Source organism: Lycium ferocissimum, chromosome 6 (assembly GCF_029784015.1).
Source record: "Lycium ferocissimum isolate CSIRO_LF1 chromosome 6, AGI_CSIRO_Lferr_CH_V1, whole genome shotgun sequence".
NCBI lineage: Eukaryota > Viridiplantae > Streptophyta > Magnoliopsida > Solanales > Solanaceae > Lycium > Lycium ferocissimum.
The window spans coordinates 32,089,213-32,161,301 of NC_081347.1; the positions used below are offsets into that span (position 1 = coordinate 32,089,213).

The 72,089-nt window shown below is 36.0% G+C and overlaps 1 protein-coding gene across 1 annotated transcript; it reads right to left on the bottom strand.

Moving 5' to 3' along the window:
* Window positions 1-5,176: 5,176 nt before the first annotated feature.
* On the bottom strand, window positions 5,177-52,537 carry LOC132060762 (probable 3-hydroxyisobutyryl-CoA hydrolase 3). The gene is made up of 9 exons (XM_059453695.1): window positions 52,269-52,537; window positions 49,578-49,658; window positions 47,687-47,755; window positions 30,494-30,557; window positions 24,341-24,420; window positions 24,156-24,239; window positions 23,379-23,463; window positions 21,618-21,703; window positions 5,177-5,684 (listed from the first exon to the last, which is right to left on the bottom strand). The coding sequence occupies exons 1-9, from the start codon at window positions 52,305-52,307 to the stop codon at window positions 5,550-5,552; spliced, it is 723 nt and encodes a 240-aa protein (XP_059309678.1). The 5' UTR covers window positions 52,308-52,537; the 3' UTR covers window positions 5,177-5,549.
* Between the last annotated feature and the right edge of the window lie 19,552 nt (window positions 52,538-72,089).

The following is a 72,089-nucleotide window of genomic DNA, read 5'->3' on the forward strand; positions in this document are numbered from 1 at the left end:
ATGTACGTGATACATGAACATGATACATGTATATGCATATAGGAAAGAGGGCCAGAGCGCTATAGACGCGTAACCACCTGATCAGTTGGTATTATATGACATGATACCATCTCGGACGCGGGATGCCCGGACGCGGGACATATGTGGCTAAATGGATCGGAGTCGACGCCTCGGCAACATGATATGTTCTATTTTATGTATACATGAACAAGAAATGTTTTTCAAAGAAAGTTAAGCATGCATGGCATCCGCCATATGTATAGGTTACTCTTTTATCTTACGATATGCTCTATATTTCCTTTATGTTATTATTCATGCTATGTATCCCTCATATGTTATTATTCACACCTTACATACTCGGTACATTACTCGTACTGACGTCCCTTCTTGTGGACGCTGCGTTCGTGCCCGCAGGATCAGGTAGCAGTCGGACGATTCTATGGTAGGACCTCCCCTCGGCGGCGGTCGGTACGCTCCGGGTGAACCCAGGAGCTTCGGTCGTTTGGTATGCCATCTTGTTACGTACATATATGGTTACGGCAGGGCCTTGTCCTATCCTTTCTACAGTTTGTATTCTGTAGAGGTCTGTAGACAACGATATGTAGTCGTGTTGTTATGCAGCCTCATCGGCACTTATTTTGTTGTGCAGTATATATATAAAGCGGCCAATCGGCTTGCGCTGTTACTCTCGATATTTATGTTTATATGTATGTATTGGCTGTGAGCTCCCAGTTCAGTGTCTTTTATGTTGAGTGTTTGGGAGACAGTATAGCTCAGTTATAGATTGTATATGGGCCCAGGATAGTCAGTGAGAAGTAAATGCAGGCACAGGAGTGCTTGACCAGCAATGGTCGGGTACTTGTCACGGCTCATCGGTTTGGGTCGTGACAAAAGTGGTATCAGAGCAGTTCGTCCTAGGAATTGTCTACACACCGTGTCCGGTAGAGTCCTGTTTATGGGTGTGAAGCCGGCCACATCTATAAACAGGAGGCTGCAGATCATTTAGGAATCATTGGCCTTTCTTTCTATCTTAGATTGTGCGATAGAGCCAGAGTCTAGGAAAGATCGCTTCTGATCCTTTTCCTGCAGGTAAGTACAGACTGACGAGAGATGAAGAGATCAGCTTCAGATAGTGGGGGTGCTAAGAAGGCCTCTAGAGTATCTCCAGGACCCCAGGCTCCAGGACCGAGTAGAATGAGCCTCAGTTATTCTATTGAGACTGATCCCTCGGAGGACCCAGCGACGATTCCACGCAGTTTTTGACTCCCAGGGAGGAGGACCCCCCAGAGGATAGCTATGACACGGATCCGTCCGAGTATTCGTGGGGACACCGGAGGAGGAGATTCCGAGGCCATACCGAGTCGCTCTGTGGCGAGCACTACGTCGGACCGGCCTCCCCGGTGAGTGTTACGGATTACTCTAGCCCTCTATCTTTGGCCGTCGGTAAACCAGGAGTTGCTCGGTTATTTATATCCCTCGAACTCAGATGAGAAAGATGATAAAGAAAAGATGAGCGGATGGTGGGTAGACGATAACGAGGAGTACACTTCACCTTATAGTCCACCAGATCAGACTAGAAATCGATCGGCTACATGCATATGAGTCCCTATTGGAATTTTCTATGTATGTGCATTTGCTGTAGATTATTATTTAATAGTGGCGAGCGGAAACCCAAAAAGGCCGATAACTGAGTATATATAAGTAACGGCGACCAAGGTGTGTTCGCTACCATTGGGAATATGTAAATCTAGGACGGAAAGTAGTCATACATATAGATGAAAGGTAAATATTGAGAATTAAAAAAAGGCCAAAATAGTAATTGTGTAGTCGGAAGAGTAAGAGACCCTTTCTAATACGAGGGGAGATGCGTTACGAGAACGTTTTGGAATACGTCAAGACTTCAACTTGCTTTAGATTATGTGGTGAAGGTCATGCGGTGAGGTGGATACGATTATACCAAAGATTAACGCCTTGGATTTCATCAAAGTTTCGAGGTTAAGCGTCTTTGGGGTGAGAGAAATACTAGGATGGGTGACCCCCTGGGAAGTGTACAAAAAGTCTTATAAATTGAAATATAAGAGGCAAATGAGAAGCTAGAGCAACCTAAGGGAGATTGGAGTATGCGGAGTGGTTGGACACCTTAAGAGGTCGCGTAGGACGAGGCGGACTAGACCGGTGAAGAGAAAGAAGGTGCATCACAACTCTAGAACTAGGATGAGGTTAAGTAGCATTTGGGAATACCTTGTAAGTGAGGCGTTAGAAAAAAAAATTATATATATACGTATGCATATGATATCCTATACATGACTATATCAGCGGGTATGTGTATCCCGGCAGCCAACGTTGCGGTATATGGAAGGCATTAATCGAACAGGGTAACGAAGTTCAAGTGACAAAAAAATAAATGGTACAAATGTTACAAGGTAAGGCGATGCTATTTTCACTACGGAGTTAAGCTTGGAGAGTTTTAATGTAATGACATACGGAAAGGAAAGAAAGTGAGTAGATAGAAGGTAAGGAGATCAAAATGTCAGAAAAAGTCAAAAGTAAGAAACATGAGTGAGTGAAGCCTTCAAGAGGGATGACGGGCAAGCACGGGACTATTTGGGTAAAAGAAATTTTGAAAGTAGTCATGCGAATTGGACAAAGTGTGGCACTATGGAACAAAAGAGGAATGTGTGGGGTCAGAGAATAGGCTTCGATAAGTGGGGCTGAAAGGATAGTGACCACGACGAGGAATGTGAAGTAAGAGAAAGAATGGTTAGGCCTTGCGACGATGTTAAGAGATTTGCAGCCCTTGAAAGGTATATAAAGGGATAAGTGTGTGGTCAACTTAACACGGTTGCCTTATACGTGGAGAAGCTTTCCAATAAGATGACTTAAGAATAGAACGGATTTGCGCATTTGAAGTAATATTTCACGAACTCCAGAGCCGATACTACAAATAACAAGAGAAGAAAGGTGCTCGAGGACGAAGAAACCCAAGGAAGGTTAAGGATGAAAGTAGGAAATGTATACTAATGGGTTGGTTGAAGGAAGAGGAGAGCATTTAGGAGTAAAGTAACTGAAAATCTTTAACCATGGGAGTAAGAAGGATACTTTAACGAGTTGGCGGTAGGAAACCGATTACTCATCGAGGAAAGAACGAGGATGATGAGTCGACACAATTGATTATAAAATTAATGACATGGAATAAGAATTCATGTGAAGCAAGAGAGAGATTCGATCATAGAGGAAATGGAATGAAATGTAAGGAACGTGCATGGAAGACCACCCGGCCGTAGCATCGAAAGATAGATAAAGGCTCGATGAACGAGGATAGAGAGAGTAAAGCTGTAAGAATTAAATGCTTTGAGAGCAAAAGTAGCAGGACACTCGAAAAACTTGGATGCACAGCTGCAACACAAACATGTAGTTAAGAAGGATTATGAGTAAGTGAGCTAAGCGGGCGAAAGGAAAGGACTAGTAGTGGATGGAAGAGTATGAAATATTGATAAAATGGTATGGTATAGACATAAATAGAAAAACAACTCAAGATAAGAAGAATTCTAGATATGTTATAAGCAAAGTCGGGAATAGAAAAACAAGGAGTAAGGTATAATCGAAGACTTCACAAAAGACGTGGTGAATCTCGATGTCCCCGTTAACTTGCGGGTCCGAAAAACCGTTAGTCATAAAAAGACAGAGGTGTGAAAAGACGGAAAAGAAGGCATCGGAATTGGATCTAACCTTTATAAGTATTCCGATTGGATACAAGACTGTAACTAGCAAGAAGATAGACAAGTCAGACCATACGATGACGGACCCCCGGCCCTAAGAAGATCGTGAAGGGCGGCAGATAATTATCAAAGACGACGGCTACTCGAAGGCTATGGGCGTATAAGGACCTTCTTAATAAGGGGGGAAGAACATACTAGAATTGAAAGGAGCTAGGACGTTTCAAGCTCCAGAAAAGGAGATTTATTAGCTCGGGGCCAGAGTTCGAGGTGTATTGGCATATCGGGAAGGTAACAGAAAGAAGTAGAAACGAATTGACAATAAGTGTACCATGAGGTAGACATAGAGAGAAGGTATGGAAGATAACTCAAGAGAGAACTTTACGCCAAGATGAACTACGATATTTGAATCCCTCGCATCGGGTAAAATTGTGTCGTACCTAAGTATGTAGTGATATGCCTAAAAGGGTAGTAAAGAGAGCAAGAACTGGTTCCAAGTCAAATTCACAAGGATGACAAAGAGGATGACGAATCCAAGGATGACAACAAAAGGGGATTTTACACCGGAAGGGATAACAATTGTAACAAAAGCAACAAAGATTGGTAGTTTGGTAATTTTCGAGGAAAGGAAGAACAACTTGCTCTTGTGAATGGGAATAAAAGAGTTCACCAGATATTAGAAAACACTTCATGGATCGCTAATTATACTGAACATGAGAGTATATGCTATGGAATTATATGAACCGTCAACGTGAAGCTATGCCCAACTATCATTGCAAAAAGGTCATATCAGAAAGCCAATAAGGAATAACGACAGATGAAGTGATCGCCGGTACAAAGAAATCGAAGCTATATATATATATATATATATATATATATATATATATATATATATATATATGTTGTAAGAGAGTTGTAATGGAGTGAGAATTGTCGTAATCCTATGCTTCTGGGTTTGTATCGCGAGATTTGGGAGCAAGAAGCTAACGAAAAAGTTGTGGTAGGAGCCCCAGGGATTTAGCTTGAACTCAGATTATACGTTTGCCATAAGTATAATGGTACTGCGAAGGATAGTAAAGGGTGAAGAACCATTATGTATATATGTACTTTGGATCGATGGAAGTGGTCTTGAAAAGGAACTGGGAGGAATAGTTTAAGGAACACAACCATTATGCTCACTATCGACAAGGTCATATTGGATAAACACTCAGAATGTAAGGGTAGGAGAGATGGTGACAAGGATGTAAGGACTAATGAAGCTGACCAATGAACTACAAGGAGTCAGTACAGTGTATATCCAAGACCAACAGATATCAAAAAGAGTAGCCCGAGATGGTACCAAAGGGATAAACGCTGAAAGGGCACCGTATATGAGAAAGGTAGTGGGTCACTAACAAGGAAACAAGGAACGAGAAAAAGAGAAATACTTACGGGCCGATACCTGTATACTTGTAGTCAACCAAAGCTATTTAATTTCCTTTGTGAGCTAATCTCACAAGTAAAAATGTTTCACCCGATAAAATATAATTGCAAAAGTGCCAAGTCATTCATAAAGCTAGAAATTATTTAATAATATTACTCCCTTCATCTCAATTTGTGTGGCGTTGTTTTGACTAGACACAAAGTTTAAGAAAAAATGAAGACTATTAAAATTTGTGGTATAAAATAAATTTTAGATATTTGTGGCTGTGAATTATTTCATTGAGGGTAAAAGGAGAATTTTAAAGTTAAATTCTTAATTATAGAAAGGTGATATTTTTTTTTTTTTTGGGAAAAGCTAAAGCTGAAAGTGTGTCACATAAATTGGAATAGAATGAGAATAAGAAAAGAACATTACCTTTTCAAACCACAGCCTTCCTTCAACACCGGATTACCAACGAATTCTTTTATGATTCTTGAAATGTTCGATTCATGAACAGATTTTGATGATAATGCTTCACATAATGCATCTTCCATTGACTCGATATCCTACAAAAGGTTAAGTGGTTCTGTTTAGAATATTTAAAAGAATAAAAAGAAAAAAAAAACTGCAACAACATGAAACAGACCAATTAATGGGAAGTGATTAGACGATATGATCCAATGTAGCTGAGAACTATCAATTGTTTTTCATGAACGTTGCAGTACAGCTACATGCAATGGACTGTTTTAATGACGTATGTCTTGTAGAATACACAGTATAGAAAGGAAAAGAGAAGCTTTGCATATATGTTTCAAGTGATAAATACAAAGTGTACATAAAGCCTTCTCATATAGGCTCGAGATCACTAATGGATCTGCACTAGAATAGTAGAGTCCTACTTAACTTCTACTACATGTTTGTATCCTATTCATATTGATATACTTCTGATACACTAAAGATATACACGGATACACTACTGATATATATTTAATATAATTAGTCATTATTCTAACCACTGCACAGTTCTACTTCTGCTCGACTATTATCTGTAGACTATAAGAAAAAATGAGAGAGGTGGATCATCCACTCTGTAACATCTCGTGCATTCGGGCTAGAGTTCAACTCGTAAGACGGGGGTATAATGGAACCAATATGAGGAGTATAGGTAGTGTTTTGAAAACTAATCAATTCATAAGAAGAGTCTTGGGACAAAGCAAAGTCGGAAGCCACTCTACGGAGCATGAGCACAAGTGAGTTTGCAGAAGGGCTTAATTCAAGAGACTATATCCCCTTTATTAATTGGGAATTTGGGAAAACTTCCTTGATGAAAGTTGTATCCCATTGCATTACCTTTCCAACGGTATATTATGAAGGTTAAACGAACATCTGTACAAAAGGTTATGGCCGTTTTACTGGGGGATCACAGAGCAGGCTAGTGAAATACGACCCATATATACGGACCATATTTTGAGATACGGTCCGTATCTTGGGGCCGTATTTAGTGGAAAAATAAACCTCGAGATTCTGTTTTGTGCCATGACTAAATACGGTCCATAAATACGGACCGTAATACGGTCCATAAATACGGACCGCATTTATGGTCCATATTTTTCCCGACGCAAAACCAGTTATATATACATAAGTTCAGTTTCATTTTTTATTTTCATTCCTTCAAGCCCTAGGACGAAGGTCCTCTTCTCCCATCAATCCAAGACATTAAGGTAAGCCATTCCAAGCCCTTCCAAGTGAATTCTAACATATATTCATGAATTCTAAGTAGAATTCATTGTTCCTATACTAGTATTTTCAAGAAAACCCACCACAACTATTCAAGACTAAGGATTTTGGATTTCTTCTCAAGTTCAGACCATTAGTTACAAGTTTTGGAGCGTTAACAGGTATGTAGGGTTTCAATCTACGTGGGGGAACATCATTGTTCTTCCCCACGTCATGTTCTTCCATGATTATACGAAATTTCACCAAAACTAGGCTTTCTAATCATGTTCATGATAACCCTAAATACATGTACCATGATATACCATGTTGTACTAATAATTCGTTATTGTGTTCTTAATATCCATTTTTTTTACTGAGAATCTGTCTGTAGTCCATGAAAACCCATACTTTGCATTCTATGGGCTCTTAAATACAAGTTATGAATTATTATGCTAAATACCATGAAAATCCTACATGTTTCCATGTTTACATACAAGTATATTATGTAATCATATATTCATGTTATATTATACTTACAATTCATGTTTACAAATCGTGTTTAAGAAAATCATGGGCTCAGATGCCACCTATATTCATGTTCATGTTTTTGGGAGTTAAACATATTACCGAGAAGGCTCAGATAGCTTGAAACTACGCTTACCACTGTAGGATAAGGATCGCTCCGCCCAGCCAGGATGATTCCTTCATGTTTTATTGATTGGATCCTTTCATGTCATGTTCATGTCTCATACCCCTGGCAAGGTATGAGATTTCTTTGCTGGTCGGGCCAGGTACTAGACTCCACATACCTACGTAGTGATTCATGTTGTCGGTTATATTAATGCTCTCCCAAGTAAAAATATTTTTACTCATCTTATATATATATATATATATATATAGAAGAGGGAGTTCATGCCAAGATCATCGACCATGAACTCCCTCAATGGTCAACTGAAATTAAAAGATGGGAACCAAGAAAGGATTAAAAAGAAAAGAAAAATGAATAGGGAACCAAAAAAGGATTGAACGTGAAATAGCAAAAGCAACTGCGGCTCACATTTATATATATATATTTTATACTATTAAAAAAGAGGGATAAATTTTTAGGGTATTTAGGTAATTACTCCAAATAAGTTGATTGTTGTACGTGTTTTATTAGTTTTTGACTGTGCTGACTTTTTAGCCCTTTGATATAGCCGCATTGATTTCAAGTGGTGTCATTTATTATTATGACTATGGCCGACAACTTTTTCCAATTAACTTGTCCATTGCTCATATAATCATATTTATGAACCTATTCATAGTTTAAATTTGTTTTCGTTGTACGTTTACATTACTGCCTCCTACCGGTCATATCATTGGATATTTTTAATTTTTAGATTTAGTCCAACATATATAATCATTTATATCATAGAAAAAGTAATAATTATTTTCTTAAAATTATCTTTCTCAAAGGGTATGTTCAAGATAAAAACACAATCGCTGGGAAATAATTTTGATTTTCGACGGACTTAACTTCCCGTTTCATCATTCGTTCCATGTACTAATGACGCGTAGTGCTTTTATTTTCATTTTTTAGAGCATAGGTCTGTTAAATTCAATTGTTTTGACATTGAATTATGATTATTATTCTTTTTCTTAATACATTAGATACTGCTATAATTATAGATTCTTTTATTCAGAATTACATAGTCTGAAACTAACAACGAATTAGTATCGATGACCTAGGTGTTCCTTCTGACCTTAATAAAATGAAGTTGGATCTCAAGAGTTCTAGCAAATAATTGTTTGTCATGATAAATATTCTTTTCGAAATAGGTTATTATCAAAATATATCAAAATTTGTTTGTCTATTTGAATCGGATATTTCCAACTAAGATTTAGAATACTAATAAATCACATAATATCCCCTGTTATTTTTATCTCTTTTTTGAAATTCAGAAATAGTAAGCGATTCCATAAGGGATTTCGGAAGTATAAGTTATTTATCTTATTATGTTATTATTAATCAAGGATTTCTTATATAGCTAGAACGACCCTCACAAATTGAAAGTCTCTATCAATCAAAAATCAAATATGAAACTTCATACACCTTAAAGTTCATATGACAAAAAGTTGAAAATAGAATAACTGCCAATTTTGTGTACATAACGAGTATAGACTATACAATCATCTTCCATGAATTATCTTGAGGTTTTGATGTTTGATCTTCTCTTTTAACGGTATGGAAGGTTGTGGAATGTTGTAGAACCTTCAGGAACTCTTAAGAACACTCTTATAATGTGGGGAGATAAGTGCAGGAGGTGGATATGAAAAATGGGATCTTTTGGAACTTAAAAGGGGTTTTAAATCGTCCTCCCGCTTCAATTTGCGGTGGAGATGAAGGAATTCTTAACGTTTGTTCACTGTTTTTACATAATTTAATTTCCACCTCTTGTTGCTACCTTCGATCTTGCTACAATAAATGAATCTTGAGATATAAAATTATTCATTTCTTGAACTTTATAATATTTGAAAAAATGTGCTTTATTACGTTTGAATACTCATAGTTATTTGGTTTAATGAAAGACAAATTTGATAATAAAAATCCCGCATATAGGGAGAGGTTTACCAATCCATCAAAACTTATGACGATCCGTCAGAATTTTGCTTGCATATATGAGGCAAGTTTTTGCCCAACCATTCTTATTTTGAGATCGAACAAAACTTGTGAGTCATTTTTTTTTTAATTATAATTGTGAGTCATTTTTAAATTTATGACATAATTTGTATTAAAGTCCAGACAATCCTCAAGGACTTTTGGCAAGGCAAGTTTTTGCTCATCCATTAGAAGTTATGATGATCCGCGGGGAATTACTATCATATTGTGACACACAAACTATTTTTATAAAATGAGTCAAAACCTAACTTTTTTTTTCTCATTCAAAACCTAAAATTGTGGCACAAAAATATCCTATTTATACAAATCAAAATGCCATATCCGAGGATAGAAAATATTGGGCCCGTCTTTGCGCTTATCTAGTACATATGTGTGTGTGTGTATTCATGTCTGATGATGCTCATGTTCAGGTTCAGCTTGCAACTTACAGTTTCAGTTCTATTATTTCATGTGCCATGCTTATTTCATTCAGTTGCTTTACATACCAGTACAATTCAAATGTGCTGACGTCCCCTTTTATTTGCCCGAGGGTCTGCATTTCATGATGTAGGTATTGATTTGCACGACATTGGATTTGCTCGTTAGGACATTGCTCGTATCAGCTTTTGGTGAGCCCCATCTCATTCGGGGTTGTGTCTTTACTTCTATTTATGTCGGTTATGCATTTAAGGTATGCCGAGGGCCTTGTCTCGATAAACAGTTTAGCAGTTAGACTCATGTCAAAGGTTTCATAGACTAGTCAGTTATGTCATGTCAGATATTCAGTTGGGTTAGCCTTGTTGGCTACACCCTTATATTTTATTTTCGCATTCATGATATAATATATTTTCAGGCTTATAATCATTGATTCCATGTTTTTCACAAAACATGCGTGTTTAATTTATATCTCGCATCAGTATATGCCCCATGTTGATTCAGCAAGCCATGCGGTTCGCTCTGTCACACGCAGTCAGGCACCGAGTGTCGTTGTCTCGCCCAGGCCATGGTTTGAGGCGTGACAAAGCTTGGTATCAGAGCATTAAGTTCAAGTGTCTTAGAGAGTCTATGAAACCGTATCTAGTAGAGTCCTACTTATGGATGTAAAGTGCGCCACACTTATAATTGGGAGGCTACATGTCATTTAGGAAAAGTTACCATTCTTTCTACACTAGATCGTGCCATAGAGCTATGCAGTAAGAAATTGTTCAAACTTATGTCCTTCTACCGAATACGCCTCGTCTCTAAAAGAAAAAGGAGATGTAAAGCTAATATTTATCGACGTATTTCATTCAGATGGAGTTGTTAGGAATGGAGCAAGTTACACAAGAATGTGCGGGGTGGATGGACCGAGCCCTTGGTCCATTTGTGGCTCTTGTTTCAAGAGGATGTGTTGTTATTCCCCCTTTCGATAATGAAACTATGACTCCGACACCTAATAGAGTTGCTCGTGCAACAAAAAGACAAAAGAGGACCGCTTTTACCAGCATACTGAATTGCCTCACCTATAGGAAATGCCACTTAGGCAAATGCTACATGAGACTCGAAATATGCTATCGTTGTGGTAAGAGGGGTCACAAGAGGACCCAGTGCCCTAAGTTAGGTCGTGGGGAGCGCCACTCAGCTCCTTGTCAGAAGGACGTCCGTAAATGTTTTGTTTGTAAAAGACTTGGACATCTACAAAGGGAATGCCCCCAGTTTCATAATAGGATGGGTTTAGAGTTTCAGCGGTATCCTCCTTGCAGTAAGTGTAGCAAAAGATATACAGGAGAGTGTCGTATGAGTATGGATGCGTGTTATAAGTATGGTCTCCGAGGCCACATATAGAGAGATTGCCCTTCAGCCAGGTATGGTAGTACCAATAGCGGTGGTGGTAAAGTTCAGCCCACCGAACTAGTCGTAGCAGCATCAGCAACACCTTTCCGGTACCGATGGCACCGTGCACCGACGGATCGAGGCACAGGTAGGAGTGAAATGTCAGGATCAGGCGGGGGTCAGACCCGTTATCATGATGTGGCAGGTCATTAGGATTCAAAGGTGCTGCCAAACGTTGTCGTATGTATGCCGACAGTTTTTCCTGCTTGATATGCATAAGCTGGTATTGCCCCTTAATCTACTGTGTTTTAGTGGCTATCTCGTGATTGAAAGTTCAGAGCAGAGTATTTTAATCTTTACCTTCAAGGATGTTGACATACTTCAGTGTGACTATGTATATGGCTAAAAGAAGTTAGTGTTTGACTAGAAAACGCGATTTGATGATGTTGAGTCTCTTAATATAGTCCTAACTTGTTTAAGTGTTTTTGGCAGCATTAGAGGGTGTGATGTTAGTGAATTGCCTTAAGAGGATTATTTTGATGGACAATAGAGGAGGTAGGTAAGGGAATCAAAAGGTAAGTCTCATGGCAATAGTCTTAGAATCAGAACCAGAAGAATGATCAGATAGCAACTTATTGCTAGACTTAAGGAATCCTCAGGCTTAAAACGTCAGCTTTTAAACTAAGGGGGAGATAGTACGACAAGGTACCAAGTTATATCATGTGTTGCATATATCGATAAGTGTCGAGAAATAAAAGTTTAGAGTAACGTTGCGTTTCCAATTCTGGAGTAATTCACATACCAGGTGGTATTTATGCCCAGAAATACTCTACTCATACCTTACGTACTATAGCGTGCCCATGTTAGCGCTTTACACTCCATATTTATGGTTCAAGAATGAAGACTCCATAACGATAGTGATGTATGCAAAAGAAATGTTCTTTCATGTTTTGCACATCAGGTTGTGCTCATGTATAAAGCTAAAACCATATTCATGTCACGCGTATCTATCGTGCTTTTATACCCATGTCCACGTTCTAGATTTTAAGTACTCTTGAATATGATGTTGATAGGAAATGATAAAAGTAGATCAAGATGGATGTCCTACCTACGATTCTATGTAATTCGTGCTTATGTTCCTCTGGCTAATGTTTTACAATCATGATGATAGGATTCCCTTTTCTTTCCCTAAGTACCTATGCCCTGTTCACTTCCATAGTGACTTTATACTCATGTCTCAGGTGCTTAATGCATGGAATATTCATGCATATAATCCCTTCCTACATGAGTCTTATTTTATAACGAGGGTGTCGACTCACAGTGATAAGAGTAAACAATGTTGAACCATGTCCCATTCTGTAAGTATATCTAACTTCCAAAGGTGATACCTTATCCGTGTCCTATGTCTCTGAGTACCCAAGAGTGAAGCCTACAAATTGTACTCCATGCAAGTCACACTTATGCCTTATTCTTACTTCAGTACTCATGAAGTCATGTCTAAAGTCCAGGGTAAGAAGCTTTGAAATACTCATGTAAACTCCATGTTGCTCATGTCCCCCTGCCCCATGTCATTCTATTCACATATTCACGTTCTATGCCATATTAATCACGTTTCCATGTACGTATGTTCCGTTTTATGTCCTTCATGTTCAATGTACCCGTGTCATGTTTATGCCCTAAAACGAAGTGTCTCATATGATTTGTACGAATACTTCCTTTTCTCCCAATCCTTTATGATCCGCTCACGATAATAAGCAAGGTAAGCCAAGGTATTCATAAGTATGTTTCAGAACGAGGTATTCATAACTATGTTTCAGAACGAACAAGGTAAGGTTCGAAGTAGGGTATATTCCAATATCAAAAAGGAGATCTTTCATGTACCTTGTGGTACTTATTTTTGCAATATTCCACTCAGATTCGACGTATTTATGTCATGTCTATGCTAGAGCATTGTGCTAGGATCACATTCTTGTTCTATGACCCATGTATGTCTCATTTGCATCAAGTTGCGCTTACATTTAAAGCCTAAGTCGTACTCCGAGCTCATATGTCCATCGTGGTGATATATGAACATCTATAATCAAGTCTCAAGTGTTTAGATCCCATCTCCACTCAGCATACAGATCTCCAGTTGTAAAATCCATGTTTTCGGCATTCAGATTTCATGTTATGATATCCATGTTTTCACGTATTCAAGTCCCAGGTCAGTTCAACACCCATGTATCCACGTAAGCCATTATTTATGTTCCATGTCATGCTCCTCACGTCCATGCGATCGTGTCATGTTTACGCTAGTGTTCCAATACTCATGTCATTCGTGCCTACGAATTCTTTCTCAAGTCCCGTGTATAGTATTCATGTATTCATTCACTTCAATATCTATGTGTTCATGTCAGTCCGGGAGTCATGAAAGTTATTATTCACTTATTCATGTTAGTCACGTTCATGTTTCAATACCCTGTTATGTCATGTCGTGCGTATTATAATGCCCTTTGAGGCTTGTGTTGTGCTTTGGTTAGCTGGCAGATGTTTGAGTTGTTAGGACCATATTTAGTTTATCAGGCTAAAAAAAAAGGGTCAAGTTGATGATTGGGTGTTCTTAAAGGTTTCACCTAGGAAAGGTGTGAGGAGTTTTGGCAAGAAAGGGAAACTTAGTCTCAGATACATTGGACCTTACAGAATCTTGTGAAGGGTTGGTCAAGTAGCTTATGAACTTGAGTTGCCACAAGATTTAGCGATTGTACACGTAGTGTTTCATGTATCCATATTGAGGAAGTATGTGGGAGACCCGTCGTTGGTTGTTCCTACTGACACTATAACAGTTAAGGATGGTCTCACTTATGAAGAGATACCCGTAGCCATTCTTGATCGTTAGGTTCGCAAGTTGAGAACTAAAGAAGTTTCCTCAGTAAAGGTGTTATGGTTGAGTCAGAAAGTCGAAGAGACTACATGGAAAGCCAAAGAGGACATGAAATCCAGATATCCACACTTGTTTGAGGAGCAAGCAGAGAGCGTTCAAGGTAAATACCCTCCATATCCATGTCATGTCCCTCACATATTCATGTCTCACGTTTCACGTTCATGTTTATGTATTCACGATTCATGTCTTATGCCCCAGTATCCAAGTTTTCATGAAAACCATATCATGTTAATTCAGTCTCCATGTTCCATGTCATGCTTCCTCACATTCACGTACTCAAGATATGTCCAATCACATTCTTAACCATGACCCATCATTCGAGGATGAATGATCTTAAGGGGGAGATATTGTAACACCTCGTGCATTCGGGCTAGAGTTTAACACGTAAGACGGGGGTATAATGGAACCAATGTGAGGAGTATAGGAAGTGTTAACTAATCAAGTCATAAGAAGAGTCTTTGGACAAAGCAAAGTCGGAAGCCACTCTACGGAGCATGATCTCAAGTGAGTTTGCAGAAGGTCTTACTTCAAGCGACTATAACCCCTTAATTAATTGGGAATTTGGGAAAACTTCCTTGATGAAAGTTATAGCCCTTGGAATTACCTTTCAAACAGCATATTATGGAGGTGAAACAGATATCTGTACAAAAAGTTATGGCCATTTCTTGAAGGGTCATAGAGAAGGCTAGTGAAATACAGACCATATTTTGAGATACGGTCCGTATCTTGGGGCCGTATTTAGTGGAAAAATAAACCTCGACATTCTGTTTTGTGCCATGACTAAGTACAGTCCATAAATATGGACCGTATTTATGGTCCACATTTTTCCCGACGCAAAACCAGTTATAAAAACACAAGTTTAGTTTTATTTCTTATTTTCATTCCTTCAAGCTCTAGGATGAAGTTCCTCTTCTCCCATCAATCCAAGACATTAAGGTAATCCATTCCAAGTGAATTCTAACGTATATTCATGAATTATAAGTAGAAATTCATTGTTCCTAAACTAGGGTTTTCAAGAAACCCACCACAAGTATTCAAGACTAAGGATTTTGGATTTCTTCTCAAGTTCAGACCATTAGTTACAAGTTTTGGAGCGTTAACAGGTATGTAAGATTTCTATCTACGTGGGGGAACATCATTGTTCTTCCCCGCGCCATGTTCTTCCATGCTTATACGAAATTTCACCAAAACTAGGATTTCTAATCATGTTCATGATAACCCTAAGTACATGTACCATGATATACCATGTTGTATTAATAATTCATTATTGTGTTCTTAATATCCCATTTGGTTATTGAGAATCTGTCCATAATCCATGAAAACCCATACTTTGCATTCTATGGGCTCTTAACTACAAGTTATGAATTATTATGCTAAATACCATGAAAATTCTACGTGTCTCCATGTTTTCATACAAGTATATTATGTAATTATATATTCATGTTATATTATACTTACAATTCATGTTTACAAATCGTGTTTAAGAAAAACATGGGCTAAGATGCCACCTATATTCATGTTCATGTTTTTGGGAGTCACACAGATTACCGAGAAGGCTCATATAGCCTGAAACTAAACTTACCACCGTAGGATAAGGATCGCTCCGCCCAGTTAGGACGATTCCTTCATGTTTTATTGATTGGATCCTTTCATGTCATGTTCATTTCTCATACCTTTGGCAAGGTATGAGATTGCTCTGCTGGTCGGGCCAGGTATCACACTCCACGTACCCATATGGTGATTCATGTTGTTGGTTATATTAATGCTCTCCCAACTAAAAATATTTTTACTCATGTTATATATATATATATATATATATATATATATATATGTATTCATGTTCGATGATGCTCATGTTCGGAGTTCACTTATAGTTTACAATTTGGGCCATTTTATTATTTTATGTACCATGCTTATTTCATTCAGGTTCTTTACATACCAGTACAATTCAAATGTGCTGACGTCCCCTTTTATTTGCTCGGGGCCCTGCATTTCACGATGCAGTTATTGATTTGCAAGACAGCAGATTTGCTCGTTAAGACATTGCTCGTATCAGCTTTTGGTAAGCCCCATCTCATTCGGGGTTGTGTCTTTACTTATATTTATGTAGGTTATGCATTTAACGTATGTCGGGGGCCTTGTCCCGGTAAACAGTTTAGCAGTCAAACTCATATAAAAGGTTTATAGACTAGTCAGTTATGTCATGTCAGATATTTAGTTGGGTTAGCCTTGTTGGCTACACCCCTATATTTTATTTCCGCATTCATGATATAATATATTTTCAGGCTTATAATTATTGATTGCATGTTTTCCACAAACCATGCATGTGTAATTTATATCTTGAATCAATATATGCCCCATGGTGATTAAGCAAGACATGTGGTTCGCTCCGTCACAAGCAGTCAGGCCCCGAGTGTCGTTGTCGCGCCCAGGCCATGGTTCGGGAAGTGACACACTCCTAGCTTGCTTCTAAATCCTGCAAACTGTTGCATTGTCAGTGCCTTGGTATGAATATCAGTAAGCCGGTCTTGTGATCTCACAAAATATGTTATAAGCTGTCCTTTAGCGACCTTTTCGCGGACAAAATGATAATCCATTTCTATATGTTTGGTTCTAGCATGTAGAACTGGATTCACAGTCATGTAGAGTGCACTAAAGTTATCACAAAACAGTGTTGGAGTTGTTGACAATGTGACACCAATATCTATAAGGATATACGTTATCCATGTAATTTTAGCTGCAACTGAAGCTAGTGCCCTGTACTCAGCTTCTGCACTTGATCTTGCAATTGTATGTTGGTTCTTAGATGCCCATGAAATGCAATTAGCACCCAAATAGATTGAGTATCTTGTGGTTGATCTTCTTGTTGTAGTACATCTTCCCCAGTATGCATCAGAAAAACCATACAACCTGAGAGGTGATTTGGCAATCAGTGTAAGTCCAAGCTGAACTTTTCATTTAACATATCCAAGGATCCTTTTGACAGCCTGGAAGTGTCCACTATTTCGAGTTTGCATGAATTGTCTTTCTAGGTTCACTACATGAGTTATCTCGAGCTTGGTTAGTGTAAGATACTGAAGACTGCCTACAATACTTCTATATACTTAAGTGTTAACAGGACTTCCCTTAGCTTCATGCAACCCATGCTTCTGTGCAAGTGGAGTGTTTACTGCCCTAGCCATGATCATATCAGTTTTCTTGAGCAATTTTATGGCATATTTACTTTGATTTAGGTGAATACCTCCATCAAAGTATGTGACTTCTATGCCAAGAAAGAAATGCAGTGGACCAAGATCCTTCATTGCAAATTCTTTCCCAAGTCTTTGTGATAATTTCCTGAATATGTGCAAAAGAGCTGCCAGTAATCACTATATCATCAACATACAGAAGGAGTATAACAGTACCTTTAGTGCAATGTAGGACAAACAATGACGAATCCGTTGTACTGCACTTGAAACCAAGGTGAAGCAAGTACAGACTGAACCTGTCAAACCAGGCTCTAGGTGCCTGTTTAAGACCATATAGAGCCTTTTTTAGTAAGCAGACATGGTTTGGATACTTAGAGTCAATAAAGCCTGGTGGTTGTGCCATATAGACTTTTTCTTGTAGATTTCCATGCAAGAATGCATTTTTGACATCAAGTTATCTAATGGGCCATTGTAGACTGGCATCAACTGATAGCACTAATCTTATAGTAGTTTCCTTAACCAAAGGGCTAAAAGTCTCTTCAAAATCAATTCCCTCAAGCTGAGAATATCCCTTAGCAACTAACCTGACTTTTAATCTATCTATAGACCCATCTGACTTTAGTTTGGTCTTGAACACCCATCTTGATCCAACCACATTCGTCTCTGTTGTTCTAGGTACCAAAGCCCATGTTTCATTCTTATGGAGTGCATCAAATTATTCCTTCATAGCAGCATACCAATGTGGATTTCTGAGTGCTTGAGCCACATTCTTTGGCTCACTACTTGCTACTTCATTTGTTGCTATTAGTGTTGTGGGAGTGATTGGCACCTTCTTTATCTTTAACCTTGCCATCATGTGATGACCTGCTGTATCATCAGGAGGTTGTGCTTCTTCTTGTATGATGTCATTGAGAGGTTGTGAATTCTGAGAATTCTCAATATTGAACCACTTTGACAGATCCACCTCCAATTGTATCCCCTGTGGATCAGCTACAGAAATTTGATCAGCTTCCCACAAGACATGTGAATCAACTTACTGGCATTAGTATCATCAGCAGGACTCTCACTTTCATCAGATTCTGCATCATCATGATCACTTCCTGATGTTTCATCATGTTGACTTGCAGCATCAACAAGTGAGTCTGTTACATAAAAATCAGCATCTGGTAAGTCTGCTTCATGATCAACATCAATATCAGCATCAGGAACATCAATAGTGTTAGAATGAGTGTTTAACACTTCCCCTGAGATGTTAGCACCACTGCTTGGCTGAGACTTATCCTGTACATTAGACAAAAACTTAAGGAAAGTGGCTAGGTGAGTAGAGGTATTTGGAGAAGTCTGTGCACTGTGTTCTTTTTGCACATATGGTAAGGTGTGATCATCAAATATCACATGTCTAGACACAAAAACTCTCCTAGTTGATGGTTGATAACACTTGTAGCCTTTGTGTAGACTGTTGTAACCAAAAAACACACAAGGATAAGTCTTTGGTGCAAATTTTGTCTGACCCTTAATATAAGGATAGCACCTACAACCAAACACTTTAATACTAGTGTAATCTGGAGATGCTCCATGAAGCTTGACAAAAGGCATTTCATTCTTCAGAACTGAAGATGGTAGTCTGTTTATCAGGAACACAGCAGTGAGAAAGGCTTCTAGCCATAGGAATAGAGGCAGTTTTGCATGAAAAAGTAGTGCCAAGCCAGTTTCTACTATATGCCTATGTTATCTTTCAGAAATCCCATTTTGTTCAGGAGTGTTAGGACATGACATTTGTCTAATGAATCCACAGTTTTCCAAGTGTTTAATGAATTCATTACTGATGAACTCACCTCCTCCATCACATTGGAAAATTTTGATTGGTTTTGAAAACTGTTTTTCAACCATCTTCTGAAACTTAACAAAGTGCTCAAAGAATTCAGACTTTTTTCTTATTGGATATAACCAAATATATCTTGTATGATCATTAACAAACAAAATGTATTATTTCATATGCTGAGAAGATTCAACAAGGGCTGGACCCCATAGATCACAATGAATTTTGAGCAAAGGTTCCTTCTCAATTTTATTTCTCAATGCAAAAGGAAGTTTAAAACTCTTTCCTAATGGCAGCTAATACAGATAGTAGACACTTTATTCCAACTCTTGACATCTATGAAGCTATTTCTATTCAAAAACTGTAAGGACTTTAAACTAGGATGACCTAATCTAGGATGCCAAATGCAATCTGTCTTCTTCCAGTCTGGGGTTGCTGTCAAAGCAAAAATATTGTTATCTTCCAATGCATAGAGTCCTCCTTTCTTAGTTCCCTTGGTCATTTGTTTCCCTGACTTCTTGTACTTAACAATAAAATCAGATTCATCAAACTCAAGAGTACATGAATTGTCTTTTGCACGCTTGCTAACAGATAGTAGATTCTTATTTATTCAAGAACTACTAGTATCTCCTTAATTTTTAATCCAAACTTAGTAGTATTTCCAATATGTGTGATGTTCAAATGTGATCCATTACCAACAATTATCTTATCAGTTCCATTGTAAGTCGTAACTTTAGATAGATTGCCTGTATTGTTGGTCAAATAATTGGTTGCTCTAGAGTCAACATACATGGCATTGTCCTCAACTTTTGTTCCTTGTAAGTTGACTGCTGCTAAGGCTTATGGAAGATCTTCTGCAGCCTGATATGAGTAGTCCCATATGTAAAAACATTTAAGAGCAGTATGATTATTCCTACCACAGATTTGACAAGCATTATCCTTGTCCTTGACTTGATTTGAACCTTGCACACTTTGATTGTTCTGAGTGTAGTTCTGTCCAGCAGGTCTGAAACCTCTTCCTCTTGAACTATAGTTAGAGTTTCCTCTATTCTGGTTATGATTCCCTCTACCTCTACCTCTGCCTCTTTGTGCAGAGAAAGCCATGTTGTGGTTTTCCTGAGGCACCTCCTCATCATCTTCTCTCATGTCAAAGCCTCTAAGTGCACTGACAAACTGATTGAGTGTGGGGTAGGGTGTTTTTCTAACAGTTCTGAAAATCCTATATTTAGGACCTAAGCCTCTAGCAAAGTTAATCACCTTGCTATCCTCATCAACAGGTTTGTGTCTGGCAGCACGACCATCACATATTCCCTTGAACTTCTTCAGACATTCATCAAGCTTCTTGGATCCTAACTTGATGTTCTGCAGTTGTTATTTCATTTGAAACTCCTTGTCCTTTGTTGCTTGAAGATATGCTTCTTCTAAGAATTACCACATCTCTTTGGTTGTAGAACAACCAACAATGAGATACATGCTTTCCTCAGTCATAGTACTTGAGATCCATGTTCTCAACAGCACATCTTTCTCCTCCGAATCACCGTCTTTACTTTCTTTCTCCGTATCTGCAGCAGCTTTTTCCTTTCCATCTGTGATAGGTGAGTCTTCCTCACTTGGTTTCTACTCCTTAATCTAGTTGAGTACTTTTAGAACTTGCATGAGTTGCATGATCTGAGTTCTCCAAATCAAGTAGTTAGTAGGCTTAAGTTTTATTGGGCAAGTAGCAATCAGGTGGTGTAAGGAGGAAGTTTACAATGACATAGAGGTTGAGTTTGAGGCCATTGTGAGGAGATTTTGGGAGTGATTAAATACGTAGCTTTGGCTTTTTTATTGCTCTGATACCATGTAGAAAACACTAGTATAGAAAGGAAAAGAGAAGCTTTGTATATATGTTTATTAATAAATTCAAAGTGTACATAAAGTCTTCTTATATAGGCTCGAGATCACTAATGGATCTACACTAGAATAGTAGAGCCCTACTTAACTTCTACTACATGTTTGTATCCTATTCATATTGATATACTTCTGATACACTAAAGATATACATGGATATACTACTGATATACATAAAATATACTTAGTCATTATCCTAACCACTGCACAGTTCTACTGCTGCTCGACTACTTTCTGTAGACTAAGAGTTAGTCTCTAACATGTCTTACATGAATAGATGTTCTGTTGACTATGCATATAAATAATGAGTGCATGCGTCAAATAGTACGTTTTTTCACATATATACTCAATCTTGAACCCTTTAACAAATTCATGGCTTTTACAAAACAAAGGTAGAGTGAACTAGGCCTTTAAAGCCATGAGTATTGTAAAAAAACAACTTTTAAGATTACTGTATATAGATGAAATATGTTATTCATTAAACTTGCTGAACCGAATTGTAAAATTGCATCATACCTTGGAGTAAACAAAATGAGTTGCAAGGCCACATGCAAGCATTTCAGCCCCGTTTATTTTTGCCCCTGTTAGTCCTAAGTATTCTCCTGTTTATAATGAATCAAAAGTAAGATTCAATCATACACATAAACATAAATAATTCAATTGTTCCTTATCATAATATATATAGCCATACTCTTTTTTTCCTCATTAATTGTGTAGAATCCCATAATTTTTCACCAATCCCGAAAACACAGAATGTAAAACTAATAGCTGAAGTACAAAGAAATAATTACATAAATAGATATTCTTAAGGCACATCTTTTAAATGATGATTTCATTCGTCACTATTAAAAAATCTGTATTTTTCCACTGAAAAATGTTCAATGGTTATTTCTCACGAATGTCGGTGGGAAAAAATCTAAATAGTAGTGTTTTCACACGGAAAATTAGAAAATTTCCCAGCGTTTCAATAGGAACTTGTTTCCCACCATGCGTTCTCCCAGTGAGCTAATTCGGTGGGAATGGGGTGGAAAAATCATGTTTTATAGCACAAATTTCCCACTGAATGTCGGTGGAAAAAACCTCTATTTCTAGTAGTGAGTTTTCTCGTTGATTTTGAGATTCATGTTTGGACATACGATAGTATATGATGTTAAATTTAGTAAAATTTTTACATTATAGCTAAACATGATCATGCATGTCTAGATGAGATGTGAGATATAAAATTGGATCCTCTTCTATAGCCATATTGTTATGTGATAGTACAAACTTGTAAAGTTATATTGAACTAAAAATGTATACAATATGTATTTTGACCTTGACTGCATCTATCAGAACTTAAAAAGCTTAAACCTGAGAATGAGATAAGACAACATGATAGAATATTACTCCCTTCGTCCCAATTTATGTGGCACCATTTGACTAGGTATAAAGTTTAAGAAATAAAAGTAGACTTTGGAAAATTATGATCTAAAACCAATATTAACCATATGTATAGCTATAAATCATTTCATTATAAATTGATTATGTCCAGTACTTTAGAGTTTTACTCTCCTGTACTTACAGAGATTCAGGTTATACTCCCTCCGTCTCAAATTATCTGTCGCTTTTGTTTTACATGCCCATTAAGAAATATTAATTAGAAGTATTTTACTAGCTTTACCCTTATTTATGTCAAAGTTATAACCTCCCTCCATTAAATGTTTACTTTATTTATATGTCATCTTCATTAATGACAAAATTCTACTAAGGGTAGAGTGGAAAAAAATAATTAATTGTGTCTTGAACTTCTAAAACGACAACTATTTTTAGTAGCCACGACAGATATATTGAGAGGTAGGGAGTATATTGATCAGTCTATGGATTTGGAATATGTATTAAGTTTACCCTATTTTTTATTGAGTTTTGAGTTTAAGTTAAGTAGTATGAAGCGGTTTGCATTACAGGTCACGATTCCCCAATTTTAGGGAATTTTTTTGAGTTTCTAAGCAAGATGAATCTGCAACATTTTGAAGTCATTTCCGAGCAATTTATGGGTAGATTGTAATTCAGTTTGTCACACATTTTGACAATCATGCCATGTATAAGTTTCCAACGAGTTCTGTTAATTTCCCAAACGTGTCTCTGAAAGAACTTCACTTTTAATCTTTTAGTCATGTAAAAACTGTTACCTAATGGCATCACTTTAGGACCTAAAGCTATTTAGAGCTCTTAATGGAGGATATGTTTAATTTAAGCAACAAGAAATAACCATAAACAACAATATCCTGTCTACATTACCAAAATGGCCAGGTAATCTTGAAAGAAAATAAGATGCCCCGACATCCGGATGATGTCCAAATGATGCTTCTGGCATGGCAAATACCTAGTTACACACAAATAGATTAAATGAAATTATTATGATACATATGCACCGTCAACGAATACGGTCCTTAGTAAAGATATCAAATATTGGGATTAAATAAATAAGTTATGAACCGTCAACGCATATGGTCCTTGGTAAAATGCCAAGCTCCTTAAATACTACTCTCGCAATTTAATTTTTATGATAGCGTTTATTTGACACGATTTTTTTTTTTTTTTTTTTAAATGTTACCACATGCTAAATGTATCATTAGAACTCATAGTGTTAGACGCGCCATGATTTTTTTTAAAAAAAATTGTTTTTATTACATAGGGGGTAGGGGAAGGGGAAATGGGGGAGGGGATTACAACGTGGGGATTCGAATCCTCACCAACAAGGTGAAAGTTCAGGTAGTCAACCAACTGAGCTACTAAGTCCCTATAACGTGCCATGATAATAGCTAAAGAATCATGCTATTGAAAATAAAATAGAAGTTCAAAATTTTAAAAATATAAAAATGTTTGAAATAGGACTAAAAAAGAAAGAATCTCCTATAAAAATAAGCAAATAAAGTAATATCTAAATATTCATCTTTCTAACAAGCGTTGCATGCCTCCTTAATATATAGTACTAACAGAACATGCTCTTAATATTTGGCTAAAATTATAACGGGACAACCAAGCTTTAATGCTATAAAGCAAAATGAAGCGCACCGTATTTTCAGTGACAATTCGGAATTTTGCATTCATGGATAGTCCAGCACCTCCTCCCATTACAGCTCCATTGATAAGGAAAACCTTCATGTTTAATATTGATTATGAAGCAAATAATTAATTAGCGCAAATTAAAAGAAGTCACCCTTTATTTGAAAATTTTCTAGGATATTGATAAAGCTTACAACTGGATTTTTGTATGTCGCCACCAAATAATCGAAAGTTAGCTGCTTTCTGTAAAAGTCCACAACAGAAGGGAAGTCTCCTAACATGAGAAAAGAGAAGATACACAGAATTTTAGTACGGAATTGGTTCTTTATGTTTGAAAAATAAAGTACCATGTAAGTTTAATATTAAAAAAGGGAATTTATTGCACCTCCCTTGTAATTTTAATCAATTAAATGAGCTCGCACTAGACAAATAAAAAAGAATTTTTAAAAAGACCTCCTCTAACTTTGCCATTGTGATACTAACCGTGCTTGTGGTTTGGATTTTGTAATACTACATGCACCTCTCTTATTATCTCTAGTTACCATATTTTTCTATGTAAATTAAATTTTCTTTTTAAACAAAAATATAAAAACTTGACGGACCTTACGTCCTTGCTTGGAGATAACATTTCACCTTAGAGTACGTTTGACCAAACTTCTAAAAACTTCCTACTTTGATAGGCTCCTTTTAATAGCTTTTCAAATATACTTTTGGAGAGAAGCAATTTGTACTATTTTGCTATTTGGTAGACAGTTAGTGCTTGGCCAATTTTTTCAAAAGTGCTTTTGAGTATCAAATTATGAAAAATACAGTACTAGCCACTAGGGCTCATTTTACAATTAATATTATTTAGATAGAAAAATAATTAACTTCTTTTTTTATGAAAGTCTTTAATTAAGTTTTTATACTCAAACCATTTCAAGTCAACTCTTAAAGTGATTTTCATCCATGGTTATTTTGTAAGATATATGTATGAATTTGAGTGATTTTATTGAGACAAAAAGTGACACTACTAGATAATTTCATTAAATTGAGTGATCAATTAGGGAATTAACTCTAGTTATGTACATATTGTAGAAATCTTAAGCTAGTTAGAGAGAAACAAATGTTTGTATTGATGATAAACTAGACTTACATCTGCTTCTATTTATAGGAGAATATACATATGATATTCAGAGATATACAGCTCGTATACAATTGTAATACTTAAGAGTTCTAGTCCTATCAAACTACATAAACTTGTTAAGTTGAATCCTAGTACAAGTAATACAAGTTGATCCTATCTAGGCTAGCCTTTATCCTTATCATGATCTTCAACATGATCTTTATTATGTTCTTCAACATTTCTCTTCAAGCTAGTGATTGGTGGAACACTCACTCCTAGCTTGCTTCCAAAACCAGAAAACACCTTCTTTGTCAAGGCCTTTGTGTGTATTTCTGCTAGCTGATCTTGTGATCTTTCAAATTGTGTAGTTAATTATCCCCTTGCCGCCTTTCTCTACCAAAATGATAGTCCATTTCAACATGTTTTGTCTTGGCATGCATAACTGGATACACTGTCATGTATAATGCACTCAAATTGTCACAGAACAACTTAGGTACTATCTTTAGGTACACTCCAATATCATTGAAAATATAAGTAATATAGGTTGTTTCAGCTGCAGTGGAGGCTAGTTCTCTATATTCAGCTTCAATACTTGACCTTGCCACTGTGGTCTGTTTCTTTGAAGTCCAAGATATGCATTTTGCACCAAGATAGATGATGTAACCTGTAGTTGATCTCCTTGTTGTAGTGCATCCTCCCCAATCAGCATCTGAGTAACCCATATAACCTGAAAGGTGACTGTGAGATAATTCTGAGACCATGTTGTACAGTACCTTTAATATATCTGAGTATTCTCTTGACTCCTAGAAGATGTCCACTGTTTGGATTCTACATAAACAGACTTGCCAGGTTTATTGCTTGAGTTATGTTAGGTCTGGTAAGAAGCATCAACTAGATCCCCAGTAGCTTCTTGTAACCCATGCTTTTGTGCCAAATGTGTGTTCATTGCCTTTGCAAGAGACATGTCAGTCTTGCTAAGGAGCTCAGCTGCATACTTGCTTTGGCTTATATATATGTATTCTTCCTGAGAAATATCTGACCTTAACACCTACGAAGAAATGTAATGGTCCAAGATCCTCATTGCAAATTCTTTTCCTAGACTTGCAACAATTTTTGAGACATTTTCAGCATTGCTTCCTGTAACAATTATATCATCTACATTTAGTAAAAGAATAATTGTACCCTTCTTTCCATGAAGTGTAAACAAGGAAGGATCTGCTTTGCTACAATTGAAACCAGTGTGAAGCAAATGCATACTGAACTTGTCAAACCATGCCCTGGGTGCCTGTTTGAGACCATACAGATCTTTCTTTAGAAAACATACATGATTTGGATATCTAGGGTCAGCAAAACCTGGTGATTGAATCATGTAAACTTCTTCTTGCAGATGTCCAAGTAGACAGACATTTTTCACATCTAGCTATCTAATGTTCCATTTCAAACTTACAGCTACTGATAGTACTACGCTGATGGTTGTAGCCTTCACAACGGGACTAAAGGTATCCTCAAAGTCAATTCCTCAAGTTGAGAGAATCCTATTGCAACCAGCCTTAATTTGTATCTGTCTATGGTCCCGTATGCTTTTAACTTTGTTTTGAACACCCACTTTGAACCTACTATGTTCATACCTGTAGTTTTAGGTACTAAGGTCCAAGTTTTGTTTGTGTGCAAGGCATCAATCTCTTCCTTCATTGCTGCAAACCAGTGTGGTGTCCTGAGTGCTTCATTTACAGTCCTTGGCTCTCAGTATGTCTCTTTTTGGTCGGCAATAAGAGACATGTGAGTTATCGGTACTGATTTTGATTTATGTGTTGTCACCATATGATGTCCCTGTGGTATTGAGGCTAGTTGATTTTCAACCACTTCAACTTGGCTAGGTTTATCTTCAGTTGTTGCAGCTTCCTCCAGATTATTCTCATCAGTGTTAAACCATTTTGAAATATCAACTTCCAGGTTTATGACTTGAGGATTATACACTAGAGGAACATTTTGCTGTGGTGCTGCATTGCTTGCATCATTTGACTCATCTGTATAGCCTACTTATTTCGACTCATCATCTAATTAATCTCCATCAGCTTGTGTAGCAATTTGAGTGTTTGGGATAGTAGTAGTAGTAGTAGTAGCAGCAACTGGCTCAACACACTCTAGTCCACACAGTGCATGTACTTCATTTTATGAGGAATGAACAGCTTCATAATTTTCTCCTGATTCCAACACTTCCCTTGAAGTAGCAGCACGTATATTTTGAGCCTGCGGTTGAGAAAAAAACTCAACAAAAGTAGCTAAGTGAGTTGAAGTGTCAATATTTTCCTTAGGAAGATTTGAGTGCACATAAGGCAATGTGCACTCATAAAAAATCACATGTCTAGAAACATAGACCCTCTTGTAGGAGGATGGCAGCATCTGTAATCTTTCTGCAGACTACTATACCTAATGAAGACACAAGGATAGATTTTTGGACTAAACTTGGTAATGTTACTGCCTTTAAGATATGAAAAACACCTATATCCAAACACCTTTAAGGTATTGTAGTTGGGCTGAGCACTAGATAACTTAACGAAGGGAGTTTCCATCTTTAGCACAGATGAAGGTAGTCTGTTTATAAGAAAAACAGCAATAAAAAAAGCTTCCACCCATAGAAACAAGGGTAGTTTGGCATGAAACAGTAAAGTCAAGCCAGTCTCAACTATGCGTATGTGTTTCCTTTCAGAAATGTTAGTTTGTTCTGTTGTATTTAGACAAAAGATGTGTCTAATGATTCCACAGTCTTCCAGATGCTTAATGAATTCTGTTTTGATAAACTCACCACCTTCATCACATTGGAATATTTTTGTAACTTTACAGAATTGTCTTTCTACCATTTTCTGAAAACTTGAGAAATACTTCAAAATTTCTGATTTCTTTTTTAGAGGATAAATTCATGTGTATCTTGTGTTATCATCAACAAATACTACATCATATCTCATATGTTGAGATGATTCAACAGGAGCAGGCCCCCAAAGATCACAATGAATTTTCAACAGTGGTCCTTCCTCAATTTTATTTCTCAAACTAAATGGTAGTTTACAACCTTTTCCCAACTGACAACCAGAGCAAACAGTAGGCCTTTTATTCCAACTACTAACATTAATGCAACTATTTCTACATTGGCCTTACCGTAAGAAGTCCGAGAGCGATATATCTCGTGACACGCTCCGCTTGGCATTTTTTTTTCGAAAGTCCGTAGTCATATCAAGTCCTCCCCCTCTTACTCAGAATAGCTAGCGAGAGGAATACTACTGATTATCTATGAAAGAAGGCTTTGTTGAATGAAAAAAATATTATCTTCAGGATAGAGAGCCCCCCACCTGCCTTTTCAGATATCAAAATTTTTAAAGACTTCAAACTAGGGTGCCTAATCTAACATGCCAAATGTTGTCTGAATTCTTCTAGTCTTGTGATGCAGTCAAGGGTTATATGTTGTTATCTTTCAAAGCATACAGTCCACCTTTCCTAGATCCCTTGGCCAGTAGGGTCCTTTTCTTCTTATCCTTTATAACAAGATCAGATTCATCAAATTCAAAGGTACAAGAGTTATCCTTCGCAATCTTACTGACTGAAAGCAAATTCTTAGTAATCTTAGGTACGACAAGAACTTCCTTTAATTTCAATCCTGACTTAGTTGTGTTTCCAACATGAGTGATGTTCAGTTTAGAGCCATTTCCAATAATAATTTTATCAGGACCATGGTAGGCTTTAAGATTAAGTAGGTTACTTGATGAGTTCATCGTATGACTAGTAGCTCCAGAGTCTACATACATAGTGTCATCCTCAGTAGATGAGTTCTGAAGATTCGCAGCAGCCAGTGCTTGTGGTAATTCATCTACAGCCTGGTCTGAGTAATCCCACCTGTATGATTATTGCTACCACATATTTGACATGCTTCAAACATACCATTTCCTTTATTCTGATTTCCTTCTTGGTTTTGGCTATTCTGACAGTTTGTTGCTTGTCCAACAAGCCTAAAATCTCTTCCTCTAGAGTTGAAATTGTTGGTGTCTCTTCTTTGTGAATAGTTTTCTCTTCCTCTACCTCTTTGAGCAGCAAATGCCATGTTGTAATTCTGAGGCACCTCTTCTTCATCCTCTCTCATGTCAAAGCCTATAAGTGCATTAACAAATTGATTTAGAGTAGGATAAGGTGCCTTACCTATCATGGTTGTCCTGAATGTCATGTATTTGAGACCTAGGCCTCTAGCAAAGTTTATTACTTTCCTGTTTTCATCAACAAGCTTGTGTATGGCTGCAAGTCCATCACAAATGCCTTTGCACTCTTTCATATACTCATCCATCTCTTTCATATACTCATCCATCTTCTTGTTTCCCAACTTAACATTCTGCAACTATTGTTTGAGTTGGAATTCCTTATCTTTTGTTGCTTGAAGGTTCTTCTAAACATTCCCACATCTCTTTAGCAGTTGAACAACTATTATGAGATGCATGCTTTCTTCCATTAATGTTCCTGAGATCTAGCTTCTCAACAGTACATCTTTCTCCTCAAAATAAGTATTTACTATTGCTTTTGTCACTGGTTTCAGTAGCTTTTCTAGTGTCTTTTTTTGAACTTGATTCAGGCGCCTTATCCTTGATGAGATAGGTTAGTCGCATAACTTGGACAAGTTGTATCATTTTAGTCCTCCAGATCAAGTAATTTGTGAGCTTAAGTTTAACAGAACAGGATGCATTAAGATGGTAAAGAGATGAGGTTGAAAGAGTGTTTGCAGAAGGAGTTGCTGATGCCATTTCGTATGATGAAATAGAATCAGTGTTTGACTGTTTCAATACTAGCAACTAGAAAAGTTCTAGTCCTCTAATACCATGTAGAAATCTTAAGCTAGTTAGAGAGAAACAAATGTTTGTATTTATGATGAACTAGAGTTACATCTGCTCCTATTTATAGGAGAATCTACATCGATATACAACTCTTATACAACTGTGATACTTAAGAGTTCTAGTCAGATCATACTACATAAACTTGTTAAGTAGAATCCTAGTACAAGCAATACAAGTTTATCCTATCTAGGCTAGCCTTTATCCTTATCATGATCTTTATTACGATCTTCAACATGATTTTTATCATGATCTTCAACGCATATCTCTAGCATTTGTGAACCCATGATTTACTTAGTTAACGTAAAAGAGATAAGAGATGATCATGTAACTCACAACACCAAACAAAAGAGAAAAGAACTTTATTTTATTACCTTTTAGCATGAATTTTATCAGTCTGACTACGTCTCCCCCAGCACAAAATGTTTTTCCTTTTCCCTACATTGGAAAACAAAATGACAATCAGGGCTGAGATTTAGTATCAGAAAGTAGGAACTCTGAATGCATATATATAGACATGATTTGATGATTTTAAACATATTTAAATTTAACTTGTAGAACATATTGACGTTACAAGTTCAATAAGAATACAATATATATATCACATATCAGATTGCTTACAGATTTAGCAGCTTATCACAGTGCTTAATTTCAGTGTTTAGATTAAACTGTTGGAATTTATTTGAAATGTGATTCAAAATTTACTTAATGTGTTTTATGAACAAGATACAAATCTTTGTGAAAAAAGATGCATCCGTTCTTTTTAATTAGGACACATCTGAAAAAGATGGTTCAAGTTGGTATAGAAGGACACATCTCTTTTTTAAAAGGTATGTTAATTATGTCTCACTTTCTGTAAATACCTATCCTACTTTTAGAAAATGATCACTGAAATCTCTTCATCTTTGGCTCTTTATCATTTGAATTCAGTTCAAGTCTCGAGTCATTTCATTCCTGATTTCCACAAAAGCAATAGAGAGATTTAAGAGTTCTTTTGTAACTTCTACTTGAGTGAGAATAGAAGATTTCTGAGTGGTCTGTTGTATCATGGAAATAGGACATCACTATAATTTTTGTACCATGATAGATAGCGACATAACTTTACTTTGAAGTCAATCCCCCCGCCCCCAGGGTGCCTCGAACCATTTTTTCTTATCCAAAAACTCTATCTCTTCTTTCTTTATTAAATATTGTGTATTGTTTATTGATTAATGTACTTAGTATTTTCATCTCTAATATTTTCCAACCTATGTAGTATCACTTGTATTTATTTCTAAAAACTTCTTGTAGCAACAGTTACGGACTATTATTTATTTACTAAAATAACTGACTTACCTTCACTTTTCAACTTAAAGACTTGGAAGCTCTAGCATAGCTGCTAAGATTCAATTTTTGCTAAGGCTCGGAGTGGCAAACAGATGGGTATGATTGGATATGGGTGGGTCGAAAATGGGTTAAATAAAAACTGATAAATATCTGACCTGTTCATATTTAACGCGGACAAAAAAGGAGTTAATTAACCAACGCATAATATGGATACCACAGGGGATGAGTGAGGTACCGAGACTCGCAAAGACGATAAGAAAATCAGTAAAGATAGAATTAAAATACTAGACAAGGAACAATATATTGGTAAAGAATTGAATTATCGGTGCAAAAGTATCTTTGTAGATATTGAAATTGTTCGCGCAAATGTCCTTTAGTAGAGATCGAATTTCTTCGCACAAACATCTCCCTACAAGCGCGGGGGGTGGGGGTGGGGGGGTGGGTTGTGCTCGAGGCTCACAAAGGCGTCCCTCACCACAAATTGACCGTCAATAGCAAAACTCGAAAAACTTTTGCACTAAAAACACAATACAACAACTAAATAATTTTACACTTACAACGCAACACAACTACTAAAATATTTTCACTCATAATGCAAGGCAACTACTAACATAAGTTTCCTCAACTACTATAATAATTTTTCTCATCTACTAAAGTAGTTTAAGACTATACACTCAAATATGAACCAGCCATATCCGATGCATAATATGGACACCACAGGGGATGAGTGAGGTACCGGGACTCATAGAGACGGTAAAAAAACCATAAGAAAGATAGAATTAAAATACTAGACAAGGAAAAATATATTTGTAAAGAATTGAATTACCGGCGCAAAAGAATCTTTGTAGCTATTGAAATTGTTCACGCAAACGTCCTTTGGTAGAGATCGAATTTCTTTGCACAAACATCTCCCTACAACCGGGGGTTAGGGGGGGGGGTGTGCTAGAGGCTCACAAAGGCATCCCTCACCACAAATTGACTGTCAATAGCAAAACTCAGAAAATTTTTGCACTAAAAACACAATACAACAACTAAATAATTTTGCACTTACAACGCAATACAACTACTAAAACATTTTGCACTCATAATGCAAGGTAACTATTAAGATAAGTTTCCTCAACTACTATAATAACTTTTCTCATCTATTAAAGTAGTTTAAGATTCTACACTCAAATATGAACCAGCCATATCCCCATAGAGAAAATTATTGAACACTTAGCTAGAAGAAGACATCTTTATTGCACGACGTATTTTTACAAGAGTGAGAGCTAGATTGGAAAATGGATGTCTTCCAACTACTACAAAGGCTCCTATTTATAGGAGATGAAAAGGTAGTACATGTACCGCACTTATTTACAACGCATAGCACAAGTGAAACACTTAAACAATAAAATAATTACATCAAACAAAAGTCTTACCATGTAAGACACTTAAGTGGCTAATACACAAAACATAGTGCATGATGATAAACTAGAGAACAAGGAATAGTAACTTGCATGGCATTGAGTTTTGGTAAATTTATGGCTAGACATGGATAATGGCAAGGCACCCTTAAATAGTAACTTGCATGGCGTGAAGACTTGAGGAATTTTATGGCAAGACATGGATGACTTTATTTTTATGACAAAGGGGGCCGGTAAATAGTATTTGCATGACATTGAAACTTGGAAACTTTATGGCTATACAATTTATGTTGGTGTTTTTTAAATTTTCATGATAATTAAGGTACGGTAATGTGACTAAAAGGTGAAAAACTTGTGCAGATTTTTTATGTTTTTTTATGGTGATTTTTTGTGGGGTAGATTGGTGAAAAAGATAAAGAAGATATGCATATTTTTTTGCTTTTTTTTTCAAATGGGAATTTATTGTAGGACAACGGGTTACAAACTTTAAAGTCTTATGCTAATTTTTTTGTTTTTTCTAATGAGAATTTATGCTGCAAACAACTTTAAAGACTTGTGTCTAATTTTTTGATTATATGATTTTTCTAATGGTAATTATGGTGAGGGAAGTTAGCTAAGAAAGGTTTTTCTTATTCTCCAATTCATAATTATGCATTATGCTTATTTTTTAACCCTTCCAATCTTTGATTTTCAGTCATTGTGAAATATCGCTTTGTGCGCGGATGTTCTTCCTCCATAATTCTTGCTCTTTTGTCGTTTGTTTCCTGCAAGCCTTGTGTGTCTTCAAACCCTGTCCTGTATCTTTTGAGCTCTTCTTTAACATTCTGCCAATGAGGAATTTTGGGAGAATAATTCAACCTTTCTCACCAGGCCAAATCTCCTTCGGAATACACCTGTTTTGCTGAAAAATCATCTTCTAAACTTTGGCATGCTCCTTTTCCTTTGCTTGGATTATGGTGATGAATGGAAGATGATATCAAAGAGATATTGTAGGCCATACATGGATAGTCTTCTCGATAATATTAAATGTGGAACATAAATATTTTGACTCCACGGCAATTAAAATAATGAACTCAATATTTTTGAGGTTTGAACCACAGTAAAATATTTTAGGTAAGGTTTAAGATTTCCAAAGTCATGGAAATCAATACATTTAAATTCCATGAGAATGTAGTATTGATGACAAAGGTATCAAAAGAACCATAAGATCTCCTAAGGAAAATCTTTAGCTTGTGCTATAAAAACCTGACAATATGGATATTCCGGATGAATGGTGCTTGCTTTGAAAACTTAGAATTCATAAAAAGTTCAGCTTCCCAATAAGATGAATGGGTCAAAAAGATCTGAGAAATGAACATTTGATCCGTTGACTTCTTCTTTTCCTTGAGAATTCACCGGGTCTTGAAAGGAAATTAACAAGAATATTATCTTTTCCCTTCAAGTGATTGACCTGAAGCTTATAGGGAGAGAACCATTACACCCATCTGAGTAGTTGCAGATTCGGAATGACCTTAGCATTCAGCTAGATCATCCTCGGAAAAACATTCATATTCATCTCAATAAAAAACTCAGAGTGAATTAGGAAAAGTTGATTTTTTTTTATTTCATTTTTCACCGCAAGATGCTCAAAAAGGAATGATAGTGTTGTTCTGCATCCTTGAATCTTCCACTGGCGTAACCACGTATCTTCCTCGGACCATTCTCTTCTTCAAATAAAATTGCACTTCAATATTCATTGCTGGCATCTGTCTGCAATATTTTCTTTCCATCAGCGGGAATGTGCAGTGATCGGGCTTCTTTTGATATTTATTTGACTTTTCTCACGGCATCATCTTATTCCTTGCCCCATGGATGTGCATTTTTTCAACATTTTTGTCAGGGGAGGAGAAATAAGTGTAGAAATATTAGGAATAAAATCTCTTACATAATTTATCACTCCCAAAAATTGTTGAATTTGCTTTGTAGTAAACTGAGTATCGGGAAACTTGAGAAGTTCCTGAGAAACATGTTGACTTGGGGTGTACACTTCATGGGGAAAATGCATTCCTAATAAAGCTGTTTCTCTTTTGGAAAAGCGCCATTTTTTGTTGAAAGCATGATGCCATTTTTTCTTATTAAGGATGCAAAATGATTTAGCAAATCAATGTGCTTCTCCCATGTATCACTAAATAATAAAATGTCATTAATGTAAACAAGTGATGTATGGAGAATGGGCTGAAATATTTTTATCATTGTCTTTTGAAACCAAGATGGAGCAGTTCTTAAACCAAAAGGCATTACTTTCCACTGAAAATGATGATCGATAATGCAAAAACTTGTGTTTTTTCCTATCATCTGGGTGGATTCCCAACTGCCAAAAATCTGATTTGAGATCAAACTTGGAAAAATATTAGGCCTTGGTGAGGTGAGAAGAAAGGGTAAGTTTATTTGGGATTAAGAATTTGTCATAAAAAATGATTAAGAGGTTGGTAATTAATTACCAATATCAACTGACCTCTTGAATGCTCGGCTCTTTTGTTGACATAGAATGCATCACACGCCTATTGTGAATTTGATGGCTCAATTAAACCAAACTCTACCAGCTCCTGACATTCCTTTTTAGCAAGTAGAAGGTGTTAGAGATTCATTCCTGATTGACTTGCCTTTCTCAGATCAATACTCTCATTTTTCTTGAAAGGCAGCTTAATGAAAAACTCTTCATTTTTCATTATCTGTTTGAAAGCATATCTTTTTGCACAAATATCATCAAGAGCATAAAAAATAGATTGATTAATGTAATCAATATGTGGAGCAGTAATTTACTGTTATTTATCTTCTATGATGCTCATGACTCTACCAACCAACACTTTTGGTAGGGACAAAACTAAAGCTTGTTTTAAATTATTATCCCCACCAAGCCCAAACAATATTCTAGCATTTTTTTAAAAAAAAATTTGTCAGTGATATCTCTATCTAAAGACACACACTTCATTTCAAAAAGTTGCCTTCTAAGTTTTTCTTGCCTTTGACCAGCATCTCCACAAATGACTTCATATAAAAGTCTAATGTTAAAAGTGAAATCATGAGAAGTAAGAAATACATTTTTATCTTGTAATCCAAGTGAATTCCACCAGTCTCGAAGAATACTTGAGAGGCGAGAAGTGAACTCTAATAAAATTATGTACTTTTTTTGCTCTGCTAAATTCTTTGTAACCATCCAAGTGAAGAAATATTGGATTCTATGAGGCCATCTCGAGACTTTAACATCATCCAAAGTAAAATAATGGAAACGGGTACCTACCTGCTTGGCTGACGCAGTCAGTCCTACGTTCCGGAATAGGCTCGTCGGTTATTCCATCCTGCTCATCATCAACTATTTCAGAAATTTCGGGCTCTTTGGTTTGATTTATGAAAATAGGCGGGAGTTTTCCTTCTGAAGAATCATGTGAAGAATCAATACTTACCTCAAAAGCCTCTTCTGTAAAAGCTTTTTGGACGGAAACATCGGAAAACTCCTCTGTTGCTAAAACATCAGAAGGTTCCTCTGTTGTTGGTTATCTGACCCTTGAGATGTTACTTCTCTAGAATCAGTTTGTGGTTGAGAAACATAGAAACCTGGTGCTTCAGGGGTAAAAATTATTAAATTCTCATAATTGGAATTTTTTGGACTTTCTCCTACCTCTCTTTTCTTTCTTTTGTGCCTCTGGGCTGCAAGTGCATCTTTTCTTTCCCAAACTAATTTAGCAATGTCAAACTTGGGTTCTTCCATAGTTTGAGAAAATGGGTTATGGACAGCTGTGTTAAATTATTCATGCCAGGCGTCGAGGCAAATATTCAAAAGAAGTCCGATCTCGGTACATTCCCTCTGATGGAAAGAAAATATTGCAGACAGATGCCAGCAATGAATATTGGAGTGCAATTTTATTTGAAAAAGAAAATGGTCAAAGGAAGATATGTGGTTACGCCAGTGGAAGATTCAAGGATGCGGAACAACACTATCACTCCATTTTCAAGGAGATTCTTGCGGGAAAAATGAAATTAAAAAATTCAACTTTTTCCTAATTCACTCCAAGTGTCTTATTGAAATGGATATGAAATCTTTTTTGAGGATGATCCGGCTGAATCCAAAGGTCATTCCAAATCTACAAATACTCAGATGGGCGCAGTGATTCTCTCCCTATAAATTTCATGTCAAGTCCTTGAAGAAAAAAAGATAATATTCGTGTTGATTTCCTTTAAAGGCTAGGATTCTCAAGGATGTTTTCTCAAGAAAAGAAGAAGTTAACGGATCAAATGTTCAGATTCTCATCGGCCCCGTGACAGAACTCCTCATCATCACCAGTACATTACTCGTCGGAGCTATTTGAATTCTCAAATCTTTTTGACCCACTGATCTCATTGGGAAGCAGGACTTTTTATAAACTTCAAGTTTTCAAAGCAAGAATCATTCATTCGAAATATTCATATTGTCAGGTTTTAATAGCACAAGCTAAAGATTTTCCTCAGGAGCTCTTATGGTTCGTTTGGTAGCTTTGTCATTAATGCTACATTCTCATGGAATTTAAATTTAGTGATTTTCAAAGACTTTGAAAATCTTGAACCTTACCTAATTTTTTTTTATTTTTTTTTTGTGGTTCAAATTTCAAAAATATTGGGTTCATCATTTTAATTGTCACAGAGTCAAAATATTTATGTTCCACGGATCATTTAATATTATTGAGAAGACTATCCATGTATGACCTACAGTATCTCTTCGGTATCATCTTTCATTCATCACCACAATCCGTGAAAAAGGAAAAGGAGTATGCCGAAGCTCAGAAGATGATTTTTTAGCAAAAATAGGTATATTCCGAAAGACAATTGGCCAGGTGAGAAAGAAAATTGGAATTATTCTCCCAAATTCCACATTAGCAGAATGTTAAAGATGAGCTTAAAAGATACAGGGCAAGGTATGAAGACACACAAGACTTGCAAGAAACAAATGTCAAAAGAGCAAGAATTATGGAGGAAGAGCATCTGTGCATAAAGCGATATTTCACAAGGGCTGAAAAGCGAAGCTTGAAAGGGTTAAAATAGAAGCATAATACATAATTATGGATTGGAGAATAAGAAAAGACCTTCCTTTTATCCCTTTTTAGCCAACTTTGCTCACCATAATTCCTCATTAGAAAAATCGAAAAAACCAAATTAGCACGTCTTTAAAGCTGTTTGCATCATAAATTCTCATTAGAAAAACAAAAAGAAAATTAGCATAAGTCTTTAAAGTTTTTAGCCCCGTTACCATATAATAAATTTTAATTTGAAAAAGAAAAAAAATATGCATATCTTTTTTATCTTTTTCACCACTCTACCCCACAAAAAGCCACCATAAAAAACATAAAAAATCAGCACAAGTTTTTCACCTTTTAGTAACTTTACCCCACCTTAGTCTATCATGAAAATCCAAGAAACACCACCATAAATTATCTATCTGTGTATAGCCATAAAGTTTCCTAGTTCAATGCCATGCAAATACTATTTAAGGGCCCCCTTTATCATGAAAATAAAGTCATTCATGTCTTGCCATAAAATTCTCCCAAGTTTCCATGCCATGCAAGTTATTATTTAAGGGTCCCTTTGTCATCATCCATGTCTAGCAATAAGTTTACTAAAACCCAATGTCATGCAAGTTACTATTCCCTTGTTCTCTAGTTCATCATCATGCATTATACTTTGTCTATTAGTCACTTAAGTGTCTTACATAGTAAGATTTTTGTTTGTTTATTTATTTTAATTTATAAGTGTTCCACTTGTACTATGTATTGTAAATAAGTGTAGTAAATGTACTAGTTTTTCATCACCTATAAATAGGAGCCTTTCTGTAGTTAGAAGACATCCATTTTCCCATCTAGCTCTTGCTCTTGTAAAAATACTTTGTGCAATAAAGCTGTCTTCTTCTAGCTAAGTCTTTCATAGTTTCTTCCTTCAAATGGTGGGGATATAGCTAGTCTATTACTGAGTGTAGAGTCTTAAACTATTTTAGTAGATGAGAAAAATTATTGTAGTAGTTGAGGAAGCTTATCTTAGTAGTTGCATTGCATTATGAGTGCAAAATATTTTAATAGTTGTGTTGCGTTGTAAGTACAAAACTATTTTGGTAGTCGTATTGTGTTGTTAGTGCAAAAATTTTCCGAGTTTTGCTATTGACGGCCAATTTGTGGCGAGGGACGCCTTTGTGAGCCTCTAGCACCCTCCTTGTAGGAAGACTTTGTGCAAAGCAATTCGACCTCTACCTAAGTACGTTTGCGTGACCAATTCGATCTCTACGAAGGTACGTTAACTAAAAGCTAAAATAAGCTTAGAATCCCAAAAAGGAAGAACTCATGAAAACTAATATGCAGATAAATGAGTTATCATCCATCTGGATATCCATTTTTAGTGGATAATATCAATATTCGATCCATTTTTAAATGGTCAGTTATCCAATCCATATTTAATGGGTCGGATTGGATGGTTGCTTATATTTTTAACCGTTTTGCGAGTCGTATGTGTTATCCATATGAATTTTAGGTTATTTAGGTGCATGAAATTTATGTTTTTAAGGTGACCAAGTCCATAGTACATGTGTTGAATCCTAGTGAAATAGAGTAGGATTTGCCCCGGTTTGTTGGCAGTGATCTACTTCAATTCTCTTCTGCGAATAAGGTACACAAAATTCTAGATTGTTTTGTGTCAATGATTCAGATTATGCTTCTAAATCTACAATGGTATCATACATTGTACATATATATGCTTTATATTTGTAGATTTGGTTGTCACACCTAAATGCTGTTATGGAATGTGAGTTGTCTATGCTGATTATGGCACATGAAATTATCTATGCAGCGTGTAGATAAGGATCTCGTACTCATGAGTCACTATATAAGATAATCACCTCAAGAAGTGTGCATGCAGATGCAACACTGGTATTGAGTAAAGTGGAGTCTTTATCATACATATTTTATTATGACTCACTATTTGTGCATTTCATATAAATTCGTGTTTATGCACATTTGATTATATTGTATTTGCGCTAATTTTCTCTTGTTTCTTATGCTTATTTTATGTTAAGATCATATATATCCATTGTACATGTTGTTTAAGTAAGTATTTCAGTCTAATCCTCATCACTACCTTGCTCAAAGATGCTGGTGATATACGCATTAGTGTACTCATACTACACTTGCTGCACTTTTTGTGCAGATTTTAGCCCTTTTACCAGTCTAGCCGAGAGTGAGCGCTGAGGAGATGATTGAGATTGCCACAGTCAGCTGCTTAACCCCGTTTGCAACACCTTGGGATCTTTTTTTTTAATTCTATAATGCTGTTCTTATTATCCAGATAGTACCATTTTGTTGATACATTTGTACTAAACTCATGACTTGTATTTTTGGGATATTTTGATATTTCCGCACTGTTTAGTTCTAGAACTCCATTATCATATGAGATTTACTATTTTTAGCCATATTCACATATCTTTAATTTCATATCGGGGTTATGAAATTTTTGGGATTCGTCTCATGAATTGGGGTTAGGTGGCATCGCGACTTAGGTATAAATCGTGACAATATCTCAACTTGGCTGGCCGTTTTTCTAGATAGTTGTTTATAATGCATTTCTACATGATGACTTATTGAAGGGGTTTATAAATGTTCTTAACACAAGACTTTCGTAGTTAGGGGAAACTAGAGTGTGTATACTACTCAAATCCTTATATAGATTGAAGCAAGTAAGTAGGCAGTGGAATATGAAACTTACCACATCTCTAGTGCGGTCAGGTTTTGTACATACTAAATTGGATTACTCGCTGCTTACTTAGAAATGTGAAAGTGTTGAGTAGCTGCTGACTCAATAATATTTGATGAGCTTAACATGAGCTTTGATGATTTGAGAAATAATGTATCCAAAGACAGTCAAGTACAGGGGATTTATAAGGAACGCATTGAAGAACAAGAAGTCCAAACAGATCTCTAAAGGATTCAGTGAAGCAGTCACAAAAGAAGAGGAACTGCTCAAAGGAAGTGGTCCTTATGAAGGAACACTGGAGACTGTGAAGACTATTTCATGCCAACTAAGGAATTAGAATATTGACTCACTCCTATTCGATGAAAAGTTGGATTTCAAGTTAGGGAAATATTACCATTAACTCAATACATGGAATTAGCATTGAAGTAGAAAGAGGAGAAGCCGACGCGCATATAAGAAAAGAATGAGATCCAAGTCAAACCAGGATCGGTTTTCGAATACAAATATGAAACCAATACCTGGTTGGATTCGAGAAAGGCAAGGCGACAACTACTTCTATATAAACAGCACGAACAAGCTTTGGAGTTTAACCATAATCACATCCAATGAGAGCCACCAAGAGTGAGCGAAGTCAAAACCTGAGTTTCTAGAAAGCCAATACACACTAAATAACCTGAGCTTATATTATAAAGATTTATCATTAAGTTCTTTCGTTGTGATAGTTAGGTTCTAGTTGTGGTTCAATCTATTTATCTTTCTTACTATTGTGTAGTAGGTGTTATTGAGTTGTAAGGAACTTCCTTGATTAGGTAGAGTCATTGAAGTTGAGCTAACATTTTGAAACTGTTGAGCCTTAAGAAGTAGAGCCGGGACAGTTCAGAACAGTTCCTTAGGTGCTACAAGGGCGGTTGTAAACCTTAAATTTGTTAGGCTCGTTTAGTGAAGAGTTTGGAAAATTCCTACTAGGTGGATCATGGTTTTTCCTCCCCTGAGCAAGGAGCGTTTCCACGCTAAAATACTTGTATTGATTTACTTTCTGCAATTTACCTTCTTACATAGTTTCTCAAAGAACCTGGTTCTTACTTAGGACGTAGACGTAAACAAACATAGTGATTATCTTATTTTGTGTTGACAATTCTTGATCACATGTCGTGATTCATCACAAATTCAAAGTAGCCGAGGATGTCCTACATCATATTTCCAAAATGAATGACCATAGATAGCTGAGATTCTTTTCTTGGAATTGAATTTGGAAGATCACACAAAAGAATTCTAATGAATCAGAGGAAGTATAATTTGAAGCTCATATTAGAATGTGGCTTAGGGGGAGAAAAATCAATCACTACATTGTCAGACCAAAATCAGAAATTTAATCAGTGTGGAGTATGACAAGCAGTTTGATTTTCAGGATCATGATAAAGAATTAGAAGATAGAATATTACATCAGAAATTAATTGGAAAATTACTTTATCTGGTAATCGCACTACCAAATATTTTCTTTACAGTACCCAATTCATGCATGCTCCAAAAGAATCTCATTATGAGGCAGCGTTAAGAATGGTCATATATATCAAGAATTCTCCTGGGCAAGGACTGTTAATGAGAAACAATGTACTGTTCCGACTATTAATATTAGATCCTCTTGTCTAAGATTTGATCTTGGTACTAGTCCATAACGATTAACGTTGAAGCGAGTCAGGAAAGGTCGGTGCATATTATGATGCAGATTGGGCATCATGTTCAATAACTAGAATGTCGGTCGCACGGTATCACATCAAATTAGGAGAGTCTTTGATTTCCTGGAAGTCATTAAAGGAGCAGAGTATTGTATCCAGGAGTTCAACTGAATACAAAAGTACGATAACTACTGTTATATATAGAGTTAGTTTGGATAGAAGGGTTGTTACAAGAATTGAGGGTCAAGGTTGATATGCCTATAGAACTACAGTACTGTGTCAATAAGAGAAGCATTTAAGATAACCTCTAATCCCATGTACCATGAGAGAATGAAACATATAGAAATAGATTGTCGTTTTAGTAAAAATAAATACCACAAATGTCCCAAGCAAGGAGCAGATTGAAGACATTCTAAGGCACTTGGCAAAGGACTACACAATGAAATGGTGTTCAAGTTGGGGATAATTAACATCTTTGGGGGAGTGTTGAAAGTATATATAATTGTATTGGAGTGGTACACATGGAACTATGAGTTGTACATTAAACAAAGCAGCTAAAAGTTAGTGGAATTAGTTTGTAGTTGAATTAATTATGTTAGTTAGATAGCTAACAGACTATAAATAGGAGATGTATACACAAGTAGATGTATTGAGAATATTGGAAGCATTTATCTTTCTTTCTTTCACTAAAGTTCTCTCTGAAATGTTTTTCTTAGCTTAGCATCAACTCGATTTCCCTCTCAACATCTATCTTATCCGCCATATATGTAACTATCTTTTAGCACCTATAAAATCTCCTTTGTAATGTTGTTTTGCAACAGTGCTCGAAAGGATATTAAGTATTACTTTGAGTGTCTTTTTAGTCTAAATAGAATAGACATTGAGAAAAATAGATTCACTTGATGGACTAACCCACTAGACGTTCGTCTCACCGATTTTGAGCCGTGACAGAACAAAACATTCACCCATTATGTTGGGTTTTTGGGTTTTCCCTTCCTATGTGAAATTGGATTAATAAAACCCAATCCAATTTGGATCAAGCCACTTTGCCCTAAAATTCACTATATATAGGATCAACTTAGGTCTTATTTTCATAACACAAAGAGTTATTTTATAGCAGCCATATAGAGAGAAAAAGTGAGAGAGAAGTGCAGATTTTCGTCCAGAAATTTTCTGCTACAGTAGTCCACTTAAAATTGCGTTTTCTGATTTGTTAACCGTTGGATCGTGCTGAAATTTGAACTGGAGATTGTCAAATCTGGTTCTTGGATTTCAACGGTGAAGATTGGATTTTGTGGTCTGTAGCTCCAGTTTTCGAGTACGAACAGTAGCTCATTTTAGGGGGTGATTTCTCTCCTTTCTTCATTAGTTTTGGTGCTATCTCTTATGTATTGTTGCTCCGTGTTTGATTTTGATGTTGTAGCCATTTGGAGAAAATTCTTGTAATTCTTGTTGATTTTAGTGGAGCTTTTGTGGGTTGGAGGTCCCGTGGATGTTTTATCTTCACGTTGAAGGGGTTTTACCACGTAAATTTGGTATCTCTTGTATTGATTTACTTTTGCTTGCTTTGCTATTTTGTTGTTGATATAGTTGTTGTTTGGATTTCCATTTGTGCTAGTGTTTATTGTCTTCTCTTGGTTCAAATAATGTGGGAAGTTTTGACTTGGGTATTTCTTCCGCTGTTACCTCGTCGTGAAATTTGGTTGTTGCTTGTTTCTTCTCAACAAAGTGGTATCAGACTTGTGGTTATATTTGGTTGTGTTGATTGTCTATTTGAATGATGGAGGCAAATATAAGCAAGATGATTTGTTTAAATGGCAGTAATTATCATATTTGGAAAAGTAAGATGAAAGATCTTCTATTTGTCAAGAAATTGCATTTACCTGTGTTTGCTTCTAAGAAACCCGAGTCTATTGAAGATGAGGATTGGGAATTTGAGCACTTACAGGTTTGTGGCTATATTAGGCAATGGGTTGAAGATAATGTTCGAAATCATATTGTGAATGAGACAAATGCTAAAAGCTTGTGCGAAAAGCTCGAGACACTTTATGCTTCGAAGACTGGCAATAATAAGTTGTTCCTACTGAAACAATTGATGAATATTAGATACAAAGAGGGCAACCCTATTTCTGATCATATTAATGATTTTCAGTGTGTCTTTGATCAGCTGTCTGGAATGGGTGTCAAGTTTGATGAAGAAATACAGGGACCTTGGCTTCTTAATACTTTGCCGGATTTCTTGGGAAACTCTTCGAGTTTCTTTGACTAATTTCGCTCCCAAGTGATGGTGTAACTATGGAATATGCTAAAAGTGGTGTTTTGAATGAAGAGATGACAAGAAGATCACAAGCTTCGTCTTCTTCAACTTCACATTCCGATGTTTTGGTTACTAAAGATAGGGGGAGAAGTAACTTGGAGGTCGAATGACGAGAGGCAAAAGTGAAGCAAGTCAAGATCCTCCAGTACAAGAATCTTACATGTGACTATTGTCACTTGAAAGTGCACATCAAGAAATATTGCTACAAGTTGAAGAGAGACCAGAAAAAGTAAAAAAAAGAAGGCGATAATGAAAATCGTGTTGTTGTTGTTGCTGAAAATGGTCTTTTTGTTGCTTGTGGTAAAAATGATATCAATCTTGTTTGTGATGAGTCTACCTGGTTTGTGGATTCAGGTGCCACTTCTCATGTCACGCCAAAAAAAGAATTATTTTCTTCTTATACTCCTGGTAAATTTGGAATGTTACGAATAGGCAATAATAGTGAAGTTGAGGTATTTGGCATTGGCACAGTTTGCTTGAAAAGTAAGAACGGTTCGAGCTTGGTTCTTAACAATGTCAAGCATGCTCCAGATGTTCGTCTAAATTTAATTTCTGTAGGAAAACTTGATGATGAGGGTTATGATCAAACCGTTGGTGATTGCCAGTAAAAGCTTCTTAGAGGTTCAATGATTGTGGCTCGAGGTAACAAGATATCTGACTTGTACTTATTTCGTGGCTCCATTTCAGGTAGACTCAAGAAATTTGGTGGAGAATGATACTTCATCGAGTTATGGCATAGAAGGCCGAGTCATATGGGAGAAAGGATTGAAAACTTGGCTAAGAAGAATTTGCTTTCTGGAGTGAAACAAGCAAAGTTAAAGAGATGTGTTCATTGCTTAGCCGGGAAACATAAAAGAGTTTCCTTTCAGAGTCATTCGCCTTCAAGAAAGCTTGATTTGCTGGAATTGGTACATTCTGATTTGTGTGGTCCTTTTAAAGTAAGATCTCGTGGTGGTGCACTTTACTTTATGACTTTTATTGATGATCATTCTCGCAAATTTGGGTATTTCCTTTGAAGTCCAAGGATCAAGTAGTTGATGTGTTCAAGACTTTTCAGGCCTTGGTTGAGAGACAGACAGGGAAGAAACTAAAATGCGTCCGCTCAGACAATAGTGGTAAATACATTGGTCCTTTTGATAATTATTGTAGACAAGACGCATTCGCCATCGAAAAACTCCTCCAAAGACTCCTCGGTTAAATGGGCGAGAGAGAGGATGAACGAACTCTAATGAGAGGGTTAGATGTTTGCTTTCGGATGCTAAGTTGTCGCATTCATTTCGGCATGTAAGCACTTAATCTTTTGCAGACTTATGTTATCAATTTATCTCCTCACCGTTGCTTTGGATGGTGATGTCCCCGACGAGTTTGGTTTGGTAAGGATGTCCGTTATGCTCATCCGAGAGTCTTCGAGTGTAAGGCCTTTGTGCATGTTCCTAAGGATGAGAGGTCAAAGCTGGAAGTTAAAACTAGGCAGTGTATCTTCATTGGTTATGTTCAACACGAATTTGGCTGTCGTTTCTATGATACAGTTGAGAAGAAAGTTGTTAGAAGCCGTGATGTTGTGTTCTTTGAAGACCAGACAATAGAAGATTTTGACAAAGCTGAGAAGGTTGATTCTCAAAGTAGTGAGATCTTAGTTGATGTTGATCCAATTCCTGTGACTATAACACCTGAAGAAAATCGTCAAAATGATGAAGCTCAAGTTGATAACGAAGATAATGATCATGTTCAGAATGACCAGCATGATGTTGTTGATGCTCCAGTGGAAGATGATATGGTTGGCCAACAACCAGTTGCTATTGATGCTCCAGAGAGTTCTCTCAGAAGATCTATTAGAAAGAAAGTACCTTCATCTCGTTATTCTCCCAATGAGTTTGTACTCTTGGACCGGGGGAGAACTCAAGATTTTTTCAAGCCATGGATAGTGAAGAAAAAGAAAGGTGGTTTGATGCTATTCAAGATGAGATTAAATCATTGCATGATAATCATACATTTGATCTGTTTAAGCTTCCTAGAGACAAAAAAAACTTTGAAAAACAGGTGGGTTTTCAGGGTGAAACATGAAGATGGTAACCCAGTTCCACGGTACAAGGCTAGGATGGTTGTCAAGGGCTTTAATCAGAAAAAAAAGAGTTGATTTTGATGAAATCTTTTCTCCAGTTGTGAAGATTTCATCCATTCGGGTTGTTCTAGGCTTGGTTGCAAGTCTAGATTTAAACTGTTGCTTTATCGCGGGGATGGCGGTCTCCTCCACATAGTCGGGAGGGGGAGAATTGTTGAATTTTTGAGTTTTCTCTTCCTATGTGGAAATGGATTAATAAAACCCAATCCAATTTGGACCAGACCACTTTTGCCCTAAAATTCACTATATATAGGATCAACTAGGTCTTATTTTCATAACACAAAGAGTTATTTTATAGCAGCCATATAGAGAGAAAAAGTGAGAGAGAAGTGCAAATTTTCGTCCAGAAATTTTCTGCTACAGCAGTCCAATTAAAATTGCATTTTCCAATTCGTTAACCGTTGGATTGTGCTGAAATTTGAACTAGGGGTTTTCAACATCTGGTTCTTGGATCTAAACGGTGGAGATTGGATTTTATGGTCTGTAGCTCCAGTTTTTGAGTACGAACAGTAGCTTATTTTTAGGGGTGATTTCTCTCCTTTCTTCACTAGTTTTGGTGCTATCTCTTATGTATTGTTGCTCCGTATTTGGTTTTGATGTTGTAGCCATTTGGAGAAAATTGTTGTAACTCTTGTTGATTTTAGTGGAGCTTTTGTGGGCTGGAGGTCCCGTGGATGTTTCCTCTTCACGTTGAAGGATTTTACCACGTAAATTTGGTGCTTCTTGTATTGATTTATTTTTGCTTGCTTTGCTATTTTGTTGTTGGTATAGTTGTTGTCCGGATTTCCATTTGTGCTAGTGTGTATTGTCTTCTCTTGGTTCAAATAGTGTGGGAAGATTTGACTTGGGTATTTCTTCCGCTGTTACCTCGTTGTGCAATTTGATTGTTGCTTGTTTCTTCCCAACACACCAGACATAGTAGAGATGGTATAAGAAAAAGAGTGAACAAATATAAATCACCATGTTTGCTTATTGTTTACCTTAACTATTACAAGTCTAACTTGTGGATCTTGTTCACACTCTTCGAAAGTTCGTAACAATTGAGCAATCTGCAAAAAACAAAACAAAACAAAAAAAAAAAAAAAAAAAAAAAAGTGGGGAGACAAATAAACACATAAAACAAGAATATGCCCCTGAACTATACGAAATTGCACATATTTGCCCATCGTTAAAAGGTTGGTAGAAAAATGCCCCTAACGTTTTTTTTTTTTTTTTTTTTTTTTTTTTGCCATACATGCCCTTGAGTTAACGGAAAATATTGGAAGGCATATTTGTTCAGTTTCGCATAGTATAGGGACATATTTGATCCATTGAAATTCCTGAATATTATGGCACAAATAGTTCTCAAATTTTTTTGTAGTGCACTTTATGCTAGCCAATGATTTATTGCAACTGCATTTTGAAACTCCATACTTATCCTACAACCCCTCACTTTTCTCTCTTATTCTTTCACTTGTTTATGAAATGTCGGAAGCTTCGAGTTCTTCAAATAGCTGTGGAAGGGTTTGTGGATGTGGAGTTGTGGAAGGGTTTGTGGACGTGTAGTTACTGCACTCCATCTCACTTATGGACTTCAAATAATTCTACTAAATTTCGGTTATGCGTGAAATTCGCGAAAAGGCCAAACCACATTGAATGTTATGTAAGAAACTGTATAAATGCTTAAAATGTGATACTCTTTCTATTATTATTATCAAAATTTTGAGCACTGCGGGAGACATTTTTTCATGTGTCATAAGTCTAATGTAAGTTATCTCCTTTTTTATGTTTATGTTTTATTGCGACAATTGTTGCATCCATTGAGAAGATGAAAAATATCCAGAAAGAACTATCCAGATCATCAACAAATTGAAAAATAAAAATGGTATTATCATTAGTAAAAAAAAAATATTTTGAAAAGGGGAAATAGTGCTCTTGTTTGTGAAAACAGTCTTTAAAAGATGGTTGTAATTGCATCTGCTCTTTTAGTTGTATAATTTTGATGTAATGCAATGGTGGATGGATTGTAATTACAAATGTTTTTTTTATGTTTTGAAATGCAATGATATTTTGTACCATAATATTCAGGAATTTCAATAGATCAAATATGCCCCTATACTATGCGAAACTGAACAAATATGCCCTCCAATATTTTCTGTTAACTCAAGGGCATGTATGGCAAAACAAAAAAAAAAAGTTAGGGGCATCTTTGCACCAACCTTTTAACGACGGGAAAATATGTGCAATTTCGTATAGTTCAGAAGCATATTTGAGCCTTTGCCTATTAAAAAATTATATATTCTTGCAAGGGAGAGCAAATTGATATGATAATGAACTCAATAAAATTAAAACATAAATAAAATGTTTGGAGAAAAGACAAGGGTAAATGTACCGAGAAGTTGGGGGTAGTAACATATTGTATAATATACAGAGGCGGAGCCAGAATTCGAAGTTTGTGGGTTCGAGGTTCTAATTCTTTAAAGTTATCGGGTTCTTTAATTAATAATTTGTACATATTTGACAAAAAAATTAATACAAATATATGGCTCGGACAAAAGCTACTGACCTGATAATACAGTATAGAAGATAAACTAAGGACGGTAAATTGCAATTACTTTTACGATATTAAAATTTTGTTCATTAAGGAATCACCATTAACCATGCTTCTTTATGTTAAAAAAAAAAAATAGTATTATTTTAATAGTAGGAAAGTACTTAAACAATACAAGAAACATAAACCAAATGAAGAATACTCCCAAATAAAGCTATTCTTTTCCATGTCCTTTTTTCTCGTATTATAATTTCTTCTTGTTCTGTCTCCCTTCTATCTTTCCCAATTAATTTTAACATGAAAAAAGAAGTAGAATAATAATCAGCAGACTCTCAACATACCATATCAAAAGTCAAGCAATTCAATTGTCTTGGTCTATTTAGAGTGACCTTTAGCACGCATGAAGCAGCTTCAAATAGTACCTGGGAGGATAAGAGAGAATCTCAAACTAAGTCAGGTTATCTCTTATAACACGTAAAAGGTACATACACGGTAAATATTCTTTACAAGATTGATGTATAAGTTAAATTCAATTAATATAAGGAACTTAATGAATTAAAGGCAAATGAAATTATATTATCATAATTATTAAACTGCATTTTATCATATTGTTTTCTTAATATTTGTCGTAATACCTTAAGGACTAATTTGGTTTGAGGAATGATACGAAAATATAGAAAATAATGACAACAAAACCATGCCTGATATGGGTTCTGATTAGGTTTATTACCGTTATCTAATAAATCCCTAAACACTAATAAAGCTGTTTTCCCCACCGATTCTAGTTCTCGACTTAAAATTGAAATAAGATCAAATGGGAAGTAAATATGTCTTTCTAATTAGTATCCGAAAAATTAATTTAAGGACATAAACAAAGTACTTATGGACTCTAATAGTACTTCAAAATACTAAATCTAATTTCTCCTCAAAAAGAGGAAATAAGAAAGCATATTGATCAGGAGCATGTTTTATTTGTTCGACAAAGTACAAATGTTTTATTTGTTTGACAACGTACAAACCTAAATCAACTTCTTTTGCTTTTTATCAGTTAGATTATATTAAGATGGGAAAATCAACCACATCTCCTAAAGGGAAAATGATCAAATATGCCAATTCATTATCCGAAATTAAGAAACTCTGCTATCCGGTATATTTTGGGTCGAAGTCTATCCCTCTATTAGGAAAATGTCCCCTTTTTGTCTTTGACCATAACGGAATTTCAATCCAAATATGGTAGTTAAGTTATAAAATATAGAGAAGTAAATTTGGACCATCTTTTCGAAATATTTAGATATGTGGAGTATAGTCCACCCATAACTTTGTTAATTGTAAGAATAAATACGAAACAATTTACTGTCCGTAAGGTTATGAATGAATCTAAAATACAAAGGAGGGTTAATCAAATAGTTTTGGCTAGTGCAAGAGCAAATGTTAATCTTGTGCCGGATAACACTGTAACCCTCTTCAATGTTTTTTTTTTTTTGGGGGTACAGCCCCTTCAACGTTTTCAACATTTAATGACTGTAAGGAACTTCTTCCTCTTCCTTTTTAAATTTCTTGTTGTACCGTCTCTGAGTATGGTAGATTTACTTTCCTTAATTTCACATCTCAAGGATCAGAATTCAGAGATCAAACTTTAAATAATGCGTACTGAACATTTGTACACTGATAATATAATTTAAAAATCAAAATATATTGCAAGTTACTAATCCATTTATGTAATTTACTTTAAATACCCTCTCGTTTTAGTAATTATGTAACACATTTTTCTTTATAATTTATTATAAAAAAGAATGACACACTTTTAAATTTGGAATTAATTAACTTTATCTTTCATAGTTTATCCTTAAAATTTTATAATCATACAAATGTTATAATATGTTTAGGAACAACAAATTTAATTTTTTTTTTTATAACCATTCAAATGTTATGACATGTTTTAAACCACAAATTTTAAAAAATGTTCACTTTTTATTAAACTCTATGTTAGTTCAAAGTATGTCACATCAATTGAAATGGATAAATAATAAATATACACACTCTTGGTGCCTAAAAGGTATACTGACAAAGGCTGTACTTGAATAAGCTAATCCTTATCTAACTATTTTGAAATTTAATTTGTTTCTCTTTGGTTCTGATCTATTTAAGATTGTAGATCTAAGACACAGCGTTCTCGGCCTTGTGGATGAGATGATTATATGTGCCATTTGGCTTTCACATCTCTAATATCATAACTAATCACAGAATCTATTTTTCTTCTGCTTCCTTTCTCAAAGAAAAATTAAGTTTTTTTTTTTTCTCTTTATTTCTTTATCCTTTATGGAGAGAGTTCTCATACTTCTTGAACGAACACAAAATCCAAAATTTGGATCCGACAGGATGCTTGACATGATTACATGAAGAACATAAATAAAATATTATGTTAGAAATCAAACTTTCAAAACACTTTAGATCTAAATGATACATGAATTTTATTGAATGTAGTCACAGGAAATGAGGCGTAACTAAAACAACATTTTGAGAAATATTTATTTCGAGCAATTCTACATGCTAGACCTATTTTGGTTACAAAAGTCTCAAAACATTTTCTTAAAATGTAAGATGTGTTTGTTTTCAAGAGAACATTGTTTGTCCAAATACAAGTTATTCAACTCTTGACTTTCCTTATGTTAAGTAAAATCAATTATGACAATTTAGAGAGTAATGAAATTTTAGCAAACGAGTTCAGTTGAACCCCATTAGACGTGGTATGATCATCCTTTGTTTGTATAACCGAAACAAATTCCAAACAGTTTCCAAACAAAAGCTCTTTCACAGACAAAAGCTAACTTTCCTCTTACTTAATACAGTATGTATTTCCAAACAAGCTAGAAACCAAGAATTTATAAAACCAAAAGCAAATATTCTAATGACAAAAAAAGAACTCTTTTTCCCTAACAAACACTTGTATTAAGGAAATCAGACGGGAAAAAAGAATTCCAAAACAAAAGGAGAATAAATATTAAAAAAAATGTGAGGTTCAAAGTTCATACCTGATTAAGGTCACGATCGGACGTAACGTTAGAAGCCATGTTTTAGTTGATTCACAGTATATTTATCCTGTTAAAATGAGCTCGAAGATAAAGAAAGAAAGAAAGAAAGAAACAAAAGAAGAAAAAGAAAACCATATCATCATTAAAGAAAACTAAATTGAGAAGAACCATTTAGAAGCAAGGTGAGGGGCTTTAATCTTTTTCTTTTTTAAGGGGATAATTGAAATAGATAGAAAAATTGAGTAGTCTAGGAACCTGAAATGGGAGAGCTGACGAGTTAGACAAAGATTGGGTGATGCAGTGCCTGGGATATGTTGATTTTTATTGGGGGAAGCCAACCAGCCACTTGATGCATTTATTGTGATTTGGAAAGTAGGTCTGGAGACAACAGAAGTGTTGATTTATGGCGTTTACATTAGCTTCTGGAACGTTGTTGAAAAATAACTCTGACGCATTTAACTAACAGCAAAAAAAAAAAAAAAAAAAACTTACATTGTGTGAGTGAGTTTTTTTCCTTTTAGGGTATGTTCGGTATGAAGAAAAATATTTTCTTAGAAACTATTTTTCAGGATTTCTTACTTATTTTCTTGTGTTTGGGTACGTAAACAAAAAATATTATCCAATTTTTTTTTCTATGTATATGATCAAAACAAATACTATGGGGTGGAGTGGGTGTGATAGGTGGGGGTTGGCTGGCGGTGGCGGTGGTGGGGGTGGGGCCGGGATGGACGGTGGGATAGAGGGGGTGGAGGTAGGGGTGGGTGCATGGGTTGAGGAGGGCGTGGGGGTGGGGATGGGCGGGGTGGACGTGGGGTGGTTGGGGGGTGGTGGGTGGTAAGGATAAGGTGTTGGGAGCGGGGGAGGGGGTAAAGGTGGGAAGATAAGGTGAATTCAAGGGTGGGAAGAAGACAATCAATGTGGTATGCCACTTATAGGGTTTGTTTTCCCTACTTCTATTAGCTAGGGAAGTCATTTTTCTCATTTTTAAGGAACTTGTTTTCCTAAAGAAAATATTTTTTAGAAATTTTGATCAGTTAAACATGAGAAATTAGAAAACATTTTTCTTTTCCTCCATACAGACACACCCTTAATCATAACACAATTCTATTTGCCACTCGTCAGAGAAGAATGAGGACTAGACCTTGTTGGGGTATGTACCATTAACCATGCGTTTAGACATGGTATATTCTAACAATTGTGTCATGGTTAAAAGTCTAAGTGGGAGATTGTTGGGATATATACTATTAACCATGTGTTTGGATATAGTATTTATTATAGAACAATTATTTATTCATTGTTTAATAAAGATTTAAATAGATGATGTACTAGTATGTGTGTCCTTTACTTATATAATTGATGATTTAGTGTATAGAGTTTAACTTATACACGGAAGATTAAATCGTCGGTTCTTATAAGTATAAAATTTATGTTCACAATCTAATATGGAAATTGAACAAAGCCATCGCTATGATTGTAGCACAAGATTAATATAATGTATCTTCATTATGGGAACGGTATAGTTCCGTCTTCCTGTGCTAGTACATTTTGTATGTATTGAACGGACCAGGTAGAGATAAGTGTTTTTGTACTGAATATATAAAACAAATTCTCTAGTTCATTAAATGTACTTATACTCTTAATCTTGATATAATTATTATGATCAATGTGATTTGTTCATTATTGTGATTTATTAAAAGGTACAACTCAATTGCGGGTCTATGTATTTGTCACGACTCAATTCGTGAGTCGTGGTGGCACCTACACTATCCCTCCAAGTAGGCGAACCACAATACTATTAACAAGTTAAATAAGCAAAAAATTGAAAAAGAATAAGTTATCAAGTCTTAAATACTTATCATAACTAGAAATGTCACGACAACCCCAAAATCTGGTCAAAAGGCACAAGAGCGCTAACATAGTTTGGAATAAAAGTCTGAAAATACCCAAAGGATACATACTGTCTGTCGAACAAAAAAAATAGAATTAAATAAGAAGGTCCTTCAGGGGCCACGAATGACCAAGTAGCTCACCCTGAATGACTGAAAGATGTCACCTTCGCGTATCGACCACGGGCGTAGGCGGAGCTGGATCGTACTCGCACTCAACAAAAGTGCAACAAGAGTAGTATCGGTACAACACTAGTAGGTAAGCATCATAGGCCGACAATGATTAGATAACGCATGAAGAAGTGGAAACTAACAAGTAGCACATAGAGCAAACGGGTATGGTCACGTATCATATATAAGTAAAGTGTAAAGGAATCATGAAATCAACGAAGACGAGATATAGTTCACCGGATGATCGGTCAAATATATGAGTGAATGAATGCAATGCAATGCAACGACCACCTCTCTCCTCCACTCTCGTACACACATGCTAAGGGCGGTGCCTCGAAGCCATGACCCATGGGGGACCCGCGAAGTCCATGTACCACTCGTGCTCTCGGCGAAACCTCGGAGGCTATCAATCACTCTCAATCTCCGAGCAAAGGCCTCGGAGTCTCTCTGTCACTCTCAATCTCGGCAAAGACCTCGGAGTCTCTCAATCACTCACCTCGCCCATCATCACAAGAATAATATGGAAAGCATGTCATGCATGATATCACTCTCAACAATATCACCAATATACAATCAACAAGTATAAGTCATATTACTGTCCCTTTGTTCAATTATCAATATTACAACTCCTTTCCACGGATGAGTGAGCTAGTATGTGACGGAGATACACACAAGTGATAATCACATAAAATAACACATATGGCGACAAGCCCACATAACAGCTGACAGAACCAACTTAATTGAAATTCACCTCCACTCCATTCCCGAAGGCCTAACATGCTATCCCCGTCAATTTCTACAACTACATACGATTTTCTAATCAGAGTCTAACTAAAATAGACCGTGACCTACCTCAATGCCGAGCATGTGCCACGAACGATCAAACCAATGCCTTTCCTTTGCGTAGAGCCTCTGAGTGATAGAAATCTATCAAATACGCAATTTACATTAGAATACGAACCTAAGGACACCCATATTGCTATACTTATATTCGAAACCCAAAAACGCACCTCGAAAAGTGACCTCGAGCCCCGAAGGGCAAAATTGAAATTTTCTTTAAAAATCATTTTGCCCATAACCTAAGGGTCCTATATTCAGAAAATTAGTCAATTCCATCCATAAATGGACTCTCAAATCATTAATTCTCACTTCTTAGGACTAGGACTCGAAACCTTTAATTACCCCAAAATCTTAAGAATTACAATACCATTTTCCATATCTCAAATACCATGAACTTGAAGGCGTTCATATAATCTAATACACCTATATTCAATTATATGTATCCAATAAATTAAGAATAACGTTGAAACCTAATACACTAAGTGAAAGACAAAACTAGAAGAAATTCTTTTTGAAACAGTGAGCAACGGAAGCAAAGCAATTTTTATTATTTAGAGAAACAGTGGCATCCCTTAAGCCAATATAAGGAACCATAATTATTAATCATTATTCCCCAATCATTACATTACTACCTAATGATTATTAGCCCTTTATTCTTCCTAATCATTATCAATCATCATCTCTATCATTAGCACCAATCATCACCTAATGATTGAGCATACACATGAATTTCAATTAATACTAAAACCCAATTGAAATGATTTACCTGATGCCCACCAATTTTGGTCCGTGAGAAATCATCTTCAATGGATGCCGAGCCCTCCTCTTTTTTTTTTCGTGCCTCAAATATTTCCTCCCTTATTTTCTTTTTCTTGCTAAAGGTAAATGAATTATTTGATACCCTATGCCACTAAGATATATGGGTCATGAGAAGTGGGCTAAGCCCGATAACCTATCCCAATAGTTTCTACAATTTACTTATTCACTTAATCATTTGTATAAAATATAGTCACCCCGTCAAATACTTTATTTACCAACTTAGACCTTATATGTGTGAAACTCATATTCCTATAAATAAACTATTCACACATATTAAATAAATATATTTCAAAAAAAAAAATACCCGCCAATTAAATCACCGTGCCGCCAATTAAATCACCGTGCCACCAATTCTTGCAAGTCAAGAATGCCCTTTAAAACTACGAAAAGGGTATTTTAGCGAAAACGAGTTCAAAAGTGCTAAACGACCAAACGGGTCGTTACAGCAGATACCAATCAAACAATCGCTCGTCCTCGAGCGACAAGGGAAAAGGTGGAGAAAATGAGGTACCTGAACTGTCGAACAAGTGAGGATATCTACTCCGCATATCCGCCTCAGTCTCCCAAGTGACCTCCTCAACCGGACGGTGCTTCCACTGCACCTTGACTGATGCAATATCCTTGGACCTTAACTTTCTCACTTGCCTATCCAAGATTGCTACCGGATCTTTCTCGAAGGACAGATTCTGATCAAATAATACCGAATCCCACTGAATGACATAAGACCCGTCTGAATGGTACTTCTTCAATATGAAAACATGGAATACCGGATGAACACCTGCCAAGCCTGGTGGCAAGGCCAACTCATAAGCCACCTCGCCAATATGACGAAGAATCTCAAAAGGGCTAATAAACCTCGAGCTCAACTTGCCCTTCTTTCCAAATCGCATTACACCCTTCATGGGTGAAACCTTCAATAGGACTTGATCACCAACCATGAACTCCATATCACGAACCTTCTGGTCCGCATACTCCTTTTGTCTGTTCTGAGCTGCAATAAGCTTTTCCTGAAACCTTGTCCAAGGACTCTCTCAACAAGTCAGTACCCCAAGGTCTCACCTCAAACGCATCAAACCATCCAATAGGAGAACGACACCTCCTACCGTATAAAGCCTCGAATGGCGCCATATCAATACTGGAGTGATAGCTATTATTGTACGCGAACTCCGCCAAGGGTAAGAACTGGTCCCAATGACCACCAAAATCAATAACACAAGCCCTCAACATATCCTCAAGCACTTGAATAGTCCTCTCGGACTGACCATCTGTCTGCGGGTGGAAGGCGGTGCTAAGATCCAACTGCGTTCCCAATTCCCTTTGCAAGGTCCTCCAGAAATGGGAAGTAAACTGAGTGCCTCTGTCTGAAATGATGGAAATAGGCACCCCATGTAATCGCACTATCTCTCGGATGTAGATCCTGGCTAACTTCTCCGCGTTATAAGCAGTCTGAACCGGAATGAAGTGCGCGGACTTAGTCAACCTATCCACGATAACCCAAATCGAATCAAACTTGCCCAAAGTCTTCGGAAGACCAACCACGAAATCCATAACAATCCTCTCCCACTTCCACTCGGGAATAGGCATCCTCTGAGTTATACCACCCGGTCTCTGGTGCTCATACTTAACCTGCTGGTAATTCGAACACTGGGAAACAAACTCCACAATGTCTCTTTTTATCCTACCCCACCAGTAATGCTGTCTCAAGTCACGATACATCTTTGTTGCACCCGGATGAATGGAATATCTGGAACTATGAGCCTCTTTCAAGATCAACGGAATCAAATCACCAACTCTAGGAACGCAAATCCGCCCCTTAATCCTCAAAACGCCCTCATCATCAAGAATAGCCTCTTTGGCTTCTCCACTTAGCACCTTATCCCGAATCTTGCACAATTTCACATCCTCAAACTGTTGGGCCCTAATCTGCTCCAAAAGAGACTACCTCGCCTCCACACAAGCTAGAACCTTACTAGATTCTGAAATATCGAGTCTCACCATACTATTAGCCAAACACTGAACTTCCTTAGTTAAAGGATGCTCTCCCACAATCAAACGCGCCAAGCTACCCATACTCACTGCCTTTCGGCTCAACGCATCAGCTACTACATCAGCCTTTCCCGGATGATAAAGAATGGTGATATCATAATCCTTAAGAAACTCCATCCATCTACGTTGCCTCGAATTTAGATCCCACTGATTAAACACATGCTGAAGACTACGGTGATCCATGAACACCTCACAATGGACTCCATACAAGTAATGCCTCCAAATCTTCAAAGCGAAGACTACTGTAGCTAACTCTAAGTCATGAGTGGGGTAGTTTTTCTCGTGGACCTTCAACTGTCTCGAAGCATACGCGATCACCCTACCCTCTTGCATCAGCACACAACCCAAGCCAATCCGAAAAGCATCACATAAACAGTAAAGTCCTTTCCTCCTCCAAAAGCCAAAATCGGGCCGAAGTCAATAAAGCCTTCGAGCTTTTGAAAGCTCTCTTCACACTCATCGGACCTTCGGGAAGGCACATTCTTCTGAGTCAACCTAATCAAATGGGAAGCAATAGATGAAAACCCCTTCACAAATCTGCGATAATAACTCGCAAGGCCCACGAAGCTCCGAATCTCAATCACCGAAGTAGGCCTGGCCCAATCTCTAACCGCTTCGATCTTCTTGGGATCAACCATAATCCTGTCCTTGGACACAACATGTCCCAAAAATTCCACGGAACTGAGCCAGAACTCACACTTGGAAAACTTGGCATACAATTTCTTCTCTTTCAACAGGCCAAGCACGATCCTCAGATGCTTCTCATGATCTTCTTTACTCCGAGAGTACACCAAGATGTCATCAATAAACACGATCACGAACGAATCCAAGTAAGGCTTGAAGATCTCATTCATCAAATCCATGAACGCTGTGGGGGCATTAGTAAGCCCGAAAGACATCAACAAAAACTCATAATGACCATAACGGGTCCTAAAAGTGGTCTTTGGAATATCCTCCGCTCGAATCTTCAACTGATGATAGCCTAAGCTCAAATCAATCTTAGAAAAGATCGATGCACCCTGAAGCTGGTCAAATAAGTCATCAATGCGGGGTATTGGATACTTATTTCTGATTATAACCTTGTTCAATTGCCGGTAATCGATACACATCCGCATGGTACCATCATTCTTCTTCAAGAACAGAACGGGAGCACCCCAGGGAGAAACACTGGGTCTAATAAATCCTTTGCTCAACAAGTCTTGCAACTGCTCCTTTAACTCTCTCAACTCTGCCGGAGCCATCCGATAGGGTGGAATAGAAATAGGTCGGGTGCCTGGCTCCAAGTCAATGCAAAAGTCAATATCTCGATCGGGCGGCGGCATACTGTGCAAATCGGGGAAAACCCTCGAGAACTCACAAACAACTGGCACCGACTCCACGGAAGGAGTATCCACACTAGTATCCCGAATATAAGCCAAATATGCTAAACATCCCTTATCCACTAACTTCCTTTCCCGAAGAAATGATATGATCATCTTAGGTCTTTGGACTAGGAGTACCCTTCCACTCTAACCGTGGAATACCTGGCATGGCCAACGTGACTGTCTTGGCGTGATAGTCTAAAATAGCATGATACAGAGATGTCCCAAAAATGCCACGGAACTGAACCATAATTATTAATCATTATTCCCCAATCATTGCATTACTACCTAATGATTATTAGCCCTTTATTCTTCCTAATCATTATCAATCATCATCTCTATCATTAGCACCAATTATCACCTAATGATTGAGCATACACATGAATTCCAATTAATACTAAAACCCAATTGAAATGATTTACCTCATGCCCACCAGTTTTGGTCCTTGAGAAATCACCTTCAATGGATGCCGAGCCCTCCTTTTTTTTTTTTTTTTTTTTTTTTTTTGTGCCTCAAATTTATCCCTTATTTTCCTTTTCTTGCTAAAGGTAAATGAATTATTTGATACCCTATGCCACTAAGATATAGGGGTCATGAGAAGTGGGCTAAGCCCGATAACCTATCCCAATAGTTTCTACAATTTACTTATTCACTTAATCATTTATATAAAATATAGTCACCCCGTCAAATACTTTATTTATCAACTTAGACCTTATATGTGTGAAACTCATATTCCTGTAAATAAACTATTCACACATATTAAATAAATATATTTCAAAAAAAAATAAAAATGCCCGCCAATTAAATCACCGTGCCACCAATTCCTGCAAGTCAAGAATGCCCTTTAAAACTATGAAAAGGTTATTTTAGCGAAAACGAGTTCAAAAGTCCTAAACGGCCAAACGGGTCGTTACAGTATTCTTGGTAAATTGGATAATGACAAATTACATTTGTGAAATAATAATTAGTTGATAGAATCCATGTCTCGACTTTGAGATGATGATGCTTATAAGTCTCATGTGAAAACTCTGCAGGTAGATTTTTTATCCGTCACATGATGTAAGTTAAGCAGAAATATAAAGGATTCAATTAGTCAATGAATTAAATTGTCAATAATTTAATTTAATCGATTGGCATCTGTAATCTTAACATGGGGAGTTAAATGAGTTTTAATGTATGATTTCGAAATTGAACTGAGGAGTGCAGTTACGATTTTTTAGTGGAATAATTCATAATTTCTTATGGTAGGATTAATTCAGATTTTTTGAATTAATTCCATAATAGGAAGCCTCATTAATTAAATTCTGTGGTCCCTGCTGTGCCCGAATAATAAAGAATTAAATGGAATATTATTTCTTGGTGGAAAATAAAGACCTAAAAGGTTTTGGAAAAGGGTGAAAACCCTAAACCTGTAGTTATAAAATAGGTGTCTTATTCCAAAAGGAGGCTAAGAGTATTTGAAGTTTCTTCAACTTTTCCATAGAAATTCGCCCACACGAATTTCGCAAATTTTGGTATTATTCGGGTTACACAGCAGAAGACTGTGGAACTAAAGGATGAACGCGTGGACAGCTTTTGTTCGTGCTTGAAGGTTCGATTTGCAGCCGCAGTCACGCTCCAAGAGATAAGTATCGATTTTATGTTTGATTATATGTTGTCTATATTACATGCAAGTTCAATCCTGGCTATTTGCTTCCGTTGTTTATGCCTGATTTCCATCAATTGGCATCAAGAGCCATACTTGCATCTAACTAGATAACATAGACGTATATTTGTATGTAAGTTCGATTATATACATGAATACACAATTTTTAACCTGGGTTCTTCCTTTTAGCCGAAATCAATTTATTTGATTAGTGGTATCTTGATAACAGTGGTATACAATTTTACTACGTGTGGGAATGAATATTTAACATTCTCTGTTCTTGCAAGATAGGTTATTACTTATTGTATTGCAAAATTAAAAAAGAAGAGAGGTGGCGGCAATGGCATAGAAAAGCCGCAGATTATTTATTTTTATTTTAAAAAAAGGTAGAAGGACAAAGCTAAGGTTTGGGGCTGGCGGCTGAGTGACAATTATATAGCCAAGTCCCGTTTGGCAGTGGAAAGCTTTTCCTAATGACAAGCCAAAATTCGTGTTTAGCCATGTAGGGGAATTTCTTATTTAATGCTCCGGAGGTTGGAACTTGTTTCTGTTTTTCGATGCTTGACTCATACGGAGTATTTGTTATTTTTCCCTACTGTGTATAATTGTCCTTGATGTTGGGATTACAAGGTGGCGGCTGGCAAAACCAGTTTTAGGTTTTGAAGCGTCACGTAAGCCTGTCAATTGGGCCGGGTCGGCCCAGGACCGGCCCACCTAACCTGGCCCATAACCGGCTCGGCCCCCCAACCCGGTAAGAGGTTGGTGGGCTAGGCTAGTGGAAAAAAATTAGGGGGTTGAGCCGGACATGCCATTTAGCCCGGTAGCCCGGCCCACCAACAGCCCGGGTTCTAGTCCACCGGGGGCCCGACGCTTCGAATTAATTTTTTTTTAAAAAAAATCATAAATAAGCATTTTTACATATATATAATAACACTATTGAGCATCATGGATATTATTATAAAAATAATCAATTAGCATAATTAAAAGGAAGATAGTTATGTCGAAATGTTGTGTCATCAGTTATCCCTACTGATAGTTGAGTTTCTGAGAATCGTTAAAATAAAATAAAAGGATCAACTCAAATATAATATAAACTATTAGTTATATATATAATAATATATTAATAAAATCTTATTAGTTTCAAATATTTTATATATAATAATAATAATTAAATATTTTTTAGCATATTGAAATGTCTCCGCTGATGATGGAGAGGTGACAATCTGCACATGACATTAGGACTTAGGATCAGACGAGATAATTAGATTAAGAACTTTGGTTTAGTATCAAAACTCATGTGCATTGTTCCCATTTAGTTACTGTGTGATTTCATTTCAACCTTTTTTTTTTTTTGTTGTTTGGGGGGGGGGGGGGGATTAAAAAGATTAGCTTATTTATAGCCAAAAAAAAGTTCATAATTTATGTATATCTTGTATATGTTAATGGTATATTTGTGTATATCTTGAATATGTTGTTGGAATGAAGACTCCCAACGGCTATTTAAGTGCTAAAAATTATAAAAAGTTGAGAGTGTGATACAAGACTACATAAGTAATTTAAAATAAAACTTCAAAATTAAATTGATAACATTGCAAATTCAAAACATACAAACTTGAACGGTTAACTTCTTACAAATGAAAAGTTCAAAACGCTAGCGTCGATGGAGAAATTTAAAGAAGAGATAAACTTCAAAGTTCAATTTTGTGCCTTTTGTCCAAGTGCCTACGTAACGGACCAATACCCCCAAAAATCGGTTCGGACTTATGGAGATATATTTGACCATAATGTTGACATTTAACATGTTTCTCGTCTACTCACTCAAAATGCAACCACACCGGACTTGAAATTGATCTTCGGACTGGAGGAGGAGGTGGAGGATTATCATTATCCATTAAATTTAAATTTTGAAATTTGAATTTGGAAGTTGGAAGAGAGAGAAAGATTTAGATGTGTAGGAAATTTAGAGAAAGAGGAGAGTAGGGAATTGACAACAACTAGATTTGAAAGTATCAAACTTAATAAATTTTAGTATTAGAACTTTTTTAAAAAATAATTAAAATCTGGCGCGACCCACTAACTAAAACACGGCCCGGCCCAGCCCACTTACTAAAACCCAACCCGGCCCACTTAGCCCACTATGTACCCCTACCCGGGTAGGGGGCTGGGCCGGACACCCCTTTCCCTCCCCGAACCCGGCCCCGAACCCGGCCCACTAACTATGTCCCGGCCCCCGATGACCCACATTTATATGGCCCGGCCCCGCCTCGCCCGGCCCACTTGACAGGCATAGCGTCACGTCGTAATATGGCATGGCAATCTATTTAAAATAGTGCGAATTAAGAATTTGTGATTAATAACTAGTTATAATCAAAGTGGTTAATTTGTTTGGAATCTTTGAAAATTCTTAATAGCTTTATACATGTGAGATTATATTGACACATGGATTGAGAGTTATGATTAATAAATAGGATCCATTAATATGGTTTATTTATTTGAGTCATTGGAGTATTCTCAATGTATTGTGAAAATTGTCCTTGAATAAATATATACTAGTGGTGGTGGTTTTATTTACTGATAGAAAATCTACTTTTAGACACTAGTAAAGCTTAATTAATTCATGAGAAGACATATTGAGGTTTTCACTCAAAAGGGAGAAACATAATATCTTGGATTCTCAAGTGTATTAATCGAGTGGACAATTTGTTGTAATTATGTGTTGTATGTCTTACCCAGAAGAAGCGACATAATGTATGCCTTGAGCTCGTGGGATAATTATAAAAGGAGAATAGAAACCTGGATCAGATTATTTCATCCTTAGCTATGCCTAAAATAGTTATTTTGACGAATTTGTTTAGTAGTGGAGATCACGAATTTCACGAATTCTTATTGACCTGAAATTTGGTGTGTTCATTGGAAACACATAGTAAGAAATAATCTTTGAGGGTGTTTAGATAGGTTAGGTTGTTCTTTCTGATTAAAACGTGTTTTAATTATGAAAAAGTACTCTCTATGTCAGTTTTATTTATGTAACATGATTACACATGATGATTCAACATGAAATTGATATATGATAAGGATAGATTAGATTATATTTTCCTTCAATCGCCTGAATCGGTTATTTTTTGGATTTGGTCATAGTTTTGGAGATCAAGAATTTTACGAACTCCGATTGACCTGAAATTCAGTAGGTTCATCAAAAACGACCCAGTCAGCAATACACACTGCTTTGCAGTGAATCATGTTGTTTTTCGGTGATTCGGGGTTGTTTAGATGGTGTTTTGGGCAATTTTCGTTTTTAAAAAAAATATTTTTTTTTAGGAAAAATTACTTGGCTATGATCTAATGGTGATAGAGATTCTTCCTTATGGGTTTCACTACTATATACTAGTGAAATAATAAATTTATGTATTGACTTTAGGTCTTCCTCCCTATCGGATAGATTTATTATGGGTTGTCACTAGGTATAATCACTAGTTATTGATAGATTGTATTAACTTTCCATCTGAGTTACATGTTGGGTCAATGAACTAGAGATAATGATTATGATATTCACTTGGCTTAAATTAGCAGCATACTCTTCATCTGAGTTAGCTCTGGTTTTAAGTTTATAGAGTGAATATCTGGCATCACATACATATGTTGCATGAATTGTTCTTTTATATTGAAATTTGTTATTCAAGATGCATGGATATCTATGTGGTGTGTTTTGAATTTTATATTCAATAATTATATAAACATGCTAATTTCCGTAAAAGCAACACTGAGATTATGTAAACATATTTTAAAATTTTGTTCGTTATTCTTGATTCATGTATATTAGTACACTAATGATGATATGTGATAAGAACTACTAAACAAATGTATATGTTTTTTAAATTCTATTTTGGCTGGAAAAAAAAAATTATCCGAATTGGTCATGGTTTCGGAATTCTGATTTTTGACGAACTCCGATTGACTCGAAATTTGGTAGGTTCATCGGAAACGACCCACTGAGCAATACTCATGAGCAAAACTGGGCCCTTTTGGCCATCTGGGGTCATTTAGATGGGTTTTTGGTCGTTTTTCTGTTTTTTGGAAACTTTTTGTTAAATAATTTTTTTATTTCTTCAAACAGTGGTGGTAGGGTTCATTCTCTATGGTCTCCATTGTATGTAACAGTGATATAATGAGTTTATATGTTGACATAGATCTTCTTCCCCATTGGATAGATTCATTATTGTAAATTACTGTGCTTCAGTCCCTAATTAATTGATAGCTTGTCTTGACTCTCCAACTGAGTTACATGTTGGCTCAATGGAACTAGGGTTTATTAAAAGTGATATTTACCTAAATTAAATTAGCAGTTTACTCTCCATCTGAGTTGGTCCTGTTTTAATTTATGGAGTGAATTATCTGGCACGACTCATATAGTTTGCATGAATAGTTAAGTTTCCCAATCGAATCTAGTTATTCAGTATGCATGGTTGTATGTGTGATGTGTGTTTTTAATTTTATTATTCTTACTACATAACTAATGATCTATTTAATGATTATATCTCAAATTCTCAATAGACTTTATCCAGCCCACTTACTACTAGTCGTAGAATTTCTTCGATAGAGATAAGACATTAATTAAAGAATGCATTATATGTAACTTTTGTTAGAAAGAATTTATTTTCAGTTTCTAACCAAATAAGAGATGGATAGTTAGTTTATTTTTCTTGTAACTCTTGTGTTATTGAGTTTGATAAAACATTTTATCTCTTGTGGTACATTGATGCGTGGACACTTTAAATTAATAACTCTTTTGAACTGAATAATGTTAGTCTGTCCCATAAAAGAATTTATTTTTCTTTCGTGAATTGAATGAACTTATCTGTGACACTTGTGTCTAGGTCATTTTAATCTGAATAGAATTTCGAAGTTGGTCAAATGATGAACTTTTGAGGTTCATTGAAACTGGAGGCACTACCAACTTCTGAGTCTTATTTAGAAGGAAAAATGACTAAGAGACCTTTTCTCTTAAAAGGAAATAAAGTTAATGATAAGCTAATCCATTCTGATTTGTGTGGTATAATGAACTTCAAGGAAAGAGGTGATTTTGAGTATTCTGTGACATTCATAGAAGATTACTCATGATATGAATAGATTTATTTGATTTATTTGATTCTCTACAGTCCCAAATGTTTTGAGAATTTCAAGGCATTTAAAGCAAAAATGAAAAGCGTCAGGGAAAATATATTAAGTCACTGTGATTTGATCGTAGTGGCGAGTACCTCTTTGTAGAGTTCATTAGTTACTTGTTAAATAGGGGATTGCATTTTCAATTGTCTACACCAAGTATTCTACAATAGATTGGTGTGGAAGAGAAAAGAAATATGACTCTTTTGAAGGTGGTAAGATTAATGATTGACTTATTTATATTTGCTTTTTTGTTTTGGGATATGTCTTAGAAACTGCGAGTTACATTCTTAATTTAATTCTAAGGTAGTACCTTTGCTACCCATAGAACAGTGGATTTGATGTAAGCCAAATCTGCAACATATTCGGATATAAGGTTGTCTAGCACATGTGTTCAAAAGGAAAACAGATAAGTGGGAATCAAGAACGGATGTACGCATGTTTATTAGATATCCAAAGGGAACGAAAGGAGGTTATTTACTGTCCTAAAGGAAAATAAGGTAATTGTTAATACAATTGCTAGATTTTTAGAAAAGGACTATTTAATAAACCAAGTTCCTAGAAGTAAACTAGTTTTATAGGAACTGAGCAGAGAAATAACAAATAAGTCATCTAAAAATTCAGAAGTTCAAGAACCTCTAACCGACAAGTCAGGGTTGACGTTCCATTACATTTAAGTAGTGGGAGAAACGTTCATAGACGTAAGGAAATTCACTTCCCCTAAGTACTAGGAGTGATTTTGAGCAAATAACACTATATGAAGGCGTTAATATTTCAATATTGAAAGAAACATGCTTGATAGTGTGACTATAATAGTAGTAGTACTTAGTCGTAGTGGGAGAATAATAGCCAAGATCGGTTCGGTGTATACTCTTGGGACAATTTCATGATAGGATTCCCGAAAAGAAATACATTTTTTTTGGAGAGTTTCATGATAGGATCCCTGAAGATCTTAGTACAGAACCGGTCAATTACAACGAAGCACTACTAGACGAAGTTGCATCAGAAAACAACTTGGTAAGTTATTTTTTGCAAATAGCTTATTGGCTAAGACTTTTGGTAGTCGTGCAAAAGGAATACATATGAAAGTTGTAAATGCATGGTTAAAGGTCTAAGTGGGAGATTGTTGGGGTATATACCATTAACCATGTGTTTAGACATGGTATATTCTAACAATTGTGTCATGGTTAAAAGTCTAAGTGGGAGATTGTTGGGATATATGCTATTAACCATGTGTTTGGATATAGTATTTGTTATAGAACAATTATTTATTCATTGTTTAATAAAGATTTAAATAGATCATGTAATAGTATGTGTGTCCTTTACTTATATAGTAGATGATTTAGTGTATAGAGTTTAACTTATACACGGAAGATTAAATCGTCGGTTCTTATAAGTATAAAATTTATGTTCACAATCTAATATGGAAATTGGACAAAGCCATCGCTATGATTGTAGCACAAGATTAATATAATGTATCTTCATTATGGGAACGGTATAGTTCCGTCTTCCTGTGTTAGTACATTTTGTATGTATTGAACGGACCAAGTAGAGATAAGTGTTTTGTACTGAATATATAAAACAAATTCTCTAGTTCATTAAATGTACTTATACTCTTAATCTTGATATAATTATTATGATCAATGTGCTTTGTTCATTATTTTGATTTATTAAAAGGTACGACTCAATTGCGGGTCTATGTATTCCTGGTAAATTGGATAATGGCAAATTACGTTTGTGAAATAATAATTAGTTGATAGAATCCATGTCTCGACTTTGAGATTGAAGATGCTTATAAGTCTCATGTGAAAACCCTGCAGGTGGATTTTGTATCCGTCACATGATGTAAGTTAAGCAGAAATATAAAGGATTCAATTAGTCAATGAATTAAATTGTCAGTAATTTAATTTAATTGATTGACATCTGTAATCTTAACATGGGGAGTTAAATAAGTTTTAATTTCTGATTTCGAAATTGAACTGAGGAGTGCAGTTACGATTTTTTAGTGAAATAATTCATAATTTATTATGGTAGGATTAATTCAGATTTTTTGAATTAATTCCATAATAGAAAGCCTCGTTAATTAAATTCTGTGGTCCCTGCTGTGCCCGAATAATAAAGAATTAAATGGAATATTATTTCTTGGGGGAAAATAAAGACCCAACAGGTTTTGGAAAAGAGTGAAAACCCTAAACCTGTAGTTATAAAATAGGGGTCTTATTCCATAAGGAGGCTAAGAGTATTTGAAGTTTCTTCAACTTTTCCATAGAAATTTGCCCACACGAATTTCACAACTTTTGGTATTATTCGGGTTACACAGTAGAAGACTGTGGAACTGAAGGATGAAGGTGTGGATAGCTTTTTCTCGTGCTTGAAGGTTCGATTTGTAGCCGCGATCACGTTCCAAGAGATAAGTATCGATTTTATATTTGATTAAAATATTTGATTATGTGTTGTCTATATTACAGGCAAGTTCAATCCTGGCGATCTGCTTCCGCTGCTTATGCCTGTATTCCATCAGACCTAGCATTCTAAAATGAAGGGGTAGGGTGGGGCAGGGCTTAGCAGGGCAATATTTCAGAAAAATGTTAAACAGGGCAGGGCAGGGCGGGTTACAATTCTGGCGGGTCAAGTTTTGACCTGCCCCATCCCTAGAAATGAAATGTAAACACTAGTTGAAAACCAAAAGAATTAGCCCAAAAAAAGTGGCAATAAAAGTAGGAACTTCAGGGAGGTTCAAAATGGAACCTTCCTGATTTCTGCCTTTTACTCTAAATGACGGCATCTATTAGTGGTCAGTAGTCCTCTAATAGATGTTGGTAAGTCACTGTATTGAGTATATACCCCTAATTACATCAGTGTTATGGCTCATGAAAGCCAACTTGTCAGTTACTTTATTGCTTCTCTATAGCAATCTCTAGTAATCACTCCATAGTCAGCTACTAGTTTCTTGATCTCGTGGACATTTTCCTGTATCTTCCAAGGTACTCTCCAAGAATCATTGATACAGTTTTGAAGGAGAAGTGAATCCATTTCACCCAAGATAAGAGTATGGCATTATCAATACACCCCTTGAGCTCAAAAAGGAATTAAAAAGCCTCAGTAAGTTGATGAAGCCCTGGCCCAATGGGAGGATTAAAGTCATGATTTATTGTGTTGATTTATGAAGTGTTGTGATGATTAAAAAATTGATTTATGTACTTATAACTAATTATGAGTATATTATTAGTTGTTAGTTACAATTGGGCTAACATGCATGGTTAAATGTTATGGGCTTGGGCTAAACCGATAATGAACCGGGTGAAATGCACAAATCCAGATTTTGGGGCCGCTATTTAAGCGGTAATCGAAGCTAAAAAATTGTAGCAAATTTAGTCACTTCGAACATAACTTCAGATATACAAGATATAAGTTGGTAAAATTTGTGTCTGAAGTTACAACTTCAGACATATGTGAATGATGTTGGCATGCACTTCAAACACATATGACTGAAGTGTAGTCATTTTTGCACTTCAATCACACATGCCTAAAGTTTAGCCAATTTTCACATACACTTTCAGCCTAATGCTGGTTGTTTGAGGCTGAGGATTCATTCCATTTTTACATGAGATCTAGCATCTAATACTGTTACAATCCTTTTGTATCTCTTTAGACTTGCCCGGACCGTATTCTTAACACACATTGTGTGTTATTTGTAAACATGGTGACTAGTGATGAATACTCCCTCCGTTTCAATTTATGTGAACCTTTTCAAAGTACGAGGGTCAAACTTTATAACTTTGACTGTTAATTTTGATATAAATTTTTTAAGTTTGTAAAATTAAAATTTACATATTTACAAACTACATAAAAAGGGCTATAAGTTTTGATAATTTATAATTCAAATGGTTTAGAAAAAAATGTAAGGAGAACTTGGTCAAAGAACCACCTCGTAGACTTCCCAAATAGTAATAGGTTTACATAAATTGAAACAGAGGGAGTATTACTTTTGTAACTAATTGATGTGGTTCGTTTTTGCTTGCAGCCATATATGTCTGAAATGCAGTCAGTCATTTTTTGCTTGCGCTTCAGTCACAAGTTCAACCAATAGTTGTATGTGCTTCAGTCATTTGTGACTGAAGTTCATACATTCATGCCTGGCATTCATCTAAATAACAACTTGTTATTCGAATTTCAACAATTCAACGGATGAATAAATACCAAAATCTACTTCAAATGAGTTCAAATTTAAAACATAAGTTCCAAATACCATAAAAAACAAACTCCAATTATCAATTTATAAACAAAACAACAAATCTAACTATCACATTTTGTTAACTTCAACCCTCTTATTTTTTCTTCACCAACTAATGAAGACAACATGATTTGAAAATATAAGACCTATAACATTCTCTGTTACTCACTCAAATAGGTAGAGTACAATAAAAATGAAACCAAATATTCTAAATAAGTTGTGAATATACCCACGGAAAGAAGAAGACGAAGAAGAAGGGAAATTTTGTTTCAAGCGTACTAATAATGGGTACAAATTATAATAATTTTTAGAAAAATTGAATGCCGGTTGAATGGTAGTGCTTAAATAGAGCACGCTGTGAATTTTTTACTAATGAACCGCATGGTATAATTGTTTCTTGTATCGTATAGGAATATATAATCCTTAGAGTCTTAGGATTGGTTTATGCGTGAATCTTATGATAAGAAAATAAAGAATCCTTAATAGAAAGTGTTTTCTGAATATAATTGTGTTTATATTTGGTTGCACAAGTTATTTCCTTGTTAATGAAGAAATAAAAATTATACTAAGACCACAATAAGAAAAGTCTGTGTAGTTTTATGGTAAGTGTATAATGGTTGCTTTTTCCTTGTTGAAGAAGAACTTTGATTAATTGTTTTCTTGTTATTTTGAATTACTTATGCTACTAAAGTATGATGGCAAGTTTGCATTGGATCAGGTTGTGCACTTCCAAAAGATTTTTGTTCAGAGAAAATTCAGAGCAAATCGAGAGCAGTCAGACATATTTCAGAGTTCTTAGCAAAGGAACGTGCCAAAGAAACAAGATGGACAAATGTTCCTCGCAGTATTGTCAAAACATTAAACATCCAGTCTTCACTTTCCAGTATTAGGTTTCACATTGTAACCTTTCTGCTTATTCTAGAAGCATTATAAGGTCGAATTCTGTTGGAGAAATATTGCTTCAAGTTAGAGTTAAATTGAAGATGTTAGCAACAATCTAGTGCTTGTTGTGGTGAAGGGATTAAAGGTAATCTCTTAAGTTAAGAGTTTAATTTGAATTTGGCTCATTGTTTGAGTGAAGAGTTGGTTTAAATACCACATAGGTGGATTGTGGTTTTACACCTTTTGAGTTAGGTGTTTTCATGTAAATAGTGTATGTTTACCTTATTTCACATTATCTTGCTTGTAGTTAACTAGCATGAAACTGTTAGGTGTGGAATTGGCCAACAAGTCAATTCTTTTGTTCACATAGTCATGATGTAAGCGCTTACCTCATCTTAGTCGTGATGTAAGCGCTGACCTCATCATAGGAAATTCATTCCTATAAATAGACACCAAGATCATTTGCTAAACACAACACAAAAATTGAAGAAGACAACACATCCAAAGAGAGAAAAATTCTAAGAGAAATACTCTTAGTGAAAGGCCTAAGTAAGAGAAGGTCTTTGAGAGAATTTTCTGTGGTAAAATTCTTGAGTGTAATTGGGATTGGGGTTGTGAGGTTGAGTGTTGTAAACACTTGTAACATTTCTTCTTTAATAAGATCTGCAGCAGCAATGTGGACGTAGCTCTCACATTGAGGGTGAACCACTATAAATTTGTGTGTGCTATTTATTCTTCGCTTACATCACGGCGTAAGTAGGTTATGTCTAAGGAGGT

Bases quoted from the DNA above. Each gene is read 5' to 3' on its own strand.
- LOC132060762 (XM_059453695.1), bottom strand. From the start codon at position 52,307: ATGGCTTCTAACGTTACGTCCGATCGTGACCTTAATCAG. The intron at 24,240-24,340 runs GTAAGCTTTATC...TTAAACATGAAG, and splicing joins CGACATACAAAAATCCAGTT to GTTTTCCTTATCAATGGAGC. The intron at 5,685-21,617 runs GTATGATGCAAT...AACCTTTTGTAG, and splicing joins CTCATTTTGTTTACTCCAAG to GATATCGAGTCAATGGAAGA.